The 72,089-nt window shown below is 36.6% G+C and overlaps 1 non-coding gene across 1 annotated transcript; it reads right to left on the bottom strand.

The window, feature by feature from the left end:
* Positions 1–42,301: 42,301 nt before the first annotated feature.
* LOC141722249 (small nucleolar RNA R71) lies at positions 42,302–42,408 on the bottom strand. The gene has a single exon (XR_012575269.1). It is a non-coding gene; the product is annotated as a small nucleolar RNA R71 (small nucleolar RNA).
* Positions 42,409–72,089: the final 29,681 nt, after the last annotated feature.

Here is a 72,089-nt window from a genome sequence, read left to right on the forward strand (position 1 = left end):
GAAATAAAATTTGTGTTCTTGAAGTTTTGTTTAGATTAAGCTTGGATAAGGACTTTAAGGGTGATTCCAAGCCATTCTCTTGATTCTCCACTCTTCAAGGAAGGTATATCATCTCCAAACCCTAGATTCCTATGTATTATAAGATGATTTTGATTAGTAGGGTGATATTGTAGCTTGATGTTTGTGAGTTAGAGTTTGAGATTGAAATGGTATTGAATCGGATTGGTAAATCTTGTTGTTTTTGTTAAAAGAATGTAGTATAGTTAAATTCAAGCTTAGGCATAAGTATGAATGTTAAAATTGAATTGGTTGGGGTTGTTATGATGTGATAAGGATGGATGTTGGTTGTATGTTGGATTTGAGGTTGAATTGGGTTGGTTTTGAATGGTTTTAAAATTGGGAAATCGCGTAAACATAGCCGTCGTAACGTCCGATTTTCTTTAGACTATTTTTGTGCATAACATTAGGACCCGAGAACCCCCTGCTAGATTTTGCCCATTGCCATGTTTAGATAGCTCATGTTACGATCTTTGTTTTGATATGTAGTTCGTTCGATTCCGATACACGGTTTAGGAGAAACGACTGTTTCAAGTAACGGCGTTTCGCGAACGAAACTTTTCCCCTCGCCTTACTTTGAAACATAGGTTAAAGATCAAAAAGGACTAATTGAAGTATGAAACATTTATGGTAAGTGTGTTAGGCAGTTGGTAAGACACTCGCGAAGGAATCGCCTTAAAACTCGTAAAGGTTAACTTATTAAAAATGGTGGAGCCGAGGGTACTCGAGTGACTTAAGTGAATCAGTAAGCGCAAAATAAGCGTTAGAGTCTAAGTTAGTTAAAGTATAGATTTACAAGTGACTTTGGTTTAATTCCAACTTACTTGTTGTTTATAGGTTACCAAACTCGTCCTGAGCCATTCGTAACCCCCAGTCGCTCAGGCAAGTTTTCTAACCGTTATAACTGTTGTTGTGATGTATATATTTATTTGCATTATCTTGCGATAGATGCATGTTGGTTAATTAGCAAATGTTGCAATATATTGAAGCATGCTGCTATGGTATATATATATGCATGCCTGTTTCGCATTCTTTCCATATATATCTGTTGATTCAGTAGATAATACCTATGCTAGAGGATAGCGGTAATTTGCATATACCCTTAGTACAGGGACCCAAAGGTGAAAATATTTTCTAAAACCGGGAGTCGAGGATCCCGAGTAGATTTTGTATATATGGATATAAATATATATATATATATGGTCATAGTTTTCAAAACTATTAATCGAATAAGGTTTATTCGATAACTTTAACTTTATTTTATTATTGAATATTATTTCGAATATTATTCGAAGGCGTATGACTCCTTTATATTAAATGAATATTATTTTGAATATTCATTCGAGGACTTATGACTCCTTTTATTTTATTTATTGAATATTATTTGAATATTCATTCGAGGGCTTATGACTCAGTTTATATTTTTTAATGAATATTATTTGAATATTCATTTGAAGATCTATGACTCCGACTATTTGCTGAGATATATTCTTTATTTTATTAAAGAATAAGGTGTCAATAATCAAACTTATTTTCGATTATTCAAATAAAGATAGTACTTTCATATAAGTATATCTTTGATTATTTAATACTCGTTTCAAGTATAAGTTTTAATACTTCTACTTCAATTATTTTTATAAAGATTATTCTTTATGGGAATATTATTTAAATAATAATATTCAGACATTTTCTAAATATTCTGGGGACTGATTTACTTGATTAAATCAGCTTTACTCCAAACACTCTTTAAAGTGTTTTCGAGTCTTTAAAATGATTTTTTAAAAGTTAGAGCGGATCCCAAAACTCATTTTTATATTTAAGATCTTCCTTTTTAAGGGGATTTAAATACTCGCTCAAAACCTGAGGGATCCGGCTCTGTGGTGTATTTTATATTCGCAACACGGTTGCAGTTTTGGTAAATGAATTGATTACTTACCCAACGTTCGGGAAGTAAGTCCATCTATTGAGTCGGCATAAGCAAATGCATAAGTGGCTGAGTGGCAATCCAGCATAAGGTCCTATTGAGACCAGGGTGATGACCAGTGGGGAATTCATCCATCTACTAGTAGAAAAGGTTACTTATTGGTATCTTTGCCTGATCAGCGAGATACCTGGTTTATGCCAAAATTCTTTTCCTTTCCAAATTTATTGGATATTGCAACTCTGTTCATACTTTACATGACAGAGGTTTTCAGGAAATGTATAAAGAAGATGTATATGTGGATATATATATATCAGAACTTAATGAAGTATATCCTAACTTCATTTCCTTTAATAATATTTCAAAGATTGAATCTATTCAAGTCTTATCTTGTGGTCTCATCAGTGGGATGAACTTTTGAAATTAATTATAACTTGAACGGTGGTAGTTCAAGTAGTATTTGGAAGAGATATAAGTATATTGGAGTATCTTGTAACTTCATCTTTTAAACTTATATCTAGTTAATAATTGTCTTATGAATGACAAAGATTGTCAGAAAAACGTTGAGACAAGGTTAGATATATGAGATCACCTTGCAACGATATTTTTTTATACAGTTATACACTGGGACTTGGTGTATATTATGCATGGAAGAGGACTTCCAATATTTTGAAAAGTATATATGTATATATACTGAATATTTTGCGACTTCATCGCATTAAGATATCAAATTTGGTTCATTTCTTTTGACCAAGACTTTCATGAGTATTATGAGTAGGCTCATATATTGTTAATCATTATACATATTATTTTGGTGAGCTTGCTGCTCACCCTTGCTTTCTTCTTTCATCACACAACATCAGATAGATAAGATGAACAGGACCAAGCTCCCAATTCGCAAGCGGATAGGAAACGTTCCGCAGCTTTCTGGAAGCGTTGAGGCCGCTGTAGCTGAGGTAGAAGTTACCAATAGGCTAAGTTTTCAACTAATAATGTACCAGACTTATGTATAATTTTGAATTGTAATAATGGCAAAGAAATGTAAATTTATTCAGAAAACCTTTTAAGGTGTATTGGCAGATAATTGTGGAATAAAATGATTTGTGGTTATTTTTGGATGTTCATCTCTGAGACTATAACTTGTGGTGTGTGTGTTTATTGTGGGGTCACAGTACAGAGTAGTTGAGTAATTATTAAGATTGGGTGTTATTAAGGGAAATGGAACTCGTGACAACCCGGATCCCCGACCCCGGATTTGGGGGTGTTACAGTAATCAATGCTTATCTTCAGTAACTTATACTAATATAGAAAGTGTAGAAATTTTTCTTAAGTACAACTATGGTTAAAATGTTTGATTGCTTTATTAGAAGTAACCAAATGTTGTTAAGTTTGAATATTTTTTATACTTATTTACAAATTCCTAAACACTTTGATAATAGATGTAATACTCAATTGATCAAAGTATATGAAACTTAGAATGTTTTTCTAAGATTACAAACAAATCAATGTTGTTTAATGTTGCTTTATTTATCGAACCAATATTGTTTGTGATATTACAGTTGTTAGGAGTTAACAATTGTACGATATATGAAATTGAATGTTGATGTCTTTTTGATAGATAATTGGTATTTAATTCATTGATATCTTATTTTAATATTTAAAATAGGATGCAACAAAATTATTGGTATCTAAAGTACTTGACAAGTATCAGACAATGATATATTGTTAATATTTTGTTGCAGATAATTGTGAGATTTTAAGTCCTAGTGGCTTTATATGAGTTGCTACATCTGAAAGATTCACTACAATTTGAAATCAGCAGCATAGTCCTTCTTATTAAGATTATTTATCAATAAACAATATTGTTGGTAATAATTTTATAAAGATAGATTATGGAGCTTTTGACATGAATGAGAATTGCTTAGACTTTACCCTAAGTGATCAATGCTTTTACAAAAAATCATTCATATCAAAGGACAAAATCTTTCTTTCTCTTCTTAATACTTCTAGGTCATCAGTCTGTGTCTTTTCAAATCATTTATCTTTTTAGGCATAAAACAGACTTATGCACTGTGACGCCCTCAATCTCAGGGTTAGAAAATGAGGACTCACACACCTCTAATCTAGTAATTAAATAAGCATAAACCCCGATTAACTACTAACAGGATCAACATGATAAAGTATGAGACAAGATTACAACTACCAATCATAAAATATAACTCACAAACCTAAAATATTATTAAATAAATAATATCGATTTCGGCTGGGAACCGACATATAACCCATTGTATCTTTAAACATTTCCTTCTAGGCGCGAGCTCACTCATAAATACCACTACCTGCTCTGGCAACCGGAAGCCCTCAACACGGTAGGGACCACCAGGTACGCTCTTACGAGCAGTGCACCTAAGCCCGACCATCTTCTTGCTTAACTGCCATGGTTAGATTAAAACAAAACATATGAGTATAAAACTCAACAAGTAACTATAAAGTAGTTCTACAATATCAATTCCATAATACACTTTACCATACTCAGGGCATTCTACTTTTGTTTGTTCTAGGTGGCAGATTTCTAGCTTTTTGGGTTAAGGAAAGGTTTTGAAGGAATAATATGGAGCTTTTAAGGAACAAGGCTCAATGAAGGATGTAGCCAACATTCATCACAAATCATTAAAGGATCAAAATAGATCTTTCAAAAGAGGAAAGCAACAGTATTTCATTATACGGAATCAATCATATGATTAATAGATTTAAGAATTAGGGTTCTCGAGCTTCAAGCTTCACATTAACATAATCAACTCTTTTCAAAGCAATGTAAACCATTTTCATTTTCAAGAATCAATTTACTGAACAGAAAGTTTCAGTTCCTTTTTTTTCCTCTTAAAATAATCATTTAGAACCCTTGATTGGATCACTTTATCTTTCCATTTCATTATAATACGGGTGATCTGCCCGTATAGACCTCCATTCTGGTCTTTAAGGTACCAATCGGCATAATTTCAGCCTTAAGTTGGACTAGCCCCGCTAGCCTCTTACTATGACTGGACTAGTCCCACTAGCCTCATACGTCCCAATCCAATCCATCAGGAATTCATTTAGAAAACCTTAAGGTGGAAAACAATTAGGTTTTCAAAATCCATTTTATCATTACCAAGAATATGAAATCATTCGGACTCTTTCAAGTCAAAACTTATTCTTAAGTCAGATTTTAAGATAAACAAAGTTCAGGGAGTGATTCAAAGATAAAAAAGGAACAATTCATAAGGATTATATATCAAGGATAACAAGGCACTTAAGTTAGAAGGATCAACATCTATTTAGGGATCTGTAAGGTGATCAGGAAATAAGTTATCATTAAACAGGGTTAACAAGGATAATTACATGGTTTAATACGATTCATGGCTTAATAATTAACTTGAACAGAAAGGACAGATTATCTAAGGGTTGAATTAGTAAGTAGTTTATCAAGATTAAAGACAGGGTATCTCAAACCAATATCAAGGTTTCACAAGTTAAACAGTTCCATACTCTACATGGTATGAACAACATTCTCTTTATAATCGTTTACACAAGTAATTAGAGTTACTTGCCTGAATTTACTTTCCTGAAGGTTGAACTACTGCCACCTAGTATATCCTTTCCTTTCCTAGCCTGAATGCCCTCACGCTCCGAATCTACAATAAGAATCAAAATCTCAATCAGTTTCTCAACTCTCGTTCCCGGAACGATCACTCCATACGATAACTCGATTATATCTTTGACTCGAGTATACGATTATAGCTTATACACATAAGCACATAGCACATAGCACATAGCATATCCCTTTCTCGTAACTTTTATATCCTTATATACTTAACAATCAAAGCGTACTTGCTTAACCTTAGCTTTGTCTCAAATCACACTAATATAACTCTTTTACGACCATAGCTATCACTTATAGCTCTTAATAACAAACTATTTAATTCCCTTTTTCTTTTATTCCTTAATTTGAACCATACATACAAAACACAACCATGTATATTCCATTTCAATCTCATATAATCAAACACAACTAATGCAATTCACAAGAGTCATTTACTCACTTTAACCTCATCCTTTTTAATCAAAAATCCGAATCATAATCACATTAAGAATCAAAATCAACACCTTCTTTTAATTATCAAAATTTGAACATAAACACCACCCCAATCTTTGTCATGCAATCAAGTTCTTACTAGCCACTTAAGATAATTAGCAAAGAAATCAACTTAATTCTCTTTCTTAAGCATAAAACCCATTCGGGTTTTCCAATAATCATGCATGCAAGGATAAATTTTAACATGCAAAGTTATATATCACATTTCCCACTTGTTTTAATCTTTAAATTAATCATTCAATTCATTAAACACCAAAACCAAGCATTACCTAGTGACTTCAACTTTAATCAATTCATTCAATTAACATCCATCCACTTAATCATCAAATTAACCCCTTTTAAACTCATTTTCCATTCAGCAAAAATCAAATTCACAACTCAAGGACTAAACATTGACATGCATAACTTGATCTTCTTTAAAACTAACATGCAATTACTTGATATATTAATTAAGCTATGATCAAGTCATCAAATTCAATTCCCCTTTTAATTAGCACAAAGCCGAGGTATAACCCAACATGCAAACCTTAATTTTTGATTTTCTAAGCAACAATCACTTACACACATCCATTTACTTCCTAAAACAATCAATGCAATCATTTTATCAATCACATACTTGAGTTTCAGAAAAATACAAAACCCTTTTTCAAACTTTCAAGAAACCATAACATGCAAAGCTTAAAAATCAAATTATCATATCATAGAAACTCCACCGGCTCTCCTTGGATCATAGCCGGTGGTGGTCGAACTTGAGAGAGCCCATAACGGGTTTCCTCTCGGGTTTATGACCCCAAAAATCTCTTGAATTCACTCTTATAGTTTTGTATCAAGAAATCAATTTCCTTGAACAGCACCATAGTCATTAATCATCAAAATACTTACACAACACTTACATGCAAATGGCAAGTGAGATGTATACCGAAAGTAGAGACTAAGGAGAGTAATATCTTTGAGTTTGAGTGAGGTTTGAGTGTTGCATGCAAGAGAGGGAGATGAGAGATGGAGAGAGCCGAGAGAGAGAGTGAGAGTATTCGAGAGAGAGGGATGAGAAAGAAAAGAGAAGGGGAGAGTGGGTGCACGGGGAGGAAAAAGAAAAAGGGGGGGGGAAGAAATGGATTTATATACCACCAAAACAAGGGCAAACTTGTACTTTACTAATTCTTTTTATGCTTATATGTCCCTTTTCTTTTTACTCAAATGTAACAAAAATTAGATATAAAATATATCTCTCTCGGAAAGTCAGAAATATTGCAAGTGACGATTTTAACACGTAGATCTCGAAATTAGCTTTTTAACCATTACTCATAATAGATTTTTGAGCGGACAGTTGATTTTATATGAATTTTGCAAGCTTGCCTTAATAATAACATTTTTCCACATAAAATCAATTTAAAAATGCAAAGAACACCAAATAAATCCACTCATCATTTTAAAAAAGTCTTTAGGACTACTAAGGAGATATCAAAATGAATCCCATGTTTTTATCTTACTCGGATGATTTTATAAAAATGCGCGAAGGTTAATTAAACCTTTATTTAAATCACATAATCCCTTTTAAATTCATAAAAATGTCACAGAACACATAGTCATGCACACAGACAACAATCTCAGATATATAATCACATAACGACTCAGGTCTGATCATAGAATTTATCCCTCTTTAATCTTTATCCTTTTCTACGCGTACCGGGTCACGTTCAGCCTGACGGCCCGATGCTCAGCGTTTTGATTACGCTTCTCATTATCTTTACCAATCAACACGTCACTTAGGACGAAATACTTTATTTAAACATTCATTTCATTCAATCGCACATAATTCACATTCTATATTCTTTAATTCCTTATTAGGACGGGTTCCGTTCTACCTGACGGCCCGACACTACAGCTTAACTTCTAAGCTGACTCTTTAAATTGGAACGTTTTTATTTACGCTCCTATATTCTAATATACAGAAAAGACAATTAATCAGCACTTAGTCACAAAATTATAATCACATCACATAACACATACTTTATTGACTTAATTACGTCGCAAAATTCTCAGTCATCACATGCACTCAAACAGTTTTTAAGAGAAAAATCAAACTTCTTTCTACTTTAGTGATTTCTTATTTCATTAAAATCTTTTTGAAATCAATATTGTACATCATTTCTCTCAAAAGATTAAATGCATAATTTTCATTCATTATAGATCTTAAGTGCCTTTTATCTCTATATTGCCACATGCTCTGTGATGCATGTTCAGCCTCCAATGACATTCTTTCATTTGATAGTCATGAGGTTGAAAACCCACAACTTTTATCCCAGACTGTAAAGACAAACACAGAAACAGAACCAATCAACACTCTCTTACCACTAAAATGAAGTATGAATGAGTGTGAGGGAGAAAGTGCCTTAGTGCTTCACTTAAGGAAGGTTCTGAAGTCAACCCAGCAGCTCTGTCTCCTACAAAGTTGAGTAGTATTAAAACTGAGGCAACTGCTAGCCCCCATACATCTTCTCAAAAAGATGTAATGGCTGAAAAGGCACAAAAATAGTTACTAGATTCATCCTCTCAACAGGGTGCGTCTATTGAAATTCGTCTGTCGGCCAGGGTATCCGATGTAGTGTCACCACCTCAAACATAAGCAAATCTTGATGCACAAGAAAAGGTTACACACACAAAGGATGAGTTGACGGACACAAGAGTTTCGACCATTTTACGGTCAAATTCGATTGCTCAAGATTCTTTAATTGACCAATTGCCTTTACAGGTGTTAGGAGAGGATACTGATCCAATAGATATATGTCAGTGGTCAATGTTTACCTTCCCAGGATTAAATCCCCTGGATGCATCTGCGGATAGTGGATCTGACATAGGTGCACATCGGCAACTTCTTGACAATAATTCAGATATTACCTGATGAGTCACAAGGAAATGTCTTCACAGACATTAGAAGGGAACTTTGATCTTTATGCTAAATTCTTTGGATCATTGTTTACTGTGACGCCCTCAATCTCGGGGTTAGGAAATGAGGACTCACACACCTTTAATCTAATAATAAATAAGCATAAACCCCGATTAGCTACCAACAGGATCAAACAAGATAAAGTATGAGGCAAGATTACAACTATCAAACATAAAATATAACTTACAATCCCAAAATAATTCTAAATATACATAGTCATTCCCGGTCTTGGAACCGAGAGATAACCCATTGTATCTTTACAATTTTCCTTCTAAGCGCTTGCTCACTCAGAAATACCACTACGTGCTCTGGCAACCGGAAGCCCTCAACACGGTAGGGACCACCAGGTACGCTCTTACAAGCAGTGCGCCTAAGCCTGGCCATCTTCTTGCTTAACTGCCATGGTTAGATTAAAACAAAATATATGAGTATAAAACTCAGCAAGTAACTATAAAACAGTTCTATGATAAGAAATCCACAATTTACTTTACCAATCCCAGGGTATTCTACTATATTTGTTCTAGGTGGAAAATTTCCATCTTTTGGGTTAAGGAAGGGTTATGAAGGAAAAATGTGGGGCTTTCAAGGAACAAGACTCGAAACAGGGTGAAAGCCGACATTCATCACAAATCATTAAAGGATCAGAACAGATCTTTCAGAATGGAAAACAACAATATTTCACTATATGAAACCAATTATATGATCAACAGATAAAAATCAGGGTTCACGAGCTTTAAGCTTCACAATATCACAATCAACTCTTTTCAAAGCAATATAAACCATTTTCATTTTCAAAAACCAATTACTGAACAGGATGTTTCAGTTCCATTTTAAATAATCAATATAGAACCCTTGATTGGATCACTTTATCTTTTCATTTCATTATAATACGGGTGATCAGCCCGTACCGACCTCCATCCGGTCTTTAAGGTACCAATCGACATAATTTCAGCCTTAAGTTGGACTAGCCCCGCTAGCCTCTTACCATGACTGGACTAGTCCCACTAGCCTTTTACGTTCCAATCCAATCCATCAGGAATTCGTTTGGAAGACCTTGAGTTGGAAAAAAATAGGTTTTTTTAAATTCATTTTATCATTACCAAAATATGAAATCATTCAGACTCTTTCGAGTTGAAACTCATTCTTAAGTCAAATTTCAAGAAAACAAAGTTAAGGAAGTGATTCAAGGACACGCAAGGAACAACTCCAAGGATTCTGAATTAGGGATAACAAGTACTTAAATTAGAAGGATCAATATATGTTTCAAGGATCAATAGGGTGATCAAGAAATAAGGTATCATTACAAATGGTTCGCAAAGGTAATTATAGGGTTTATAACAGTTCATGGCTTAACAAATAACTTGAACAAAAAAGACAGGTTACCAAAGGGTTGAATTAATAAGCTTATCAATAACAGTTTATTAAGATCAAAGACAGGGTATGTCAAGTCATTAACAGGGGTTCATTATTTAAACAGTTCCTTACTCTACATGGTATGAACAATAACCTCTCTATAACCATTCTCACAAGTAATGAGAGTTACTTGCCTGAATTCGCTTTCCTGAAGGTTGAACTACTGCCACCTAGTATACCCTTTCCTTTCCTACCCTGAATGCCCTCACGCTCCGATTCTACAATAAAAACCAAAACCTTAATCAGTTTCTCAACTCTCGTTCCCGGAACGATCACTCATTACGATGGCTCGATTATACTCTTGACTCAATTATACGAGTATAGCTTATACACATAAGCACATAGCACATCACACATCATATACTTGATTCTTAACCTTTACACCTTTATATAAACTCGACAATCGACTTATAAACATCCTTATCTCAACTCGAAGTCAAATCATACTTTTTATTGGTACACAAAGCTCTTTATACTTGAAATCCTTATATGAATAAACAAACGACAAAACTTATGTTAGGTCCTAATTTGTTTGTAGAAGGGGGGGTTGAATGCAAACAATACCGTTTAATCGAATAAAATGCGGAATAAAATTATGAAACAAAATTCAAGTTAAATAAAACTTTTATTAAACTTGAAAGGTGTTACAACTACGGTATCGGTTACAAGGGATTAATCTCAAATCAATTATTACAAATTTAGAATAAATTCGACATAAACTTTTTCTATTTTTGTAATTAAAAGATCAAATGCTAAATGCGATTTGAGATTAAGTTCTAGGGATTTTAATCCGCTAGATTGATACACAAGAACAAGATAAGTATTTCTAGTTGATTGGATTTAACTTTACAATCTAGAAATTGATCTTGAAGTTGCAGATGAGATGAAATATTTTATCTGCTCCTTTTGCTTTTGTTCTTTTTTTTGTTCTGTTTGATTGCCTATCTTTATGAACTGGTCTTCTGCTTCTTTTAAACAACACAGCCGAGTAGATTGAATTGGAATGACAATCCTTTAAGCTTGTGAGACTTTCGGTAGGACAATGTTTACAACTAGCAAGACAATTAAAAATGAGCTAGCAAGACTTTCGGTATGACTATAGATTGTCATACCGATTGTCATATTAGTTCAAATAAATTGTCTTGCTGAATTAATAACTGATTTTAATCTAAACAGAAATTCTAATAAGACAATTAAATGTATTGGCATGACTTTCGGTATGACTATCAATTGTCATACCGATTGTCATACTAGTTCAAATGAATTGTCTTGCTGAATTTAAGCAGATTTTAAACCAATTAAAATCTTGTAAATCCTTAATATTAATTCTAAATTAATTAATCAATTTAATTCAATTAATCAATAAATTAATCTTTGCAGATATAATTTATTTTCTTAATTAAATTATATGACTTAATTAATTAATAGAGAATTAATACTAACCCTTAGCAGCATCCATTCTTCTGACAATCTTCTGAAAGTCACTGAGACTTATGAATCAATTCCGCCACTTCAATGCTGACACTCGATGTACTGTCTGGTTCATGAGTGACTAACTTTCGTGACGTTTCTTCATGTCTTGACTTTTATATTCTGATTGAATCCTTGTAATAAATGATACCTTGACGAGATCTCTGTCACTTGATTAAATCCACGATCTTGATTTATATCACTGAGGCATGATCAAATTCTTGAACTTCTTCCAGTGAATCTTCAAGTCTGCAGATGAACAATGTTTCTTTATTCTTTGATAGATGTTACATTGTGAGATCTCTCTGATGATTAATCCACTATTTACTTATTACATTCTTATTTGAGTTGAGTTAAACACTCGAATAAACGAGTAGGCTATGACATATGCCTTTCAATCTCCCCCTATTTGCTTGTTAGACAATAACAACAAATACCTAGAGGATAACTCAACTAACAAATAAGAAAAAGATATAAACAGTAATGTAAAGTAAATAGCAGAAAAGTTCTGGATTATATTTAACATTTTCCAGATTCCAAATGAAATTTACAAGTGAATACAAGATAGATGTTCCTCTAGCCTGAACATATAACTACATTAGACTATCTTGATTCATAAAGCTCTAATCATATTACATTGAGTTTTGAGCTAATTGACTTCAGTTGTCTTCTCTTCTGACTTCACCTTCTTCTAAATCTTGAAGCAATTCCTTGTCAAAGACACGATCCTTTTCTGAAGTGAAGCTTGTTGGTCTGACTGGTTGAACTCCAACTGACTTCAGCTTATTCTTGAGTTGAGTGTACCTTTTAACATTCTTTTCACAATAAGCTTGAATCAAGTCAGCAGCTTGAGTCTTTAACATGGATGAATATCCAGCAGTTCTCAAATGATGTTCCATCCAGACCAGATGCTTAGCTGAGTAGTCTTTAAGAGATTGTACATCTAGCTGACAGATTTGAAGACAATCAGACTTAAAGAATCTCACCTGATGAGGATTGTTGACCACTTGAGGACTAGCCCTGCTGGCAAACTCTTTAAGCCTTTCTCGAAGAACTTCATTCAATTCTGAGCTTCTTTTGACTTTGTTTAAAAGAACCCAAATCTCTGACAAAGAACGATTCTCAAATAGATGAAGTGACACCTTGAAAGATCCTTCACTCTGACAATATACAAAAATGCTCATCTCATTTAGGGATCTATCAAAAGCAGCTGTGATCCTTGAGACTTCAGTCTTGATAGCATTCATGTACATGTCATTGTTAGGATTTGAGATTTCCAGCTTGTCAAGAAAATGTAAGAACTGCCTGTCATTGTTAGTGCTCAGCTGAGGCATATCAAGTACTCTCATAGCTTCATCCCATTTATCACCAATCTTTAGTCTGACATCTCTTCTCCTTTCTTGAGCCTTAATGTCATGAAGACGTTGCTTTTGAAGTGTCAGCTCTTTGTTTAAATACATTCAAACGGATTCGCTTTCTGTTCTTTGTATGTCTTTCCTCCTGTCAATGATCTGAGAGACCTTCTTGAGTTCAGCTTCTTTTCTTTTCATCTCTGACTGCTCCTTCTGAAATTCTTTCTCAAACATAGGATCCACTGTATCTTCCTCTTCCCAATCTTCAAAATCACTTTCCTCTTCAGCTTCAAATAACCCATCTTTATCTTCCTGAACTGGTTCAGTGGGAATGTCAAAAATATCAAAGTCATCATGTTCTCCACTGTAGTAGACATCATCAGCCTTTCCTTTGTTTCCAGCAGAGGTATCTTTTTCTTTCCCTTTGGCACTACTTCCTTTCTTCTCCCCCTTAGTTGAGGGATCCTCTTCTGATCTTCCTTTGGAACCTCCATCACCTCCAGAGCCTGATCCTCCACCAGACGGTCCTTCAAAATAAGTTCTTTGTTCTTCATTAGGGCAATGAGAATTCTTGATCATGTAATATAGGTGCTTCATCCCTTCATTGAGATGTTCCATGCCCGTCTCTATCTTTAGAAATCTTGAGGTGTCCAGTGAATGATTCATCTCAACGAGGTCTTCAAGAGAAGTCATTCTTGTATGTAGAGAGCAGAAGTTGGATATGTCATCAGCTGATAAAGTTGGAGTGTCCTGAATAGAATTGAGCTTTGGTATTACAGTGGTCTTTAGATCTGAGATGTCGTTCCTTATGATTGCAAGCTGATTGTTGACAGAGGTGGAAGAAGAAGACCGTTCAACCACTTGTGCTTTGAATGCTTGAGCTTCAGCTTGGCTTTTAGCAAGTTCTTCTTTTAGGGCAGCAATCTGAGCTAACAGGTTTATAGAATCAGTGTCTGTGTGTGCTCTCACCTGAATTTCACTCGTGTTTGGTTCACTCATCTCACGTGCATGTGTTTCTCTCAATATAATTGCTCGTGAGGAGTCTTCCTGTTGCTGTTCGTCTGTACCTGCATTAGAAATCACCCTAGCCTCTTCAAGAGAGGTCAGTGGTGGTGCAATGGGAATTCGCGAGTCCCGATCCTCAGTCAAACCTATCAAATCTTTTGGAATAGATGTCTGAATTGCTTCAGGGATAGATTGACCGAGTTGCCCTCTACTTTCTCCAGATAAATCTGCGAGTGGAGAATCCCATAAGGGAGCCAGAGGTGTTGGATCTGGGAGGGGAGAAAATGACTCTATTAAAGATGGCGGAGAGTCAGATTTTCCCTCTGAAGCATGTGACTGCTCTTCTGCCGTAACTATGGCAGGCACTGTAACCGACTCTACGTGCACTCCTCGCTGTGTGTCCTGAGTATGATCTGGGGAAGTGTATGGTTCCATTGTGAGTAATGGAATTGTGCTTGACTCAGTACAAGATGCCATGGCCCTATGGCGAATTTCAATAGATGCATCCTGTTGAGAGAATGCCTCTAGTAACTGTTCATTGGCCATTTCAAAGTCCATGTCCTGTTGGGAGGACAAGGATGGGCTTTCAGATGCCTCAGAATATGTTCTTCTTTTCTTAGGAGGAGGCAGAGCTGAGGGTTCACTCATATTTAACAATGAACTACTTCCTAGTAATCTCCTGGGTAACATTTTAGACAGTGGGGGAGAGGTTGAGATAGAATGTGACTCTGTGTTTGGCTCTATGACCTGGGATTGAAGCTGTGGTTCTACAACTTCATGGTCAGCCCTATCAACCACTGGGGGTCTTTCAACAGAAGTAGGAAGAGAGTGAGAGTGAGGAATTACTACCTGTAATGGAAGAGCCTGGGTGGCTTGAACCACTGGAGGTTGAGGTTGCTGTTCATGGCCGGGAAGATTGAAAATAGGTAAGGGAATATAAGTGGCCATGAAAGCAGATACAAGTACTGGAACTTGCATGAATTTGAAGGTTGTGTCTTGGCGAGTGTAAATCTTTTTACTAACTGGAGGGGGTTCGGTTACTGCAGAGTTAGCAAAAAGGGCTTTGTGTTCAGGTGCGAGAAGATGATCTGCTATAAGCATGAGAAAACGAGCATAGTAACATGATACCCTACGATTTGTAGAATGATCACGTAAAGCAGAAGTTAGACGTCTCAAGAGAATGGGAAAAAGTAGTTTGCCAAAATTGATCCTTTGATTGAAAACAACCGCAAGACCAATATACTGCAGAGTGGAAGTGATGTTATGAAAATTGGACTTTGTGCAGTTGGCAAACACTTTGGAAAGTGTATCAAAGAAAATATCCCATTCAGACACCAAATTTGATTTAGAAAGTTTGGTTAAATTGATCACCCCCTGATAGTGAATAGCATTGAAAAAATTTGTGATATCATTTTCAGAGGGTAAATTACAGAAATTGTCTAGTGGAAAATTTAACGCACGCTTGACGATTGTTTCATCAACTACATACTGTGTGTTTGTGACGGTGAATGAAAAAGATTTTGAATCATCGGCCACAGTAGAGGTTGTGCAAATCAGTCTAAGTAGATCGACGTTTAAAATCACATTTGATTTAATAGCAGAGCTAACAATCGAATGGTCATTTAAAAATCTAATCCATGGCTTAAATTTTTCAACATCACATTTTTCCGGATTAAAATAACCAACCTGATTATGCGCGACAATTTGGAAATTGAGAGCCATTTAAAATAATAATAAGACACACGCTTTTCAGAATTTTAAGAGTAATATTAAGAAAATTCGAATTAATTAAATTAATTTAATAATTCGAATTAAATTAATTATAATCGAAAAATTTAGACAGAAATGTATCTCGTTAAAATTCTTAACTCACAAACGCAGTTTTGACAAACCAAAAGACACAAATCAGAAATTGAAATAAAAATAAAAAGAACTGATTTAGGGAAAAATCGATTTGAAGAAAACGAAAAGAAAGAAAGAAAGAAAAAAAATGGGCAGCACTTCCGTAAGTATATACGTGTGTATATATCACAGGAGTGAAGTTTTAGTATGCTGAGTGAAAACTCGAGCAAGGAAGACAGACAATTCGTTGGTTTTAGTTCGAAGAGAGAGAAGAGAGAAAACTGAATACAAATACTGTTCGAATTTTTTTTGAGAAGAAATGAACTGATGAAATGTGGTTTAAAACAATACAAACACACGCTTTTATATGACAGTTGGTATGACAATCCTGGATTGTCATACCGATTGTCATACCAGGCAAAAGAAGGGAAAAAAACAACAGAAATAAATACTAAAATTATAACTGGTATGACAATCTGATAGTCATACCGATTGTCATACCAGTACAATAATAAAAGGAAAATAATTATATATAAGGTTTAAAACTGGCAAGACAATTGATAGTCATACCGATTGTCTTGCCAGTATAAAACTATACTACCGATTGTCTTGCCAGTATAAAACTATACTGAATAACATAATAAACAACATTTAAACTGAAATGACTTTCAACAAGACAATTTCAATTGTCTTGCCGATTGTCATATCAGCTTTAAACACAGAAACACACATATATAAATATGTACTGGAATAAAGACTCATATAACTTAGTAAAAATATCAGAAAATATTTACAAAATCAAAGACAATATTTCAGAATTAATTATTTTTATTCCAAAAATAGATTTCTGTTGAATTTTAGCAAATAAAATTCATAGAAAAATATTTTTAGAGAAAATAAAATATTCTGAGATATTTTAAATTAACAAGAAGGGAAAATAAAACAGATAAGATACTATAAATTACATAGAATTTAAGCAAGAAATATGATAAAATGATAACATAAATTTGCAAATGAATTTTTCATTTATGAAAAATTCATTTGTAAATTCATTCAAGAACAGATCTCAGATATTAACTAAATTAATCACTAAAACTATTCAACATGCCCAATTTACCAACTAATCTGGTAAATGTGGATTCGTCAAGTGGTTTAGTGAAAATATCTGCTATTTGTTCTTCTGTTGGAACAAAAAATAGTTCAACAGTACCATTCATGACGTGCTCTCTAATAAAATGATACCTGATGTCAATGTGCTTTATCCTCGAGTGCTGCACAGGGTTGTTGGTGATGGCTATTGCACTTGTGTTGTCACATAAAATAGGAATCTTGTTCAATACAGAGCCATAGTCTCGTAGTTGGTTCCTAATCCACAAGATCTGAGCACAGCAGCTTCCAGCAGCAATATATTCAGCCTCGGCCGTTGAGTTGGAAACTGTTTGCTGTTTCTTGCTGTACCATGAGACTAGCCTGCTTCCTAGGAATTGACAACTTCCTGAGGTGCTTTTCCTATCAACAACACTTCCTGCATAATCTGAATCTGTATATCCGACAAGGTTAAAACCAGATTCTTTAGGGTACCAAATACCTAGATTTGGTGTTCCCTTAAGATATCTTAAGATTCGTTTAACAGCAACGAGATGAATATCTCTAGGATCCGCTTGGAACCTTGCACATAAACATGTAGCATACATAATATCTGGTCTACTTGCAGTAAGATAGAGTAACGAGCCAATCATACCTCTGTAGCTTGTGACATCTACCTTAATGGAGTTTTCACATGGTCCAAGCTTGACAGCTGTAGTTGATGGAGTCCTTGCTGATGCAGAATCCTCTAGATTGTACTTTTTGAGGAGTTCCTTGAGATACTTGGATTGACAAATAAATGTTCCATCTAACCTTTGATTTACTTGTAATCCAAGAAAGAACTTCAGCTCTCCCATCATGCTCATTTCAAACTTGCTGTGCATTAACTTAGCAAATCTATTACAGAGATTATCATTAGTAGACCCAAATATTATATCATCCACATAGACTTGGACTAATATAGTATCCTTCTTATGTGTTTTAGAAAAGAGAGTTTTGTCTATGACACCTCTAATAAAGCTATTTTCAATAAGAAATTCAGAGAGAGTGTCATACCATTTTCTTGGAGACTGTTTTAGCCCATAGATAGCCTTGAAAAGAAAGAAGACAAAATCCAAATGATCTGGATCTTCAAAACCAGGAGGTTGCTCTATATATACCTCTTCATCCAGCTTTCCATTCAGAAAGGCGCTCTTGACATCCATTTGATAAACTTTAAAGTTTGAAAATGCTGCGAATGCCAGAAATATCCTGATGGCCTCAAGTCTAGCCACTGGAGCATAGGTTTCATCATAATCAATGCCTTCAGCTTGAGAATACCCTTTAGCTACCAGTCCTGCCTTGTTTCTTGTAACCACACCATCTTCATCTAGTTTATTCCTGAATACCCACCTAGTACCAACAGCTTTCTTGTGTACAGGCCTAGGTACCAGTTTCCAGACTTGTTGACTTTCAAACTGATTGAGTTCATCTTGCATAGCAATCACCCAATCTTGATCAGTCAGTGCTTCTTCAATTTTCTTAGGTTCCATCTCAGAAAGAAATCCTGAGAACATACACTCATTTTGAGTAGCACGTCTAGTTCTGACTCCAACATCTGGATCACCAATAATCAACTCAAAAGGGTGAGCTTTATTCCAGACAGTCTGTCTTGGAAGATTTGATCTTGATGATTCGCCTTGAAATTCATTGTGATGTTGTGTCCTACTAGATGATCCTTCAGCATCTCCCCCTGAGTTGTTGCCATGTTGACTTGAAGATTCTCCGTCAGTAGCAGTGGTATCTCCATTGTTGCCAAAGTTTCCATCACTATTACCTTGAGTATCATCAGGATTAACAGGTTCTTCACCAGCAACAACCTCAGGTTCTTGACCATGTTCTGATTCTGAATCTGACGTCTCATCAAACTTCAGTTTCTCAGAAGGATCTTCAGTTTGGATACTAGGGAGTTTAGTGTCATCAAATATAACATTGACACTTTCAGTTACTTTGTGTTGATCAATGATATACACTCTATATGATCTTCTTCCATATCCAACAAAAATACCCTCATATGCCTTTGCCTCGAACTTACCACGACGATCATCTCCATCCTTGAGCACGAAGCATCTGGCACCAAATACATGAAAGTATTTGATAGAAGGTTTCTGTTCATTCAAAATCTCATAAGGAGTTTTCATGAAGTCTTTGTTGATTAGAGTTCGATTCTGAGTATAATATGCAGTATTGACAGCTTCAGCCCAAAAGTACATTGGAAGACCTGATTCACTTAACATCGTTCTTGCAGCTTCAATCAATGTACGATTCTTCCTTTCTACCACTCCATTTTGCTGAGGGGTTCTAGGAGCTGAAAATTGTCTGGTAATCCTTTTATCTGTACAGAATCCATTGAGAAGTGCATTCTTGAATTCTGTCCCATTATCTGACCTTATTGCTCTAACAGGGACGTTAGAATCTAACTCAATCATCTTGATATGATCAATCACAACTTGTGGTGTTTCATCCTTAGAGTGAAGAAATAAAACCCACGTATACTTGGAATAGTCATCAACTATCACAAGACAGTAACACTTCTTTGACATAGAAAGGATATTAACTGGACCAAATAAATCCATGTGCAATAATTGCAGAACACCAGTTATGGAAGATGTGTCAGTGCCTTTGTGACTTGCTTTCTTTGACTTTCCTTTCTGGCAAGCCTCACATAGTCCTTCTGGAGAGAATTCCAGCTGAGGCAGACCTCTTACCAATTCTCTTTTGACAAGAGAATTCATTGTTTTGAAATTGAGATGAGAAAGTCTCTTGTGCCATAGCCAACTCTCATCTGACGATGCCTTTGCATAGAAACAATTGACTTCAAGATTGCTTCCAGAGTTCATGTCAGCTACGAATAGATTTCCTTTCCGGATTCCCATTAAGGAGGGTTTTTCACTTTTCTTGTGCAGAATCTGACACTTCAGCTTGTCGAATAAAACATTGTAGCCGTTGTCACAGAACTGACTAATGCTAAGCAGATTGTGTTCAAGTCCTTGCACAACATATACATTTTCAATGATAACATTTCCAGCTAGCAAACAGCCATATCCCTCCGTTAAACCTTTGCTGTTATCTCCAAAGGTAACCACTGGGCCAGCTTTCTCAACCACATTTGATAGCAGGGCTCTATCTCCGGTCATATGTCTTGACGATCCGCTGTCAAGAATCCACACTACCGGTTGTACCTGTTTAATGCCCTCTTTTCTTGACGATGAGGTGCTTGCATTACTAGCCATGAGAGCAAGATTCCCAACTTCTTCATCTTCACTGTCAGTATCATCCCAGCTTCTTCCCTTTGCCAGGTACGCCCTTTCAGATTTACTCTTTTGATTAGAATCGTAAGAGTTCTTCCTAGCTTGTTTTGGCTTCCTGCATTCTGTGGCAAAGTGTCCCAACTCATTACAGTTGAAGCATCGAATGGTGCTTCGATCAACCATCCCTGTTTTATACCCACCACTGCTGGTGTTAGAGGATGAAGATCCACCTTTCTGGAATCTGTTGTAGTTGGACTTGTACTTGAACTTGGGATTCCTTTTGAATCTGACATTTGAGAATCTCTTGACAATCAGGGCCATTGACTCATCCTCCAATTGCTCCAGTTCTTCCAAGGAATAATAATCATCTCCTGATTGATTTGTAGTAGGAGAATCAAATTCTGCTACTATCACATTATCTTCAACCTTGGAAGACTGTACCATTCTTTCTGACTGTTGAGATTGTTGTTGATATTGTGGTTGTTGTTGTTGTTCATCAGCTACTAGAGCAGTAGACGTGCTGACCACTCTTCCTTTCCCGTAAACTTCCTTCTGCTGAATCTGCTCCAACTCATAAGTCTTTAACACACCATAGAGCCTTTCCAAAGAAATCTCACTCAGATCTCTTGCTTCTCTTATGGCAGTGATTCTATGTTCGAGATGAGTTGGCAGTGTTAAAAGGAACTTTTTGTTGACCTCCCTGATGGAATAGTATTTACCATTAATGTTCAGGTTGTTGATCAATGCATTGTACCTCTCAAACACTTCAGTGATTCCTTCTCCTGGATTGGATTTAAAGTATTCATACTCAGAGGTTAGGATTTCTAGTTTGTTCTCCCTAACTTCCTCTGTGCCTTCATTAATAATCTCAATAGTTTCCCAGATATGTTTGGAATCTTTACAATTCATCACATGTCTATTCATCAGGGGATTAAGGGAATCTACTAAGATTAATTGAAGGCTAGCATCCAGGGAAGCTTCTTCTATTTCAGCAGGAGAGAAGTCCTCAGGATCCTTCACATAAGTTCTCTCTTTGGTGATCACCACATCATTTTCTATTACCTCTGGTTCCATAACCATAGGAATTTTTGGACCCTTCTTCAACACTTGCAAATATTTGGGATTAGCAACCTGTAAAAACAGTAGCATCTTCTTCTTCCACATAACATAATTTTCTTTATCGAAAAGTGGAATTTTAACGGTTCCAACTTTTTGTGTAGTCATTATGAATTTTTTTTTTTGAGTGAATAAAAAATTCAAGAAATGAAAGAAACACAAAAGTCTAGGATCTAGATTTGTACGTTAATCAGAAGGCTCTGATACCAATTGTTAGGTCCCAATTTATTTGTAGAAGGGGGGGTTGAATGCAAACAATACCGTTTAATCGAATAAAATGCGGAATAAAATTGTGAAACAAAATTCAAGTTAAATAAAACTTTTATTAAACTTGAAAGGTGTTACAACTACGGTATCGGTTACAAGGGATTAATCTCAAATCAATTATTACAAATTTAGAATAAATTCGACATGAACTTTTTCTATTTTTGTAATTAAAAGATCAAATGCTAAATGCGATTTGAGATTAAGTTCTAGGGATTTTAATCCGCTAGATTGATACACAAGAACAAGATAAGTATTTCTAGTTGATTGGATTTAACTTTACAATCTAGAAATTGATCTTGAAGTTGCAGATGAGATGAAATATTTTATCTGCTCCTTTTGCTTTTGTTCTTTTTTTGTTCTGTTTGATTGCCTATCTTTATGAACTGGTCTTCTGCTTCTTTTAAACAATACAGCCGAGTAGATTGAATTGGAATGACAATCCTTTAAGCTTGTGAGACTTTCGGTAGGACAATGTTTACAACTAGCAAGACAATTAAAAATGAGCTAGCAAGACTTTCGGTATGACTATAGATTGTCATACCGATTGTCATATTAGTTCAAATAAATTGTCTTGCTGAATTAATAACTGATTTTAATCTAAACAGAAATTCTAATAAGACAATTAAATGTATTGGCATGACTTTCGGTATGACTATCAATTGTCATACCGATTGTCATACTAGTTCAAATGAATTGTCTTGCTGAATTTAAGCAGATTTTAAACCAATTAAAATCTTGTAAATCCTTAATATTAATTCTAAATTAATTAATCAATTTAATTCAATTAATCAATAAATTAATCTTTGCAGATATAATTTATTTTCTTAATTAAATTATATGACTTAATTAATTAATAGAGAATTAATACTAACCCTTAGCAGCATCCATTCTTCTGACAATCTTCTGAAAGTCACTGAGACTTATGAATCAATTCCGCCACTTCAATGCTGACACTCGATGTACTGTCTGGTTCATGAGTGACTAACTTTCGTGACGTTTCTTCATGTCTTGACTTTTATATTCTGATTCAATCCTTGTAATAAATGATACCTTGACGAGATCTCTGTCACTTGATTAAATCCACGATCTTGATTTATATCATTGAGGCATGATCAAATTCTTGAACTTCTTCCAGTGAATCTTCAAGTCTGCAGATGAACAATGTTTCTTTATTCTTTGACAGATGTTACATTGTGAGATCTCTCTGATGATTAATCCACTATTTACTTATTACATTCTTATTTGAGTTGAGTTAAATACTCGAATAAACGAGTAGGCTATGACATATGCCTTTCAACTTATAATAACAACCCTAAAGTTATCTTTAAACCAACACGACAACCATAGATAACACAAATCAATCATTCCCTTTCTTTTATACTTTAATTCGAACTAAACATAGCAAATTAGGCAGAAATCTCACATACAATCCCTAACTAATCTCCATGATCAATTCAAGCACTTAAATTAGAATTTGACCTTTTAAATAGTATGAACCATTCAGTTTTTCTATAAACATCTCCCAAATTCAAGAAAATTTTCATACCAAATCCATATAACATATAACTAAATCAAATATTCACTTAATCCAACTTAATATTCTCATAAAAATAACTATATCATTCGAATTTTCAAGAACAATGACATGCATTTCAATTTTTGATCTCATACATAGCATGCAAGCATCTTTCCATGGTTTAATCCTAAATTCTAATGAACTCAACCAAGAACAACACACCAATTTACTTCTTCTTCCTTTATCAATAAAATTCGAACCAAGGCAACTTATAATCTCATATTTATATTCGAATTTCTTATTCCTAATTCCATTAAACACTCCATTCAACTTATCACTTTCAAACAACCATCAAACAATCATTTTTATCAACTCTAATCAATTCATTCTTGATAAACCAAAGCCCTATGCGGATTTTACATCAAATAAACACATGCATGGTCTAATTTAGCTTTAAATACATCTAGTCATTCAAATCAAATCATACTTAAACTTCAACAACTCATTCCTATCAAGTAATTATCAACTTAACTCTTAAAAATCAAACCCTTTTCGAATTTCAAACAAACCAAGCATGCAAACACCAAAAATCAAGTTTTGTGAAATTGGAGTTCAGTTTTAGCATCACAACACACCACCGGTTCACCGGAGTTCATCATCGGTGGTGATGGTTTCTCGGTGGTGCCCCATTTAGGGGTTTCCAACCTTGTAACCTCCGATTATGCACACACAAGGCACATGCAAGACCCATTTAGCTTTAAAAATCATTTTTCAATCATAAAATCACCTCCTTAAGCACATATTGGAACATATATACATACATATACACACATTAAAGCATGAACACACACATGCACATACTCAATCATATATGTATATGTAGAGGATGAAATTCTAGGAAGATTTCTTAAAAGATCAAGTGAATTAGGAGAGTATACCGAGAGAAAAGAAAGAGAGAGAGTAGAGTGCGAAACGGAGAGAGATGAGAGTGAACGGGAGAGAAAGAGAGAGATGAGAGGGAGTGGCCGGGTGGAAAAGAAGAGAAGGAGGAGGAAATAAGTTTATATATATGTTTAGAGGGCAGGGGAATTTTAGTAATTAACTAATCCCCTTTTTATGTTTGATTAATCCTTTCTTTTTACTTAAATAAGATAGAAATCGAATATGGAATATATCCCTCTCAGAAAGTAAAAAATTATTGTGAATGACAATTTTAAGACGTAGATCTCGAAATTAGCTTTCTAACCATTACTCATTATAAACTTTTGAGCGAACGGTTGATTTTATATGATTTTTGCAAGTTCACGCTAATAATAGCATTTTATCACATAAAAATCAATTTAAAATGCAACGACCAACAAATAAATCCATCCATCATTTTTAAAAAGTCTCTAGGACTATTATGAAGATAACAGAACAAATCTCATGCCTTTATCTTACTCAGATAATTTTATAAAAATGCGCGAAGGTTAAATAAACCTTATTTAAATCAAATAATTCCCTTAAATTCATATAAATGTCAACAGATCACGTAGTCATGCACACAGACAAGAAATCACACACATACGAACACATCACAACTCATGTCCGATCAGAAAATTTTTCCTTTTTTTATCTTTATTCTTTTCTACGCGTACCGGGTCACGTTCGGCCTGACGGCCCGACGTTCAGCATTTCAATTACGCTTCTCATTATCGACCGACAAGTCACTAGGACGCGATATTTTACTTAAACATTTCATTTCACATAATAACACATAGTTCATATTTTAAATATCTTAACCCCTTTTTAGGACGGGTTCCGTTCTACCTGACGGCCCGACAACACAACTTAACTCCTAAGCTGACTCTTTAAATTGGAACGTTTTTATTTACGCTCCTAGATTCTAATATACAGTAAAGAGAATTAATCAACACTTAATCACATAATTATAATCACTTCACATAAATCTCACTTTATTCACTTAATTACGTCGCAAAATTCTCTGTCGTCACAATCTACCCTCCTTAAAAGGATTCTGTCCCCAGAATCTAGTCTAAGCAAATAGATGGGGATACTTTTCTTTCATTTCGCTTTCTAATTCCCAAGTTGATTCTTCAAATAGTGGATTTCTCTACAATACTCTAATTAGGGGTACAACTTTATTTCTAAGTGTCCTCTCCTTTCGGTCCAAGATTCGAACTGGTTGTTCCACATAAGACTAATCTGGTTGAATTTCCACTAGTTCCAATTCGATCACATGACTCTCATCAGCATTATACTTCTTTAGAAGAGATACATGGAACACATTGTGCAGATGTTGCATTTGCGGGGGTAGCGCCAATTCATAGCCACCTTCCCAACTCGTCGCAGTACTTCAAATGGTCCAATATACGTAGGACTGAACTTCCCTTTCTTTCTAAATCGGGTTAAACCCTTCCAAGGAGATATCTTTAACAAGACTTTGTTTCCAGATTCGAATTGCTCATCTTTTTGTTCTTGATTTGCGTACTTTGCTTGTCGATCTTGAGCTGCAATTAATCTTTTTTGAATCATTTCTACCTTTTCCTTCGTTTGTTGAACTAGCTCTGGGCCAATTAATTTGCGCTCACCAACTTCGTCCCAATACGTAGGGGATCTACATTTTCTTCCATACAAAGCTTCATAAGGTGGCATGCCAATACTCGCGTGAAAACTGTTGTTGTAGGAAAACTCAATTAATGGCAAATGATCGTCCCAATTTCCTTTGAAATCTATTGCGCATGTTCACAACATATCTTCAATTTTCTGAATTGTCCTTTCACTTTGTCCGTCCATCTGCGGATGATATGTCGTACTCATTTTCAGCTTAGTTCCTAAATGATCATGGAATTGTCTCCAAAATCTCGAGTTAAACCTTGGATCTCTATCAGACACGATAGATATAGGGACTCCGTGATGCATCACAATCTCATCCAAATACAATTTGACCAACCTTTCCAACGAAAACCTTTCATTTATCGGAAAGAAGTGTGCTGACTTCGTTGACCGATCGATTACCACCCAAATGGCATCATGATTAGACTTGGTTTTAGGTAATCCTACCACGAAATCCATTGTTATATGTTCCCATTTCCATTCTGGTATATCCAGTGGCTGAAGCAATCCGCTTGGCCTCTGATGTTCAGCTTTGACTCTTTGACACGTATAACACTTACTTATCCATTCCGCAATTTCCTTTTTCATGCTTGGCCACCAATAACTCTCTTTTAAATCCTGATACATTTTCGTACTTCCAAGGTGAATTGAAAATCTCGAGCTATGCGCTTCTTGTAAAATCTCGTGCTTTAGTTCCACAACATTAGGTATCCAAATACGTGAGTTAACACGATATATTCCTTTCTCATCCTTTTGAGCTTTAATTTCCTCTCCTGATAACTTATCCTTTTCGCGATTCATCACTTGCCCTTGACAACATCGAATCTTTTCCAAAATTTCGGGTTGAAATGTCATCGCATATATTGCTTCACCTCCAAATTCTAGAGTCTGCACTTCTATTTCCATCTTTTCGAAATCTTTGATCAATTCCTCCGACGACGTTAACATATTCAATCGTTCCTTTTGACTTAGAGCGTCTGCTACCACATTTGCCTTTCAGGATGATAGTTTATCGCACAATCATAATCTTTGATCAATTCTAACCACCTTCTTTGTCTCATATTCAATTCCTTTTGAATAAAAATATATTTTAAGCTCTTATGATCTGTATAAATCTAGCACTTTTCCCCGTATAAATTGTGCCTCCAAATCTTAAGGGCAAACACAATTGCTGCCAATTCCAAATCATGCGTTGGATACTTTTGCTCGTGCGGCTTGAGTTGCCTTGACGCACATGCTATTACCTTCTCGTGTTGCATTAACACACATCCAAGTCCTTAATACGAAGCATCACTGAATATCACAAATTCTCCTTTTTCATCCGGTAACACTAATATTGGGGCGGTTAACAACCTCTTCTTTAACTCTTGAAAGCTTTCCTCGCACTTTTCCGTCTATACAAACTTCTCATTCTTTCTTGTCAACTTCGTTAATGGGACAACAATCTTAGAGAAATCTTGCACAAACCTTTTGTAGTATCTGGCTAATCCCAGAAAACTTCTGACTTTCATAGGAGTCTTGGGTCTTTCCCAATTCATTACAGCTTCTATCTTGGTTGGGTCCACTTTGATTCCTTCTTTATTAACTACATGACCAAGAAATTGCACTTCCTTTAGCCAAAATTCACACTTCGAAAACTTAGCATATAACTTCTCTTTTCTCAGAATTTCCAAAGAAATCCTCAATTGCTCCTTATGATCTTCTTCCGTCTTGGAGTAAATCAGTATATCGTCAATAAACACAATAACAAACTTATCCTCTATCCTCACGGATTCTTTCTCCACATCCATAACATGAGCTAAATAAATTTTTCATCCTTGACGTAATAATCTCCTTGTCTCGATAGCCATTAGGAATTTCTTCTCCTGCCTCTTTCCTTTGAATACGACTTCCTAAGCATCCTTGGTCCTCAACCTCACCTTCTTACTTTTACATTCTATTTGCGCCTCATGGTTTGACAACCAATCCATTCCTAGTATAACCTCAAACTCTCCTAACTTAAAGGGAATTAAGTCAGCAGAAAAGTGCCGACCTTCTATAATCACATCACCATCTGGACAAACTTTGCTAAAAATAACTTTCTCTTGATTTGCTACCTCTATAATTAAATTAAGTTCCAGGGGGTACGCAACACAATTTAACTTATCAATAATAATTTCAGAGATAAAAGATCTAGTTGCTCCAGAATACATCAATACTTTTACTTCTACTGAGTTAATAATAAGCATACCTGCCACCACGTCCACATCTTGCACTGCATCTTTCATTGTCATATTAAAGGTCCTAGCTCTGGGTTGAGCTGATGGTGTTGGGAGAGATGGCGGTCCAGCAATCTTAAGAACATTGGCCTTCTGAACAGGCTCCTTGAAATTCCTGGCCATATGGCCCACCTTTCCACACTTGAAACAAGCCAAGTCAGGCTTCCTCGCTCCACTTGGACACTCTGAAGAATAATGCCCTTTCTGGTTGCACATAAAACATATCACGTCGAACTTATTACACCTTCCCGGGTGTCTCTTTCCACAATTCTTACATTCTTGAATCTGAGGTCTGTTATCCTTCCCTGGTTGTCCTGCTTTCTGGAAACGGTTCTTCTGAGCTCCGTTATCGGGTTTAAACTTCTGAAACTTTTGGTTCTGACCTCCACTGTTCTTGCCAAACTTTCTTCTAAACTTTGAACTTCCTTGCTCTTACTCTGAGCTTTCAAATTTTCTTTTTATTCCTTCATTTTCTCTCCTCACAGCTTCACGCTCTCCTTCTACTATCATTGCCTTTTGTACCAAGGCAGCATAATTCTTGATCTCCAACAACGCCACTTGACTCCTAATCCATGGCTTAACTCCCTGTTGGAACCTCTTAGCCTTCTTTTCTTCCGTATTTCATACTCAGGTACGAACCTAGACAGCTCCGAAAATTTTACTTCATACTCCGCTACCGACATATCCTCTTGCCTAAGGTCCAGAAATTTCATCTCCAACTGATCTTGCATATAACTTGGCAAATATTTTTCCAGAAATATCTCAGTGAACTTTTCCCATGTTAATTCCTTTCCTTCCAACAACGCCTTCGAAGATTCCCACCAGAAACTAGCTTCATCCTTTAGGTAATAACTCCCATACTGGGCTTTCTTGTCATCCTTAACTTCCGCTAACTCAAAGACTTTTTCCATTTCTCTTAACCATGACTGAGCTTTAATCGGGTCTGGAAAACCTAAGAATTCTGGGGGATGAACAAATTGAAAGTGTTTGAAATTGCCAACTTTACGGGCCACAGGTTGTTGCAAAAGCTGAGCAAGTCTGCTCATCATGGTGATTTCTAGGTTTATTTCTGGGTCTTGGGTTGGAATTTCTTCTTCTTAGTGATCTGGTGAGTTGGCCATTTCTTACAAGCCTGATTGAGCAATTATTTAGCGATACAATAGCATGGCATATATAACAACATTTTACTATAAAATCTCTTTTGCGGGTTTTAAGCTTTACCCAATTTTGCACATGCAAACCTATTACTACATAATTCTCATATCAGTGTTGTTTTATCATGGCACAGGATAGGGTGTTACAAATTTTAAACATGGTATTTAGAACAGTTTATGCAGATCTTTAGGGTGCACAACGAAAAATAAGATAATGGATTTATTTAAGCAAAGGGTGCATAAAGAAAAGTTTGGTTACCATAGGTTCAGAAATAAGGTACAATAACATAGCAGGGTTAAACAGAGGAAAAACTGGAAAATATCCCTCTATCTACCCCTAACTTCTAACAACTACTACTACAAAATTCCGAAATACAACATAACAAATGAAAAAGGGATCTTGGCATCTAACCAAGTATCCCAAAGCCTACTGGCGCTGAAAAACAACAACTACGGGCTAAACCAACAATCCCATCTAATCATCCAGAATCTCTCTCAACACAACCAACATCCAGCGAATGATCTTATGCAGCCTCCGGGCCTCAGCATCAGCATCACTAGTGGATGGTCCCTCATCCAGTCTCCTCCGGGCTACCTGCTCCACCAGCTGAATCCTAGCTCTCCACTCCTCCATCACTACTGAAGTCCTCTGCCTAGAGTCTCGAATCAACCTATCCACCAAAGCTCCCAACTCAGTAATACGGGAGTAAACAAAGTCTCGGTCCTGGGCTGACTTGCCACCAACACTGACAGGTACAGTCTTAGGCATCTCAGACTCTGGCAAAGGGGCAGGGGTCTCTGAATATGGCCTCAAAGGTGAAATATGCATAGGGATCTCACTACTCTCAAAAGGGTTCTCCTCTGGGTCTGAACTAACATACACAGGCTCCTCTGATGAGGGTGGAATGGGGTCCACTGGGTTACCGGTCAAACTAATCTCTGAATCTGAGTCACTACCACTAATGGGATCCTGAGAGAAAACACAAAACAACAACCAAGAAACAATATTAGAGTTAAATAAAGCTTCCAGCTAACTCACACCCTAACTCTAGTTTCCACTTTAACTAATACACACTTTCCTTAGACTATACCTAATAGTCTAACTTAACTCTATATGAGTCGAACTCTCTCGCGATATAAATATATACCCAAAATACCCTTTTTAAGCCTAACTTGTCTCAAGGACTAGATCCTGTAGCTCTGATACCAACTTATGACCCCCTCAATCTCGGGGTTAGGAAATGAGGACTCACACACCTTTAATCTAATAATAAATAACCATAAACCCCGATTAGCTACCAACAAGATCAAAAAGGATCAAACAGGATAAAGTATGAGAGAAGATTACAACTACCAATCATAAAATATAACTTACAACCCCAAAATAATTCTAAATATACATAGTCGTTCCCGGCTTGGAACCGACAGATAACCCATTATATCTTTACAATTTTCCTTCTAAGCGCTTGCTCACTCAGAAATACCACTACCTGCTCTGGCAACCGGAAGCCCTCAACACGGTAGTGACCATCAGGTACGCTCTTACGAGCAGTGCGCCTAAGCCTGGCCATCTTCTTGCTTAACTGCCATGGTTAGATTAAAATAAAACATATGAGTATAAAACTCAGCAAGTAACTATAAAACAGTTCTATGATAAGAAATCCACAATTTACTTTACCAATCCCAGGGCATTCTACTATATTTGTTCTAGGTGGCAGATTTCCATCTTTTGGGTTAAGGAAGGGTTATGAAGGAAAAATGTGGGGCTTTCAAGGAACAAGGCTTGAAACAGGCTGAAAGTCGACATTCATCACAAATCATTGAAGGATCAGAATAGATCTTTCAGAAAGGAAAGCAACAATATTTCACTATATGAAACCAATTATATGATCAAGAGATAAAAATTATGGTTCACGAGCTTTAAGCTTCACAATATCACAATTAACTATTTTCAAAGCAATATAAACCATTTTCATTTTCAAGAACCAATTACTGAACAAGATGTTTCAGTTCCATTTTAAATAATCAATATAGAACCTTTGATTGGATCACTTTATCTTTTCATTTCATTATAATACGGGTGATCAGCCCGTACCGACCTCCATCCGGTCTTTAAGGTACCAATCGGCATAATTTCAGCCTTAAGTTGGACTAGCCCCGCTAGCCTCTTACCATGACTGGACTAGTCCCACTAGCCTCTTACGTCCCAATCCAATCTATCAGGAATTCGTTTGGAAAACCTTGAGTTGGAAAAAAATAGGTTTTTCTAAATTCATTTTTTATCATTACCAAGAATATGAAATCATTCAGACTCTTTCGAGTCGAAACTCATTCTTAAGTCAAATTTCAAGAAAACAAAGTTAAGGACGTGATTCAAAGACAAGCAAGGAACAACTCCAAGGATTCTGAATTAGGGATAACAAGGTACTTAAATTAGAAGGATCAATATATGTTTCAAGGATTAATAGGGTGATCAAGAAATAATGTATCAATACAAAGGGTTCGCAAAGGTAATTATTGGGTTTATAACAGTTCATGGCTTAACAAATAACTTGAACATAAAAGACAGGTTACCAAAGGATTGAATCAGTAAGCTTATCAATAACAGTTTATCAAGATCAAAGACAGGGTATCTCAAGTCATTAACAGGGGTTCATTATTTAAACAGTTCCATACTCTACATGGTATGAACAATAACCTCTCTATAACCATTCTCACAAGTAATGAGAGTTACTTTCCTGAATTCGCTTTCCTAAAGGTTGAACTACTGTCACCTAGTATACCCTTTCCTTTCCTAGCCTGAATGCCCTCACGCTCCAAATCTACAATAAAAACCAAAACCTTAATCAGTTTCTCAATGCTCGTTCCCGGAAAAATCACTCATTACGATGGCTCGATTATACTCTTGACTAAACTATACGAGTATAGCTTATACACATAAGCACATAACACATCACACATCATATACTTTATTCTTAACCTTTACACCTTTATATAAACTCGACAATCGACTTATAAACATCCTTATCTCAACTCAAAGTCAAATCATACTTTATATTGGTACACATAGCTCTTTATAATTAAAATCCTTATACGAAGAAACAAACGACAAAACTTATAATAACGACCCTAAAGTTATCTTTAAACCAACACGACAACCATAGATAACACAAATCAATCATTTCCTTTCTTTTATACTTCAATTCGAACCAAACATAGAAAATTAGGCAGAAATCTCACATACAATCCCTAACAAATCTCCATGATCAATTAAAGCACTTAAATTAGAATTTGACCTTTTAAATGGTATGAACCATTTAGCTTTTCTATAAACATCTCCCAAATTCAAGCAAATTTTCATACCAAATCCATATAACATATAACCAAATCAAATATTCACTTAATCCAACTTAATATTCTCATAAAAACAACTATATCATTCGAATTTTCAAGAACAACGACATGCATTTCAATGTTTGATCTCATACATAGCATGTAAGCATCTTTCCATGGTTTAATCCTAAATTCTAATGAACTCAACCAAGAACAACACACCAATTTATTTCTTCTTTCTTTATCAATAAAATTCGAACTAAGGCAACTTATAATCTCTTATTTATATTCGAATTTCTTATTCCTAATTCCATTAAACACTCCATTCAACTTATCACTTTCAAACAACCATCAAACAATCATTTTTATCAACTCTAATCAATTCATTCTTGATAAACCAAAGCCCTATGCGGATTTTACATCAAATAAACACATGCATGGTCTAATTTAGCTTTAAATACATCTAGTCATTCAAATCAAATCATACTTAAACTTCAACAACTCATTCCTATCAAGTAATTATCAACTTGATAGGGAGTGGTCAGGTGGAAAAGAAGAGAAGGAGGAGGAAATAAGTTTATATATATGTTTAGAGGGCAGGGGTATTTTAGTAATTAACTAATCCCCTTTTTATGTTTGATCAATCCTTTCTTTTTACTTAAATAAGATAGAAATCGAATATGGAATATATCCCTCTCGAAAAGTCAAAAATTATTGTGAATGACAATTTTAAACGTAGATCTCGAAATTAGCTTTCCAACCATTACTCATAATAAACTTTTGAGCGAACGGTTGATTTTATATGATTTTCGCAAGTTCGCGCTAATAATAGCATTTTATCACATAAAAATCAATTTAAAATGCAACGACCAGCAAATAAATCCATCCATCATTTTTAAAAAATCTCTAGGACTATTATGAAGATAACAGAATAAATCCCATGCCTTTATCTTACTCAGATAATTTTATAAAAATGCGCGAAGGTTAAATAAACCTTATTTAAATCAAATAATTCCCTTAAATTCTTATAAATGTCAACAGATCACGTAGTCATGCACACAGACAAGCAATCACACACATACGAACACATCACAACTCATGTCCGATCAGAAAATTTGTCATTCTTTAATCTTTATTCTTTTCTACGCATACCGGGTCACGTTCAGCCTGACGGCCCGACGCTCAGCGTTTTAATTACGCTTCTCATTATCGACCGACATGGCACTAGGACGTCATATTTTACTTAAACATTTAATTTCACATATTAACACATAGTTCACATTTTAAATATCTTAACCCCTTTCTAGGACGGGTTCCGATCTACCTGACGGCCCAACATCACATCTTAACTCCTAAGCTGACTCTTTAAATTGGAATGATTTTATTTACACTCCTAGATTCTAATATACAGTAAAGACAATTAATCAACACTTAATCACATAATTATAATCACTTCACATCAATCTCACTTTATTCACTTAATTACTTCACAAAATTCTTAGTCGTCACATTTACCTTCCCTGAGTTCAAATCTGGAACCCTAAAAGGGAAACTAGCAACTTGTAGATTATGACTCAGATTCATCTTATGTGTCTAACAAGGATGGGGATTTGCGAACTCCCATTGCACCACCTGTGACCTCCTTAAGGATGGCTAAGGTGATTTTCCTTGCAGGTACAGCTGGATTTTGGAGCTATGAGAGGAGTGATACACTTGTGAGAATGAGTGTAAGCACGAGTGGAGAAAAGAGTGAAACACTTGTGAGGTACACGAAATAGAATCACACACTCACAGTGAGGAAGAAAGAGAACCACCATATCTCATTCCCTATCCCTAAACATGGTTCTTGATACTTCGAGACTCGATTCTGTTTATGATTGGAACCTAACTCTTAGGAACCTAACATCTACAGAATGGATTAGAATACTTCGAGACCTAACCAGTTGGGAGATAACAATTGGTAACAATTGGTGATCTCACAGTTGGGAGGTATAAGGAGTTGGGAATATTGGTTAACAGGATGATCAACAGTGAAGCCATTTTGCAGAATTTCAAGGGACATGGTTGATCAGATTATGACTTGTTATTTCTTCTCCAACCAAGTGACATATGAGAACTCCTTCAGATGTTAGCATTTCCTTCTCTTAGGGGGAGATAAAAGCTTATATAATAGTTTGGAGGATTCCTCAACTAAGGGGGAGAAATAGCAGGCATGAGGAAAAAGGTAAAGTGTACACTACACCACACCATTGTTGTTTGTAACTACGGATCCTATTATACGGGAGAGGTGGTAAAACACAAGGTGATTTCCTAGTAATCAGAAGAAGTGGTTTGATTCATCATTATTCTTCATAAAGGGAGAAGCTGTTTTCCAAAAGGGGAGTACCATTGTTTTTATCTGTGGATCCTATTATACGGGAGAGGTGGTAAACGAAGGTGATCTCCTTTAAGCAGTTGATTCTCATAGGGGGAGAAGCAAGAAAGATATGCGCTTCTCAACAGGAAATATGGTTGTACAAACGAAGCTGTTGATGATTACTTCAAGACTGAGAAGTATTATCTGGCAGAGATACGAAGAACCAAGGAAATGAAGATGAAACTACTTGAAGATCAGTTCAGTGCTAGAGGAATAAGCATCTTTCATTTCAGTTACTCAAGAAATCTGGAAATGCAGTATTTGATCCAGAAAACTAGTAGCAATATTTTACAAGTCCTGGTACATTACTTTTTCTAGTTGTTAGTTGAGTTATCATCTCTATTTAATTTATTTGTTAGGTTTAACAATCAAATAGGGGGAGATTGTTGGTGAGACTGCGTAGTTGTATGAACAGTTATGTGATAACTCAACACGATAACAACACTAGAATAGGAAAGGTTAATAATACTACGTCTACACAAGAAATTAGGAAGAATGAAGACAAGGCAAATACAAAGAATCATAAGATTACAATAAGGCCTGAAGTCTGTCTACAGGTCACTAAAAGAAGTTCATTAATATGATCATGCCTCAGTGAAGAACAAAGGTTAAAGACTTTCAGTGTTTCAGAAATGTTGAAGATTCAATATACAAGTGCTACCGGAAGATTTCAGTGTATTGGCATTGACTGAAGATAAACAGTGTATGAAGCATAGGAATCCGAAGAATTAAAGACAGGGTATAGACAAAGGTTAATGAAGACGTTGTCTAAAGTACCATAAAGGATATAGACAGTTGTTTATTGACAGTCAGTGTCTGAAGCAATAAAGTTAAGGCAAGCTTAACAATTTAAATAAGGCTATAATACGAAGACCTGAATCGGGGTTAGTCGTCTGTGAACCAGACCAGTTGCACTAGGCGTCAACAGCTCGTGAAAGGAATCTGGGTATTATTTATAGAAGAACTGTTGAGTAATGTACTTGGATTTAATATTTATCTGTTAAAGTACGAGAAGAGGTGTACGGGGTTTACAGCTAAACAGCTCAGGGGACTGGCGAAGCTCAAAGTTTAATTGTTAAATAAAATAAATTATTTAATGGAATTTAATATAATTTATTTAATAACTTAAAATGATTTATCTTATAAACTTTAAATAAGTTTATTTTTTAAATCTAAATTAGTTTATTTATATAAGTTATATTTAAGTTTATTTTATAAATTTATTTAGGTACAATTTAAACTTAAAAAGAAAACAAAAAAAGAAAAGGAAAAAGAAAAAGAAAATAGAAAAGAAAACAAAAAAAGGAACAAAAGAAAAGGAAAAAGAAAAAGGAAAAACAAATAAAAGCAAATGAAACAAAAACAAGTACAATTTTTTTTTTGTTAATACATGTACATGTACTTGTTACATTTAGTAAAACCTTGTCGCCACAGAGAAGTAGTTTAGGATATTATGGTTTAGTTTGTTTGTTGTTTTGTTTACAAAGTGTGTTGTGTCACCACGCAAATCAACTAGCTCCCTCATGTACTCATGTCGCCACAGAAAAGATAAAGTTGATCGCCACAGAAGCTCCTCTCTCCTCGGCCACAAATATATATTGGATAAAAGTCTACACTTTACAGCAGAAGAAAAGAGCCATTCATTTTTTGGATCAAGTTCTGTTCATCTTCTCTCCCAAAAGAGAATTGAAAATGGCAACATTGATTTACAGAGAAGCTCAAGTTTTTTGTATATCGATTTACTTCTCACCGGAGTAACGTTATAATGCCCGATTTAATTCTTGTATATTCATAGGGGCATTATAATCGTTACCCGGTAATTAAATCCTTAGACAAACAAAATCTAGATTATTGTATAGGATTTGATTTGTAAATCTTTGTAGAAGCTAGGAACTTTGTTGTTATTAGATTGTAGCCGGTTAATTTATTTACCGATGTGTAGCAACACCCCTCGAGGATTTATATACGAATATATTTTCCCTGAATATCTTGTGTTCCTTGTATTTATCGTTCCAAATACTATTCCTCTCAAGAACACGAAACCACTAACCGAGCACTAAATCTATATTCGCTAAAGATTCGAAAGAATTTTTAATTTAGTGATTATCATATTCAACCCCCCCTTCTACGATAATTCGGGACCTAACATGGCACGATAGGGGTCTAGTGCTTAAATCATTTGTGTTGGGAAACAAGTTCTTTTGTTCAACTCTTGTCTCCGTCTTTTTCCTGGAAAGTTGAAGTCAAGGTGGTCAGGGCCCTTCATAATCAAAATTGTGTTTCCGCATGGAGCGGTGGAAATTTTTGAAATTGATCCGGGCCAAACATTCAAGGTCAATGGTCAGAGGTTGAAGCATTACTATGGTGACACGGCAAACCGCGAGGTGGTTAATGCCGTTCTATTGTCCATTTGAACTCAAGGTTCTACATCGAGCTAGCGACGTAAAAGAAGCGCTTCTTGGGAGGCAACCCAAGTTTGTTGTATATTAGTAGGTAGAGGAAGCAAGAAGAAAGGAGAAAAACACATAATATTCAGAAAAAGAAAAAAAATTCAGGGCCAACTTTAGTAGACAAGCACGGCCGCGCTGATCCAGTGCGCGGCCGCGCTGTTTTTCCAAAAGGTAAGCGCGCCCGCGCTGATCTAGCGCGCGGCTGCGCCAGTTGTCCAGATGGTGAGCGCGCCCGTGCTATCAAAGCGCGCGCCCGCGTCAGGTCCTTGTTCGAAAAAAAATAGAAACAACAGTTTTTAAGGGAATTTCGGGATTTTAACTATAAAATCAATTTCAAACCGAATTTTACTCTTCCACATTCTAAATTTCCCTCTCCAAATCAAACCTATTATTTTGACGATTCCCATAATCAATTCCCACTTCTATTCCATATCTAATTCTCATCTCACCACCTATAAATACACACACTTATACACAAACTTCTCCACCACTTCACAAACTCTCATACACAAATCTCTCTCAAACACTTAGTTTTTATTCTCTCTTATTCAATCTCAATGGCACCCAAGAGGCAAAGAACGCAAGTTGGCAGCAGCACCACGATTCTTCATCTGTGGGTGGTATGAGGCCAAGGTTTTCTACTCCTGAGGCTGAAGAGGAGTACACGAGGCTTCTCTCGAAGCCTATTGCTAAGGAGCGAGGTTTTCAGCCATCAGAGAAGGATGGTAAGATGTTGGAGATGATTCTTGAGATGGGTTGGGTTCCTTTTTGTGAGGCTCCCGCTGATGTGCCCATGAGTGTTGTGCGTAAGTTTTATGCTAATGCTAAGGCGGAGAAGAATGGCTTCACGATGGTTAGGGGGATAACTGTAGAGTATAGTGTTGATGCCATTAGGAGGGTGATTGAGCAGCCCGCGAGAAAGCCCGGTCAGGACACGTGGAACGATAAGACTACTAAGGACTTCGACTTGGATCTGATCATTGCAACTCTGTGTGTGCCTAAGACTCACTGGAAGTTCAAGAGGAGCACTGAATACTCCACGTTCCCTGCGTCGTGCATGAACAGGTTTGCATGGGCTTGGAACTCGTTTATTTGTGCTAACATCATACCATCTTTGCATGTGCATGAGATTACTGTGGAGCATGCTCGTCTGCTGTGGGGTATTCTTCAGGGCGATTACATTGATTTGGGGATGGTTATTTATCAGGGGATTTTGAGATTTTTGAGAGGATGTACCACATGTACTATACCTTATGCGTCCATTGTGATGAAGCTGTGCGTGGAAGTTGGTGTTCATTGGCCCGCACATGAGCAACTGCAACTTCCCAGTGCTCCTATCGACAGTTCTACGCTATTGAGCATGCAGGAGTGGGGAGGAGGAAAGCCCGATCCTAAGGGGCTTGGTTATTCATATGCTCATCTGCCAGGTGGTGTACCCATGGATCAGATGTATGCGGGTGGTACGCAACAGGCAAGTAAGGCAGCTTGGAGAGCTCAGTTAGGAGAGGAGCCTGGTTCGTCGCAGCAGCAGCAGGAGGTAGAAGGAGCAGAAGTTGGAGCTGGTTTGAGTTCGATGCAGTATAGGCGTCTAGCGTGGAGGATGGATGTGATGCACGACATCCATAGTCAGTTTACACAATATCTCACCCAGGCACTTGGGACAGCTTTTAGAGCCACCTGTGTTGACATCCAGTGGCCAGTATTTGGTGAGGATTCCGTGTATCCGCCTCCTGACACACCTGACACTCCACCCATTGAGGGTGATAATTCTGATTCGCAGTAGGTATGTCTGAATCCTTACTATTACCTTCACCGAGGACAGAGAATATTTTATGTTTGGGGGTAGTAGTTGAAGGAATATGTTTGTGTGAATCAAATTTAGTTTGCATATTCATCATAGTTTAGTGCATTTAGTTTGCATATTTTTCCATGTAGTAGTTTTTTTTTATTTTTGGTAGTTTTTTTATGATAATTTATTCATGTAGTTGCATGCATTTGCATAATAACATGATCCCTTAGATGATTTTTCCGATTAATCTGTGATATTGATGTTAGTGTAGTGATGTCGTATTTAGTGATGATAAGTCTTATCGAATTAATTTGCATGCAAGAGACAATTGTATTTTACTAAGTCTTATAGGTTGCTAGAGTGCTAGATCATGGTCATGGTTTATTTTTTTGTCGAGGTTTAATCGCTTGTTTATATTTAGAATTTAGGATATTCTCTTAATAATAAAATAACATGGATTTTTAAAATTGGAGAAAATTGGATTTCATTGCTAGTTGTGTGGCTAGGTGTCAAATGGCTAGTAGCCAGCTCATTTTATATGAGTAGTCTGGGGTTGAACGAGATGGAGCGAAATGCACTTGTTCAGAAATTTGAAAAAAAAAGAAAAAAAGAGTGTTATGTATAATTGATCACGAGTGGGCTCTTTAGTACTCGAGTTATTAAGTTCTTAGGGGACTTTGTGCCTAGTGACCTAAGGCTTTTATAGTCTGGGATCTACTAACCTAACGCTCGCTACATGGGTACTATTGTATAAGTCTTTTGTGGACCTGATAAGTGGCATTTTATACCACTTAGAGCGTCTTAAAATGGCTTAAATTGGTGTCTTGAAATCAAGTATTTTGTGTATTTGATGCATTTTTCTAGTGTTTATGCATTTCAGGGTTTTAGTTGCATTTCGGGGGAGGAATCATCAAGAATAAGCCTTGGCATGTGTTCACCATTGCGAGAGGAAAGAAACGGGCAGATTACGGCGAAGAAACGGAGCGAAATCAGAATTTTTCCAGTAGAGGTCTGAGCGCCCGCTCAGCATTGCTGAGCGCCCGCTCAGCATTGCTGAGCGGCCGCGCAGGGTCGGGAAAAAAAACAAATTATTTTAGGACTTCTACTTCTGTTTGGTTTCCACTTCTATGTAATCTGAGTTTTATGGGACTATTATATAAGTAGATTTGAGACGTTTTCACAAGTGTGGATTGAAGAAGATTGTGTTTTTATGCAAGGAGTGAAGGAGATAAGGAAGAAGACCGATTTAACACACCGCAACGAAGAGGAAGCATATCTTCTTGTGATTCTTGTTTCGTTGTAACGTTGGATGCTAGTTTTCTTGCTTTGAACTTATTTACTCTTGTGACGTACTCTGTTTTAATATAATTAGTTTAGTTATTATTTTCTTGTGTTTGTTTATCATGATTTCATATGAACCCAAGATGATGATAAGTGCTATTATGGGCTAATCGTGATCATGGGGTTGCAACAGATTTATTATGGAATTCTTTAGTTAATTGTTTAATACTTTAGTGTGTGATGATTGCATGATATCTAGTATTGGTTGTGCGTATTCGTCTTATGTGCGTCACGAACATATAAGATAAGGTGTTAATCTCTTGTGAAGCGACGGTGGATCTTGAGATTTAGAACTTGCCATGCTAGCATAGGTTCATGTACGTTGTGCATGATTAGTGGGTAACTCTAACAGTTTTATTTGTCCTATGTAATCAAAAGGAATAACTTGTGCTTAAATCGTTGTGTTGTCAATTTCTGTAGACATATGGGAACTCAACATAATTGATGACTATTCAACTTCTATCTTAATTGTGGATGCTTGGTAGAATGGTATTAGTACAATGAAAGTTGGCTTTTATCAGTTTCGTGTTATTCGATTAATATCATCACTGTCACATGCTAAAGGTAATAACAATGGCTATAGAAGGAAGAAATAATGAAGTTGTGATCTCATGAGTGTTTTATTATTGATAAATTGAAGTGTTAGTTAAGTGATTAATTAAGTAGTTAATTAGAGTTAATATTTAATCAACAATTTTAAGTGTTAGTATCTTAACATTGAGAAGTAATCATACATTGGTGAGTGAGTTTAATTAGACAATAATTTAGTCTGAGTCTCTGAGGGAACGAACTAGAAAGTATTCTATATTACTTGAGAACGCGTATACTTGCGTGAATATTAGTGCGTGTTTTCGCCCTAACAAGTTTTTGGCGCCGCTGCCGGGGACTCGGCATATTTGTTTAGTTTATGTACTTACCATCATTGGTCATTAGGACTCAGTGATTAGGACGTAGTAGTACTTATTTTTTCCGGTTGTGTTTCAGGTACTTTAGCAAGCGTTTATGCAAACTCGTTCTCGTGCTCGCAAGAGGACTTTAGATACAGCTGAGGAGACAGACGAAGTTCTTGATATTCCGGAGAAGTTAGATTTTGAGGATTCGGATTCAGGAACTGAGCAGAAAGAACCAGTAAATATGGGAGATCGTATTGTTCAAGCTGATCCAGCTCTTATGGATTTTTCTCGGCCTAAAATTGATGACATTCAGTCAAGCATCCTTCATCCGGCTATTCAAGCTAACACCTTTGAAATCAAGCCGGGCACTATTCAGATGGTGCAGAATTCTGTTTCTTTTGGAGGAGCGGCAACTGAAGACCCCAACATGCACATAAGGAATTTTGTCGAGATCTGCAGCACTTTTAAGTATAATGGCGTGACTGATGAGGCTATCAAGTTGAGGCTTTTCCCATTCTCACTGAGGGACAAGGCTAAAGACTGGTTACATTCTGAACCAGCTGGGTCCATCACTACGTGGCAAGATCTTGCGCAAAAGTTTCTGGTGAAGTTTTATCCGATGGCAAAGACTGCTGCTATGAGGAGTGCTCTTACTCAGTTTGTGCAGCAACCTACAGAATCTATGTGCGAGGCTTGGGAACGCTACAAGGAAATGTTGAGAAAATGTCCACATCATGGAATGCCGGATTGGATGGTGATCACTGGTTTCTATAATGGTTTGGGGGCCCAATCTCGGCCCATGCTTGATGCAGCAGCTGGAGGCGCCTTATGGGCTAAAAGCTATACTGGGGCGTATAATCTTATAGAGACGATGGCTGCAAATGAGCATCAAAACCCAACTCAGAGGATGACGTCAGGCAAGGTAGCAGGTATTCTGGAAGTTGATGCAGCCACCGCTATTGCAGCCCAGCTCCAAGCGCTATCAATGAAGGTTGATTCTCTGGCTACGTATGGAGTTAATCAAATAGCTATGGTTTGTGAGCTTTGTGCAGGTTCTCATGCTACGGATCAGTGTTCTCTTATCAACGAATCTGTTCAGTATGTGAATAATTATCAGCGACAACAGCAGCCTGTGCCAGCGACCTATCATCCTAACAACAGAAATCATCCAAATTTCAGCTGGGGGAATAATCAGAATGCTATTCAGCCACCATATCAGCAAGGAGTGAGTAAACAGTTTAACCTACCTGGATTCCAGCAACCGCAACAGTATGCTATAAGGTAATCATATCCTCAACAGGGAAGTGCAGCTGCACCTACTAGTGCTGATTTTGAGGAACTTAAGCTGTTGTGCAAGAGTCAGGCGGTTTCTATCAAGACCTTGGAAAATCAAATCGGTCAATTAGCCAATGCAGTGCTCAATCGTCAACCTGGCACTCTTCCCAGTGACACGGAAGTACCAGGAAGGAAGGAAGCTAAAGAGCAAGTCAAGGCTATTACCTTAAGGTCTGGAAAAGTAGCTGATGCTGAAAAGGCAAAAGAAGTAGAAGCTGAAATTAGAGGTGAAGAATCTAAGCAAAAGGAGAAAGCGGCGGAACCAAGGAAGACTACTGTTGAACACACTCTGCCTGAGGCTAATACAGGGGAGAAACAGCTCTATCCTCCACCACCTTTTCCTAAGAGATTGCAGCAACAAAAGCTGGATAGACAGTTCGGGAAGTTTCTGGAGGTGTTCAAGAAACTTCACATCAATATACCTTTCGCTGAGGCTCTGGAACAAATGCCCAGTTATGCGAAGTTTATGAAGACTATTCTTTCAAGGAAGGTGAAACTGGATGACCTTGAAACCGTTGCTCTCACGGAAGAATGCAGCGCTGTTCTGCAGCAAAAGTTACCACCAAAACTGAAAGATCCAGGAAGCTTCACCATTCCTTGCACCATTGGAAATCTGACTTTTGACAAGTGCCTTTGTGATTTGGGAGCAAGCATTAATCTGATGCCGTTGTCGATCTTTAAAAAGCTAGATCTGCCTGATCCAAAACCCACATACATGTCGCTACAATTGGCTGACCGTTCCATTACTTACCCAAGGGGCATAGTTGAGGATGTGCTCGTCAAGGTGGATAAGCTCTTCTTTCCAGCAGATTTTGTTATTCTGGATTTTGAGGAAGATAAGAAGATTCCCATAATCTTGGGAAGGCCTTTCTTGGCTACTGGCCGTACCTTGATAGATGTGCAAAAAGGGGAACTTACTATGCGGGTTCAAGATCAGGATGTGACCTTCAACGTATTCAAGGCAATGAAATTCCCTACAGAAGATGAGGAGTGCTTAAAATTGGATGTGATTGATTCTGCGGTTAATTCGGAACTCGATCACATGCTAATGTCTGATGCATTGGAAAAGGCCTTAGTGGGGGATTTTGACAGCGATGATGAAGATAGCAACGAGCAATTACAATATCTGAACGCTTCTCCCTGGAAGCGAAAGCTGGACATACCATTTGAATCTCTTGGTACTTCTGACCTTAAGAACGCTGAAGGGAAGCTCAAACCATCAATAGAGGAAGCACCTACTTTGGAGCTCAAGCCATTACCTGAGCACTTGAGGTATGCTTTTTTAGGTGATTCATCTACGTTACCTGTTATTATTTCATCTGACCTTTCAGGTAGTGAGGAAGACAAGCTCTTAAGGATTTTGAGAGAATTCAAATCGGCTATAGGATGGACCATAGAAGACATCAAGGGGATAAGTCCTTCATATTGTATGCATAAAATTCTGCTAGAGGAAGGTAGTAAGCCAACTGTGGAACAGCAACGAAGACTGAATCCCATCATGAAGGAGGTGGTGAAGAAAGAAATTCTGAAATGGCTAGATGCAGGCATCATTTATCCTATTTCTGACAGCTCGTGGGTGAGCCCCGTATAATGTGTACCTAAGAAGGGAGGTATCACTGTGGTCGCAAATGAAAAGAATGAGCTCATCCCTACTCGAACAGTTACAGGATGGAGAGTATGCATGGATTATAGAAAATTGAACAAAGCCACAAGGAAGGATCACTTTCCTCTTCCATTTATTGATTAGATGCTTGACAGATTGGCGGGTCATGAGTATTTTTGTCTTCTGGATGGTTATTCCGGGTATAATCAGATTTGTATTGCACCAGAGGATCAGGAAAAGACTACCTTCACTTGTCCATTTGGCACGTTTGCTTTTCGCAGAGTTTCGTTTGGGTTATGTGGCGCCCCGGCCACCTTTCAGAGATGTATGATGGCTATATTCTCTGACATGATTGGAAATAACGTCGAAGTGTTCATGGATGACTTCTCTGTCTTTGGACACTCATATGATGAATGTTTGAATAATCTGCGCGTCGTACTCAAAAGATGCGTGGAAACTAATTTGGAGCTCAATTGGGAGAAATGTCATTTTATGGTGCGTGAAGGCATTATCCTTGGGCATAAGGTCTCTAGCAAGGGTCTGGAGGTGGACAAGGCCAAGGTGGGAGTCATTGAAAATCTTCCCCCACCTAATTCTGTGAAAGGAATCCGTAGTTTTCTTGGTCATGCGGGTTTTTATCGGCGATTCATCAAGGACTTTTCAAAGATATCTAAGCCGTTGTGCAATTTGCTTGAAAAAGATGTGCCTTTCAAATTTGATGATGAATGTTTGGCAGCATTCGAGACTCTCAAGAAGAGTTTGATCACTGCACCAGTTATTACAGCACCAGATTGGACAGAACCGTTTGAGATGATGTGTGATGCAAGTGATTATGCGGTAGGTGCAGTTCTGGGACAACGCAAGAAAAATCTCTTCCATGTGGTCTACTATGCGAGTAAGACTTTAAATGGTGCCCAATTGAACTACACCACTACTGAGAATGAGCTTTTGGCTATAGTCTTTGGTTTTGAGAAATTTCGATCTTATCTGCTTGGTACGAAAGTAACAGTATTCACTAATCATGTAGCTATTCGCTATCTGGTTTCCAAGAAGGATTCGAAGCCGAGACTCATTCGTTGGGTGCTTTTACTTCAGGAATTTGAGTTAGAGATCAAAGATAGAAAAGGTACTAAGAATCAAGTAGCTGACCATCTCTCTAGGTTGGAGAATCCCGATTCTACTTCACAAGATAGGACGTTAATCAATGAATCTTTTCCGGATGAGCAGTTGTTTGCAATTCAGGAGGAAGAACCATGGTTTACAGATATTGTAAACTATCTCGTCAGCAATATAATGCCTCCTAATTTGACATCCGCTCAAAAGAAGAAGTTTCTGCATGAGGTGAAGTGGTATATGTGGGATGAACCATATTTATTTAGACAGGGAGCTAACCAGATCATCAGGAGATGTATCCCGTTCTGTGAGATGGGGGGGATATTACGAGACTGCCATTCCACGGTTTATGGTGGACACTATGGCGGTGAGAAGACGGCAGCTCGTATTCTGCAAGCAGGGTTTTTCCGGCCTACCTTGTTCAAGGATGCTCATCAGTTTGTTTTAAGGTGTGATCGTTGCCAAAGAGTGGGAAATTTGTCAAGGAAGGATGAGATGCCATTAAATGTGATGCTTGAAGTCGAGATCTTTGATGTGTGGGGAATCGATTTCATGGGGCCTTTTATCTCGTCTTGCAATAATCAGTACATCTTGCTGGCAGTCGATTATGTCTCAAAATGGGTCGAAGTTAAAGCTTTACCGACAAATGATGTAAAGGTAGTGCTAAATTTTCTTCATAAGCAAATTTTCACAAGGTTTGGCACACCTCGGGTAATCATAAGTGATGAAGGATCGCATTTTTGCAACCGTAAGTTCACTTCTATGATGCAGCGTTATAATGTGAATTATCGAGTAGCTACTGCCTATCACCCGCAAACAAATGGTCAAGCGGAAGTGTCTAACAGAGAGATAAAGTGCATTCTAGAGAAGGTTGTTTGTCCGTCAAGGAAGGATTGGTCTTTAAAGCTCGATGAAGCTGTTTGGGCTTACAGAACAGCATACAAAACTCCACTTGGGATGTCACCGTTTCAGTTGGTGTACGGTAAGGGATGTCATCTAACTACGGAGCTTGAGCATAAGGCCTACTGGGCATTGAAGAAGTTGAACCTGGATTTAGATGCAGCTGGTAAGAAAAGAATGCTTCAGCTTAATGAACTTGATGAATTTCGACTTCAAGCGTACGAAAATAACAAAATGTATAAGGAAAAGGTGAAGAGGTGGCACGATAGGAAGCTACATCCAAAGTTATTTGTGCCAGGGCAACAAGTTCTCTTATTCAACTCTCGGCTCCGACTTTTTCCTGGGAAGTTGAAATCAAGGTGGTCTGGACCTTTTATTGTCAAAACTGTGTTTCCACATGGAGCGGTGGAAATTTTTGAGAATGATCCGGACCAAGCATTCAAGGTTAACGGTCAGCGGTTGAAGCACTACTATGGGGACATGGCAAACCGAGAAGTGGTTAGTGCCATTTTGTTGACTACTTGAGAAGGGTACGAAATGTCAAGCTAATGACGAAAAAGAAGCGCTGCGTGGGAGGCAACCCATGAATTGTTGTTACAGGAACCCTTAGAAGTTAATAACCTATCCAAAAACACAAAAAAATCAGAAAACAGGGGCTGAAAAAAAAAATTCCAGTGACCCCCTGAGCGCCCGCTCAGCTTTGCTGGGCGCCCGCGCAGCAAGCTGAGCGCCCGCTCAGCTTTACTGAGCGCCCGCGCAGCAAGCTGAGCGCCCGCTCAGTTTTGCTGAGCGACCGCTCAGGGGTCGAGTACCAGAATTTTTTTTTTACAGTTCAGAAAAAAAAAACACACAAAAACAGTTTTAGCCCATAAACCCACGATTTGTTCCCACTCCCCCATCATGTTACCCCTTAATTTCCAAACCCTAACCTAATCCACACCCTATATATACATACACCTATCCTACATATCTCCCACAAAACTTCCTACACTTAAACCCTCTCACAAACATCAAAAATCAGTTCTTACACAATTTTCTTCACGAATCAATGGCACCCAAGAGAGCACGCACTATTGACAGCAGCAGCACAGTTCCTACTGCTGATTCATCAAGGGGTACCACTGCAAGGCCTCGGTTAACTGACAGAGCCGCGGAGGAGGAGTACACTAGGCTGTTAGGGAAGCCGATTCTGAAGGAGAGGGGGTTTTTACCATCGGGGAGGGATGGTGAGTTGCTGCCCATTATTGCAGAGAAGGGGTGGATAGCTTTTTGTGAGTCATCCGAAGCGGTACCGATGAGCGTTGTTCGCGAGTTCTACGCGAACGTGAAGGCCGAAAAGAATGGGTTTTCTGTGGTCCGAGGGCTGACGATTGATTATCATCCTGCGGCGATTCGCCGTGTGATTGGACAGCGAGAGAGGAAGCCCGAGGAGGAGGACTGGAATGAAAAGACTGCTTAGGATTTTGACTTGGATTTGATTTGTGCGACTCTCTGTCGACCGGGCACAGTTTGGACCTGCAGGACCGGCACTAATGAGTATCGTCACTTTCCGGCAATCGCCATGAACAGGTATGCCCGTGTATGGAATGCATTTATTTGTGCTAATATTTTGCCTTCTTCGCATGCACACGAGGTCACAGTTGAGAGAGCACAGTTGTTGTGGGGAATTCTGAATGAGGAATACTATGTGGACCTTGGTGAGTTTATCTATCAAGGAATTCTGAAGTTTTTGAGGGGAGCGAAGCATATGAACATCCCTTATGCATCTACGGTTACGAAGCTATGCCGAGCAGTGGGAGTGAACTGGTCGGCTCATGAGCAGTTGCAGTTGCCAACAGCTCTGATTGATTCTGGCACTCTGAATGGGATGCAGGAGTGGACCGGTGGTGAGCCTGTGGAGCATGGGCTGGGTTATCGTCTTCCAGGAGGGCGTCCAGCACGAGGTGCTACTATGGCTAGGCCAGGGCGTGATGAGGCTGGTTCTTCGAGAGCTCAGGAGGGTGCTGGGATGGTTGATGCCCAGTATAGGAGGCTTTCACGGCGGTTGGATGCCATGTATGAGACGCAGAGCAGGTTTGCTCAGGAGCTCACCCTTGCGTTAGGGACTGCTTTTCGAGGCCTTGGAGCTGATATCCAGTGGCCAGTTTATGGTGAGGACTCTGCATACCCGCCGCCTGATACTCCACCCACTGAGGGTGATGATGATGATGACTCCGAGTAGGTATACCCTGTGTTCCTTTCTACTACTTTCACTGAGGACAGTGAAGATTTTTAGTTTGGGGGTGGTAGTTAAGGAATATTGTGTGTATGTCATATAGTTGCATATTCATGATAGTTTAGTTCATATAGTTGTATAATTTATGCCATATAGTTTTTTATTTTTTTGTTTGTTATGAATGTCATGTAGCTCATGCATGTACCATGATCCCTTTTGCAATGATTTATCGACTGAATTGTGATATTGATGCGAGTGTAGTGATAGCATTAAAGTGATATAAAGTTGTGTAGGTTGATATGCATGCTAGAAACAATTATAAGTCCACTAAGTCTTAGAGAATGCGTAAGGGCTAGATTGTTGTTATGATTTGGTTATTTTCAAGGTCAATCTGCTTATTATGCTTAGAATTCGATTATAGGTTCTTAGTGATAAAGGCACGAAAAAGAAAAAAATTTGGAGAAAAAATATGGAAATTGTTGCTAGTTGTGGCTAGGCGTCAAATGGCTAGTAGCCGGCTCACATATGGTGCGAGTAGTCTAGGGTTGAGCAAGATGGAGCAAAACGCACTTGCTCAGAAGTAAAAAAAAATAAAAAAAAATTGCATAATTGATCAAGAGTGGGCTCTTTGGTATTCGAGTTATTAAGTTCTTAGGGGACTTTGTGCCTAGTGACCTAAGGCTTTTAGAGTCTGGGATCCGCTAACCTAACGCTCGTTACATGGATACCATTGTATAAGTCTTTTGTGGACCTCACTCATTGCACGATCAAATAAGCATTTGAGTTGTAAATAAAAAGCACGATTCCGTAGTAAGCTCCAGAGTTCTTGTAGTGTTGTATATCACTTTGTGCCTAGAATTTTTTATTCTTTGTATAATCGTAGGATTGCCTTGAGGATAGTCTAGTCATAGTAATTGGTCTAGTTCCGAAGCATATCTGTTAAGCATTTCCACACACCATATTTCTGGCTGTATGTCCGTTTGCATGAGTTTATTGATCTTTAGTTGTCTAACTGCATTCGTTGGGATGTGGCAATTTGGTTGATTAGTTGTAGTAAGGGGGATCGCTGTATTTTCATATAGATTTCATTCATGCATGTTTTTATTTGTTTTTGAGTCTGTGACGCTTGAGGACAAGCATCGATTTAAGTTTGGGGGTGTGATAAGTGGCATTTTATACCACTTAGAGCGTCTTAAAATGGCTTAAATTGGTGTCTTGAAATCAAGTATTTTGTGTATTTGATGCGTTTTTCTAGTGTTTATGCATTTCAGGGTTTTAGTTGCATTTCGGGGGAGGAATCATCAAGAATAAGCCTTGGCATGTGTTCACCATTGTGAGAGGAAAGAAACGGGCAGATTACGGCGAAGAAACGGAGCGAAATCAGAATTTTTCCAGTAGAGGTCTGAGCGCCCGCTCAGCATTGCTGAGCGGCCGCGCAGCAAGCTGAACGCCCGCTCAGCTATGCTGAGCGGCCGCGCAGGGTCGGGAAAAAAACAAATTATTTTAGGACTTCTACTTCTGTTTGGTTTCCACTTCTATGTAATCTGAGTTTTATGGGACTATTATATAAGTAGATTTGAGACGTTTTCACAAGTGTGGATTGAAGAAGATTGGGTTTTTACGCAAGGAGCGAAGGAGATAAGGAAGAAGACCGATTTAGCACACCGTAACGAAGAGGAAGCATATCTTCTTGTGATTCTTGTTTCGTTGTAACGTTGGATGCTAGTTTTCTTGCTTTGAACTTATTTACTCTTGTGACGTACTCTATTTTAATATAATTAGTTTAGTTATTATTTTCTTGTGTTTGTTTATCATGATTTCATATGAACCCATGATGACGATAAGTGCTATTATGGGCTAATCGTGATCATGGGGTTGCAACGAATTTATTATGGAATTTTTTAGTTAATTGTTTAATACTTTAGTGTGTGATGATTGCATGATATCTAGTATTGGTTGTGCGTATTCGTCTTATGTGCATCGCGAACATATAAGATAGGGTGTTAATCTCTTGTGAAGCGACGGTGGATCTTGAGATTTAGAACTTGCCATGCTAGCATAGGTTCATGTACGTTGTGCATGATTAGTGGGTAACTCTAACAGTTTTATTTTCCCTATGTAATCAAAAGGAATAACTTGTGCTTAAATCGTTGTGTTGTCAATTTCTGTAGACATATGGGAACTCAACATAATTGATGACTATTCAACTTCTATCTTAATTGTGGATGCTTGGTAGAATGGTATTAGTATAATGAAAGTTGGCTTTTATCAGTTTCGTGTTATTCGATTAATATCATCACGGTCACATGCTAAAGGTAATAACAATGGCTATAGAAGGAAGTAATAATGAAGTTGTGATCTCATGAGTGTTTTATTATTGATAAATTGAAGTGTTAGTTAAGTGATTAATTAAGTAGTTAATTAGAGTTAATATTTAATCAACAATATTAAGTGTTAGTATCTTAACATTGAGAAGTAATCATATATTGGTGAGTGAGTTTAATTAGACAATAATTTAGTCTGAGTCTCTGAGGGAACGAACTAGAAAGTATTCTATATTACTTGAGAACGCGTATACTTGCGTGAATATTAGTGCGTGTTTTCGCCCTAACAAGACCTCACTCCTTGCACGATCAAATAAGCATACTTGTGTTATTTTGTTATGAATAAAAGCGTGAATCCATGTTAAACTCCGATATAAGAATTGAAGTGTTATAAGCTATTTTGAGTCTAGCTTTTATTCTGTTTATAAACTTGCGATTGTTTTCTAGTGTTCTTGCATTTCAGGCATTAGTCTGAGAATCAGGTGAATTAGTATTGATTTGATGCTAATATGGTGTTAGGATGGTGTTCAAGGAATAAAGCTCGCGAAGACCAGCTCAAATCTGCAAGAAAAAAAAGAAGTCAAAATTTTGGCAGAAGCCCAGCGCGCCCGCGCTGATTAAGCACGCGCCTGCGCCGTGTTGGGATAGCAGAATCCTATTTCTACTTGGCTTTTGAGAGAAAGACTTCTACATTACATGGGGCTTCTATATAAACAACTTTAGGTCATTTTTCATGAGATATCTAGTCAGAAGCATATCAGAGCTAAGGAGAAGACGGCAAGAGACCTATAGCACAATTCAACAAAGGCTACGATCTAGTTTATTCTTGTGAATATTTGTTTTGAGTTATAATCTTGGATGCTCATTTCTTGTTTTGTTGAACCTATACTCTTGTGTTAACTTTGTTTGATTATTCGTTATAAAGACTACGTTTATGATACCATGCTTTCATCGGAACCCACGTTGATGATGAGTCCGATTATGGGCTAATCGTTATCGTGGGGTTCTAGCGGATTTAATATGGATTTCTTTATTTAATTTGTTTGATGCATTAGTGGGTGGTGATTGTATGATAACCTAGTATTGGTTGTGCATATTCGTCTTATGAGCGTCGCGAACTTATAATATAGTGTTTTAATTCTTAATAAAGTGAAATTGAATTTAAGGATTTAGAACTTGCCATGCTAGCATAGGTTCATGTAATTGTTATGCATGATTCGTGGGTAATTTTAACCATCTTACTTTCCCTATGTAATCAAGATAGATAAATTGTGCTTAAACCGCTATATTGTCAAATTCTATAGACATATAGGGTCTCAATATAATTGGTGTCTATTCAGCTTCTATCTCTTTTGTGGATGTCTGGTAGTATGGTATTCGTGCAACGAAAGTTGGCGTTTATCAGTTTCGTGTTATCTGATTAGTGTCATCACCATTACATGCTAAGGTTAAGAACGAAAAGGCTATTGAATGAAGTATTTAATGAATTTAGAATCCCATGTTTATCATATATATTAATTCAATCAATCTTATTCCCTTAGTTATAATTGTTAGTTTAATTCTTAGTTATAATCAACCTCAATTTGTTATCATCTTAGCATTGAATAATAACCATACATTGTTGCTCAAGTGCTTAAATTAATTAGTTAACCAAGTCAGTCTCTGTGGAAAAGAATCTGATTTATATCTTATACTACTTGCGAACGCGTATACTTGCGTGTGTTAAGCGACTAACAACATTATTAAACTCCAAGCTTCTAGAATTCTCTCTGAGGCATGATCAGGATTGATCTTCTTCTTAAGTTTATTTCTTAGTTTGATGGTTGTTCATAGAAAATTCCTCCAGTCTAATCTACTTATCATTTTTACAGACTCAAGAAATAAAATTACAGAACACAGTTAGATTATCATACAACTTATCATTATGGTTATCAAGATGATTTAGTCTTGTTATGTACATGCATGTTGTGACACCCTCAAACTCGGGGTTAGGAATGAGGAACCACAACACTAATAAACTAAATAATATAGCAGCAGAAATAAAATAAACCCCGAAAACTACTAGGATCTAAACATGATAAAGTATGAGACAAGCTTACAACTACCAACCAGAATATTATAATTATAACCCTTATCATAAATAAATTCAAATTATTCGATTTCGGCTTGGACAGATAACCCAAAAGTATCTGAACCATCTATTACAATTCCCACCAACTATCATCGCTTCCTCAAACAGCATCTACCTGATCTGGCATTAGAAATCCAACAGTACGGAAAGGACTGTTAGGAACGCTCTTATGAGCGGTGCGCCTAAGTCTGGCCATCTTCTTGCTTAACTGCCATGGCTAGATCAACACATATAAATGAGCAAAAAGGCTCAGCAAGGAACTATATAAACAAATTCTAAATATCAAGACAGTAGAGGCATTCTTATTTTTAACAAATTAGGTGGCGGTATACTAACAATATCTTGGAAAGGGTTTCAAAAGAGGGTTTCAAGGCTTTCAAGATTCAATCTTTGTATATCAATATTTCTCAATACCAAATAATAGGGTTCTCAGGGATATTCTCACAACTTTTAAAAAGATCAATCCAAGCTTTGAATATTAAATGTCAAAGTAGAATGACAGGGTTTTTGTTTAAGTTTTCTCACAACTTTAAAAAGTTCAATTCAAACTATTCAAATCAAATGCAATGAATAACGCTCGTTGCACAAATCAAAAATCTTTCATATTATTTTAACAATATAGAACCCTTAATTGGAATATCCATATATTAATTATAGTACGGGTGCTCAGCCCGTACTGACCTCCATCCGGTCATTAAGGTACCTATGACATTATTTCAGCCTATAATACTGGACTAGCCCCGCTAGCCTCCTACGTGACTGGACTAGTCCCACTAGCCTCTTACGCCTCTATCCAATCTTTAGGAATTCACTAAAAAACCTTTATATTGGAAAACATAGAAGTTTCAACTAAATTATTTTTAACATTACCAGTAATTGAATTCATTTAGACTCTTTCAAGTCGAAAATCATTTTTAGGTTCAATTCAAGAATTCAAGGGAAATAAGCAATTGCAAATAAAGGGAACGTAAGTTGGGGAAATGAACAATCATCAAGCAAGGTACTAACAAGGCTGTTATCAGGATAGTTTCAAGGAATGGTACGTTAATATGGAACAAGTTTACTATCATAAGAATCTAAGTTAACAGGGTATTGGGTAGGAAAGATTCATTACGTCACTTAGGGTCAAAGGATCACAAGGGTAACAAGAAATAAAGATAGGGTATATGTACTTGAAACAAATGAACTAATAACTGGGTTTATCACAAGGTTCAATAACAATATTAAGAAGATCTTTTACTTTTCCAATGCATAACATCAACATCCCTCTATAATCAAATCATAATAGAAGGCAAAGTTACTTTCCTCACAAAGATTTCCTTTTTAACGGGATTTGAGTTACTGTCACCTAGGACCTCTTTTCCTTTTCTATCCTGAATGCTTCGCTTTCCAAATCTATGATACAAAATGAACCTTAATTAGAAACCTTATCAATTCCCGACATTTCTCAAAACGTCTAAATTTCTACCCCAGTCGTATTATCTTCTTTTCCTACTATACTTACATTACACATAACACATAATAGGTAATCACCTATATACCTTTTATACCCTCAACTATGCATTCACTCTACACATAACAAGTAACCACATAGTCACATAACCCGACATGATTTATCTATATCTGATTTTTATCAAAAGTTATCATTTGTATTCCTTATACATATCTATAATTTCTCTCAAAAATCGAGCATGATGCATTCATAAATACGCTATCCCTTTTCTCAACAACAATCAGCAACAATCAATCACAATCAGTTATAATCTCAATCAATTCCTAGTACTTAACTTTTAACACATTCATTTATACCATTTTTAATCGATCAACCAATTAATCATTATTACTTAAGATTTTCAATTCGACGTATTATAAAGCGTAGCAAGCAACTCGACTTATAATATATCCCATAACAACTTACTAAATCGAAGTACAACACGAATTCAAATCCAGGAACTCCATTCCTTATTCATCTTTAAAGTGGATATACTTTAAATTCTATAACCGATAATTACACTTATCACATACAAATCCACGTTAGCACATAGTTCGATTAATATATCACAAAATACATAACTCGGCCCGAGTTGTTCCAAAATCTGAATTCAAACCCGAATAAAAGCAATAATTTTAATTTTTGAAATTTGAAAATCACATCTTAAACATATTCGATTAATTACACAACAATTCCCTAATTACTCGAACCGAAATTCGTAAACCCGAATTTATAAAATCTAAATTTCACCAATACTTAGACATGCAATTAAATAATTGAACTTTTATAGTTTATTAGGGCTCAGTAACGACACCATAGCCCATCACCGACTCACTGAAGATCACTTCCAGTAGCGGCAAGGTTTCGGGGTTCCCAAATTCGGCCTCCCACCCAAAACCCTACCGATTATCGTAGAATGCGTATAGAGGCCTACCACTATTCAGTATGTAAAGATCATTATAGTATTCTTCGTGGGAACTGTTAGAAGACTTGCTACATCCACGTCCACCATATATGAAAACTCGTTTACCAGTAAGCACAACAGTGTGGCCTTCCCTTGCGACTGGTCCCTCATCTCTTATACATGGGGGACTTCCATTCCTTCGATGTTGCGAAATTTACCCCAAAATTAAAAAAACAAAAAAATAGTATAATATAATAATGATGACTGTGTAACATGTCAACAATTGTTCATTGCTAACTGAAAGAACATAAAATAGCAGACTATTAAGAAGAATCAACAAATACAAATTTGTAACCACAGGGATACTCACAGGTGTAAAATATATGCAAATCCTTAAGAGGGTATGTTCCATCTGCCCCCCCCAAAGATATAATTGTAATCAGCGTACCCTATTCTTAAAATCAAATTACTTTCATTTAAAAACATGTGATAGCAAAAGGTACAAAGCTAAACTATCAATAACTTCAAACGAGCATTATCATAACATAAATATTATATTTTTCTCTCCATATAAACTTCAAATTATGTACAAAACCTCTACTTATAACAAACATCAATAGCAGTAAGTACAAAGAATTAACTTACATTCTTTCAGCATTAGGTCCATACTTAGCAAACTAAACCATTATTTCCCTTCCATCAACAATTTTCCCTGCACAATTAACAAACTCACATCAATCACAAATAACCTCAACACGGACAATAAATACATATAACCACCAAATTAATAAAACATCACAAAAAACTTGCCATCAAGCCTTTCCACAACTTTCTGAGACTCGTCAACATACTTATACCGAACAAACTCAAATCCTAGCGAATCACCAGTCATAAAGTTCAATTTTTTTAAAGGTAATTATGTACAAAAAATCATATTGTACTTTCTGGAAATAGAATACTAGGCAGTAAAGTCCAAAAATGAGCCTATAAGAGGACCTTAAAGCAAATTCTAAAGAAATAGTAAATTCTGAAGATGATTGAGTTAGGGTTCATTACCTTCATTACATCTAGGAAAGCCTCTGCTTGATGTAGTGGCACTCATTCCCTTAAGATAAACAAGGCTGGGTTTATACCAAAAGCATAAATTAGTAACACCAAATGATGCTCCAATTAGGGTTTTGATTTCAAAAAATCCCCAAATTAAAAAATTAGGGTTATGATTTAAACACCCCAATTTCAGACTACTTACATGCTTAAAACTACATGAACTTATCAATTAAAAAATCGCAATAACCAACCAAGAAAAGGCGAGACCAATCGAACTTATCATCATACTAATAAGTGTTGAGAGAGGATATAGAAGTTGAGAGATAGAGGTGAGAGTTGAGAGAGAGAAGAGTAGAGGCGAGAAATTGAGAGAGAGGTGAGTGTCGAGAGAGAAATTTTGGGTTCTTGATGGTGAGAGGCGAGATAGAAATTTAGGGGGAGGCGAGAGAGAGAATCGGGAGAGAGGGGATAGTTTAGAGAGTGATAGTCGAGTGAGAGAGAGAGAGAGAGACATAGAATTTAGGTTTTAGCTTAGTTTTTTTTGTTTTCTATGAGATGTTGGTAGAAAAGGGGGGAAAGAAAGTAAATTTTGGTGATAAGCGGGCAAACAATTAACTAAGGGGGGGAAAATAATAGGGCTGACGCGCATTCAATTTTTTTTAGGTAATCTTAGACGTCGGTTATAAAATAATCGATGTCTTGAAACAACATAGACATCAGATTAACACGGGATGATGTTATTTCCTTTTTTAACATCAGTGTACTCAACAATCGATGTCTAATATGTGATGTCTATTCAACTTTTTCTTGTAGTGATTCCTTATACATATCTATAATTTCTCTCAAAAATCGGGAATGACGCATTCATAAATACGATATCCCTTTTCTCAACAACAACCAACAACAATCAATCATAATCAATTATAATCTCAATAAATTCCTAGTACTTAACTTTTAACACAATTAGTTATACCATTATCAATCGATCAACCAATTACTCACTATCACTTAAGATTTTAATTCGACATATTATAAAACGTAGCATGCAACTCGACTTATAATATATCACATAACAACTTACTAAATCGAATTATAACACGTATTCAAATCCAGGAACTCCATTCTTTATTCATCTTTAAACTGAATATACTTTAAATTCTATAACCGAGAATTACACATATCACATGTAAATTCACGTTAGCACATAGTTATATTCATATATCACAAAATACATAACTCGACCCGAGTTGTTCCAAAATCCTAATTTAAAACCGAATAAAAGCAATAATTTTAATTCTTAAAATTTAAAAATCACATCTTAAACATATTCGATTAATTACATTATAATTCCCTAATTACTCGAACCGAAATTCATAAACCGGAACTCATAAAATCAAAATTTCACCAATACTTAGACATGCAATTAAATAATTGAACTTTCATAGTTTGTTAAGGCTCAGTAACGACATCATAGCCCACCACCGGCTCACCGAAGATCACTACCAGTGGCGGAAAGGTTTCGGGGCTTCCAAATTCGGCGTCCCAACCTAAACCCTAACGATTATCTCAAGAATTCAATTAGCAAACCAACATGCAAGCTTTAACTGAATTCATCACTCAAAAACCGAAAAAAAAATTTACTCCCACCCAGTTGATACACACACCTATATATACATTCATCTACATATTCATGGATAGGAAGCAAAAAGAAGCATGAATCCGGTTTCAGATTAAAATTTAGCCAAGAATCAGAGAAGCCGAGAGAGAGAGAGAGAGAGAGAGAGAGAGAGAGAGAGAGAGAGAGAGAGAGAGAGAGAGAGAGAGAGAGAGAGAGAGAGAGAGAGAGAGAGAGAGAGAGAGAGAGAGAGAGAGAGAGAGAGATAAAAAGCACGGGGAAAAAGAAATGGGGAGGGGGAGGAGATATAAGGTGGAGTTTGGCATTGTTAAAATGGTAATTAGAAAATAAAATCTGATTTTACTTTCCCTTTTATACCAAAATCAATAAACTCTATTTAATATTATTAAAATAACTTTATAAAATATTAAAATACCACGAATTATATTTTTAATGTGAAGAATATGAATTAGATCTCTCCCCATATTTTTAAAATAATTTTTGAGCAAACAGACTAATTTCTATGAATTTTACAAATAAATTGCCAATAATAGAAATTAACTCCGGAAAATCATTTTAAAATATCAGAACATCAATATAAATCCATCTATCATTTTTAGAAAGTCTCTAGGACCATTACAGAGATAATAAAACAAATTTCACACTTTGATCATATTCAGATAATTTTATAAAAATATATAAGGACCAAATAATCCTTATTTTAAGAAAATAAAATCTTTTAAAAATCTTTAAAACTCCTGAATCAAAATCGTAAATATCAAAAAACATATATACACATAATATTATTCGCCAAAATTCGTATTTATACCCCCTAACATGTAATTCCCTTTTAATTATTGATTACGTGTACAACAATTACCCGGTAATTCAAATAATAATATAACTTTCACAGTTACGAATCCACATAACATAAACACAGAGGATTCGATATATTTCGTATCTTAACATAACCCACATATTATCTCATTCTTAATCCTTTTTATTAAATCCATCTTTTGTATAACGGGTTCCTTTCTACCTGACGGCCCGACAAAACATAGCTTATGCCTTTTACTAACTCATCAAACTGGAACAAGACATTTTACGTTCTCTTTGACTATTTCACAAAAATTATAGATAATCCACATATTTATATAACTTTATATTCTATACTCATAAATCCACATAATCCACAAATAGATCACAAAACTATATTTTATTCATATAATTACATTGCGAAAATCCCAGTCATTACAATCTACCCCCTTAAAAGATTTTGTCCTCATAATCTAGCCTAAGCAAATAAATGGGGATATTTCTTATGCATTTCACTTTCTAATTCCCCAGTTGATTCCTAGATCTTAGGATTTCTCCACAAAACTGAAACTAATAGTACAATCTTATTTCCAAGCATTTTCTCTTTACGATCTAGATTTTGAACTGGTCGTTCCACATAAGATAAATCTTGCTGAATTTCCACGGGTTCCAACTTGATTACGTGATTGGAATCTGCATTATACTTATTTAAAAGAGATATGTGGAACACGTTATGGAGATGGATTATACGTGTAACGCTAACTCGTACGTCACTTTTCCTACTTGCATTAATACATCGAATGGTCCAATATATTTGGGACTCAGCTTTCCTTTCTTTCCAAATCTGGATAAGCCTTTTCATGGAGATATCTTTATCAACATTTTATCTCCGGGTTCAAACTCCATATCTTTTCGATTCTGATCTGCATACTTCCTTTGTCGATATTGAGCATCCGTCAACCTTTTACGAATTAATTCCATTTTTATACTAATTCTGGACCCAACAGTTCGCGTTCACCAACCACATCCCAATACGTAGGAGATCTACATTTTCTTCCATACAACGCTTCAAAAGGCGGGATGCCACTACTTGCATGGTAATTGTTATTATATGAAAATTCTATCAATGGAAAGTGGTCATTCCATTTTCCTTTGAAATCCAATGCCCAGGTTCTCAACATATCCTCGATCGTTTGAATAGTCATTTTTCTCTGTCCGTCTATTTTTGGATGATACGCTGTACTCATTTTCAACTTTGTACCCAAATGATCATGAAATTGTCGCCAAAATCTTGAGTTAAATCTTGGATCTCTATCAGACATGATAGATACTGGTACACCATGACGCATTACAATTTCGTCCAGATACAACTTGACTAACTTTTCCAATGAGAATCTTTCGTTGATTGATAAGAAATGTGCGGACTTTGTCAGTCGATCAATGATCACTCAAATTGCATCATGATTAGCCTTTGTCACCGGTAACCCTACCATAAAATCCATCAGAATATGTTCACACTTTCATTCAGGTATGTCCAGTGGATGAAGCAATCAACATGGTCATTGGTGTTCTTCCTTTACTCTCTGAGAAGTATAGCACTTACTTATCCATTATGCAATTTTCTTTTTCATGTTTGGCCACCAATAGTTCTCTTTCAAGTCTTTGTACATTTTCGTACTTCCAAGATGGATCTAAAACCTCGAATTGCGCTTCGTGTAGGATCTCGTGATTTAACTCCGCAACGTTAGGAATCCAAATATACGAACAAACTCTGTATATTCTTTTATCTTCCTTTCGAGCCTTAATCTCTTCTCCAGAAAGTTTATCCTTCTCATGATCCATCATTTATTCTTGACAACGTTGAATCTTTTCCAGAATCTCTGGCTAAAATGCGATTGTGTAAATAACTTCATTTGCTAACTCCGGAATTTCTATCTCTATTTCCTACTTCTCAAATTCTTTGATCAACTCTATGGATAAAGTTACCATATTTAACTTTTTTTTGTGACTTAACGCATCTTCCACAACATTCGCCTTTCCAGGATGATAACTTATCGTGTAGTCGTAGTCCTTGACCAATTCCAACCATCTCCTTTATCTCATATTCAATTCTTTATATGTGAAGATGTAATTCAAGCTCTTGTGGTTCGTATGAATTTCACACTTTTCTCCGTACAGATACTGTCTCTAAATCTTAAGGGCAAACATAATCGCTGCCAATTCTAAATTATGCGTAGGGTATTTCTGCTCATGAGGCTTTAAGTGATGGGAAGCATATGTTATCACCTTACCATGCTGCATCAATTCGCAACCTAATCCTTTATACAAAGCATCGCTGTAAATTATAAACTCGCCCTTCTTATCGGGTAGAACCATTACCGGTGCACAGAATAACCTTTTCTTTAACTTCTGGAAACTTTTTTCACACTTATCCGTCCATATAAACTTCTCATTTTTCCTTGTCAATTTAGTTAATGGAATTGTTATTTTAGAAAAATCTTGTACAAACCATCGATAATATCCAGTCAATCCCAAAAACCTTCTTACTTTCGTTAGAGTCTTTGGTTTTTCCTGGTTCATGACAGCTTCGATCTTTGCAGGATCTACTTTCATGCCTTCACTGTTAATTACATGTCCGAGAAACTGAACTTCCTTTAACCAAAACTCACATTTTAAAAATTTCACGTATAATTTTTCTTTTCTCAAGATTTCCGAAGCAATCTTCAAATGTTCCATATGTACCGCTTCCGACTTGGAGTAAATAAGAATATCGTCGATGTATACTATCATGAACTTGTCCAAGTATTTCTTAAACACTCGATTCATAAGATCCATAAAAGCAGATGGCACATTCGTCAATCCAAACGCCATTAGCAAGAATTCATAATGCCCATATCTCATTCGAAACTCCGTTTTGGGCATATCTTCTACCTTAATCTTCAATTGATGATATTCCGATCTTAAATTGATCTTCGAGTAACAAGTCTCCTTTCAGCTAATAAAAAAGATCGTCGATTCGTGGTAGAGGGTATTTATTCTTGATAGTCAGCTTATTGAGTTCGTGATAATCGATACACAATCTCATACTTCCATCTTTCTTCTTCATAAACACAACTAGTTCACCCCACGGGGATACATCGGGTTGAATAATTTCTTTATTTAACAACTCTTGCAGTTACGTCGCTAGTTCCTTCATCTCAACGGGCGCCATCCGATAGGGAGCCTTTGAAACTGGTTCCGCCCCGGGAGCCAAATCAATCTTGAATTCGATTTCTCGATCCGTAGGTAGTCCAAATAATTCATCAGGAAATACATCCGGAAATTCTTGAACCATAAGAATGTCTTCAATCTTAAGGGGTTCTTTCTCAACATCCTTTACATGAGTCAAATAAGCTTCGCATCCATGTCACAATATACTCATTGTCTGTATTGTCGTTAAAAATTTCCTGTCTTGCTTCTTCCCTTTAAATATCACCTCAGTACAATCACTGGACCTGAATTTTAATTTATTTTTTTTGCTTCTATATTTGATCTGTGCATCGTGGTTCGCTAACCAATCCATTTCAAGTATGACGTCGAATTCACCTAACTTAAACTATATTAAGTCAGCTAGAAAAGTGCCGACCTTCTATAACTCTTTCCTGATTTGCTACTTCGATAATCAAACTATATTCTAAAGGGTACCCAACACACTTTAATCTATCAACAACATTTTTAGATATAAAAGATCTAGTAGCTCCAGAATCCATTAACAATTTAACTTCTACTGAATTTATAGCAAGCACACTTGCTACCAAAATTGCATCTTACACTGTGTCTTTCATTGACATATTGAATGTTTGTGCCCTTGGCTGAACTAATTGTGCTGGTGGAGGCGATGGTCCAGCAATCCTAAGAACATTGGCTTTCTGAATAGATTCCTTACAATTCCTTGCCATATGGACAACTTTTCCGCACTTAAAATAAGTTATCTCTGGTTTCCCCGCAACACTCGTGCATTCTGATGAGTAATGACCTTTATGGTTGCACTTAAAACAAGTCACATTGAGCTTCTTACACTTTCCAGGATGTCTCTTTCCACAGACCTTGCATTCCGAGATTGAAGGCCTATTATCCCTCGTCGATTGCCCAGCTTTTTGAAAGCTCTTCTTTTGATTCCCATTCACAGGCTTAAACTTCTGGAATTTCAGACTAGCATTGCTCATATTCTTCCTAAACTTTCCCCTAAACTTAGAGCTTCCTTGATCCTGATCTATATCCTCAAAATTCCTTTTCTTACCTCATTTTCTCCTTTAGTTGCTTCTTTTTCTCCTTTCACAATAATTTTTTTCTGTACCAAAGTCGCATACATTCTTATCTCAAAAAGAGCCATTTGACTCTAAATCCACGACTTAAGTCCATGTTGAAATATTTTAGCTTTCCTAGCTTCTGTATTCACGTATTTTTGGCACAAATATCTCTAACTCTAAAAACTTCACCTCATATTCCGCCACATTCATATTCTCCTGGTTCAAATCCATAAATCTCATCTCCAATTGATCTTGCATATAACTCGGTAAATACTTCTCCAGAAATAATTCTGAAACTTCTGCCAAGAGATAGCTTCCTCTTTCTGTAGCACTTTGGTAGATTCCCACCATTAGCTAGCCTCATCCTTCAGGTAGTAACTCGCATATTTCGTCTTCTTCTCATTCTTAACCTCAACTAGTTCAAAAGCTTTCTTCATTTCTCTTAACCAGGACTATGCTTTAATCAGATCGGGCCATCCTACAAACTCTGGGGGGTGAATAGATTGGAAGTGTTTGAAGTTTCTGATTCTCGAGGTCGGAAGTTGTTGTAAGAGTTGAAGAAGTCGATTCATCACAGGGGTGTCTTGGTTTTGTTTTTGGTCTTGAGTTTGCGTTTCTTTTTCATGGTGATTTGGTGAAGTGGCCACATTTATAAACCCGATGAGCAATTATTTAGCAATACGATAACTTGGCATGTATATCAACAATCATTCTTTAAGAATAGTGGGTTATAACTTTTTCTTAAGTTTTACCTATTTGCACATGCAATCCTATTACTACATAATTCACTCACCGGTTAGGGTTCTCACATGACAGGAGATCGGTTATCACAAAAGTGTTAAACAGAATGCTAGGTAAACATGTTATACAAATATTTTATGAATTTCAAGGGACTACAATAAGGAAACAAAGGTACATAGATAAAGAGTTCAGTACAACAAGTTCTAGAATCACAGTACAATAACAGAGCAGGGTTAATCAGAGGAAAAACTGGAAAATATCTCATATCTCCCCTAACTTCAACCTAAATACTACTAATACATCTAACACTAAAATAGATCACAATACAACATAAGGGAAACCCGGCATCTGACCAAGCATCCCAAGCCTACCAGCGCTGAGAAAATAACAACAATATCATAATACGGGCTCTACCGGATGTCCCGTCCGAACTCACAACCAAAACTAAATATATGGCGATCAAGAACCTCCTTCAACACTATCAGCATCCATCACAATAGCTTATGAAATCTGCGGACCTCGGCATCAGCATCACTGCAAGAAGGACCATCAACAGTTTTTATTAATTGATAAAAACTTATTACAAATGTACTCTCTCGAAAGGATGAACAAATATCCTTGAGAGCTGCTAGGTTATGCGAAAGATATAACAATGTCACAATGCTTATAGCATGAACTTAATCTGTGCTTTATATGGAGCACAACTATATAATGTATAAGGAATCTTATTCTATCAACAATAAGGAAACCTATACAATGCTTCTGAGATAAAGTCCTTCACCGCCTTCAGTTCCTGTTTCATTTTCCTTATACAAGATCAACTGATGTGACAAATACTGATTACATCATCCGTTGACATCATCATCCATTGATATTATTATTCTTCGATATCATCATCCGTTGACATCATCATCATCCATTGATACATAAGTTCCGATGTGATCTTCTGATAGCACTACTAGAAAAAGTAGAATAGACATCACCTCTTAGACATCCGTTGCTTTTTTGACCGATGTAAAAGGTGTTTTTTACATCGGTTTTTGACAACTGATGTCTTTTGTTGTTATAAACATCAGTTTTTTAGCCCAACCGATGTTATATGTCTGTTTTAAAAAAAATTAATCAACGCGCCTTCCCCATTTCCCCCTTAACCAAATTATTCATTCCCTCCAAGTGTTTCCCCCCTTGTTTTTTGACTTAGTAAAATTTTCCCCCTTTTTTCACCCACATCTTCCCCCTCTTTTTATTAAAAAAATAAAAATTAAAATCAAAAACAAACAAAAACAAAAACAGAGAACGTATTCATCATTTCATCATTTCATCACTCTCTCATCTCTCATTTTATCCCCCTCTAAGCTCTCATTTCACCTTCCTGTGTAGATTTCACCTTGCTTCTCTCATCAAGGTTGCTCTCATTTCCCTCATTGCTCTCGTAGATTTGGGGGTTTCATTGCATTAAGTCGAAATCGGAGTTGAAGTTCAACTCGGAGTTTAAGGTTGGAGTTCAAGTCGGAGATTGAAGCTAAGATGGAGGTTAAAGCTTGAATTTTTTTAATTTTTAATTAGTTTAAGCTTGAACTATCTGCATCTACTTGTTTGAGTTGCTTGTTACATATTCTATAGTATGGAAATTAGTTGTTTGTCATATATCAAACCCTAATTTGCTTATGCTTGTGTCTTTATTTATTTTATTTTGTTTAAATGATAGGATTTTTGTTGCTCTTTTCTCTATTTTCTCTAGGAAATGCCTGCTATTTTCAGTTAAATAATGTAAACATTATTTTATAGTAAGGGGATGATAGACAAAATTCGCATTTTGTTCTGTATATGTTGTTACAGTATATATTTTACATATAAAAAGACAGGAAGATGGTTCTGTGTAGAATTTATATTATAATGGAAACATCTTTCATCTATTGATAGTATAATGTAAACATTAAAATGCATGCCCTGTCTTGTACTACCAAATTGATACAAGCAGATTACTGAAAAGGATAATGGCATTACCTTTTCAGTAATAAAAATCAACTTTGATTTTTGATTTCATACTTGGAATAAAATTTTTTATAAAAGAACACTTCACTAACACACACATATGGTGCTTATAAAGAAAATAATTACCTGGTAGAGAAGAAGGGTCACCTAGGAGGAGTTAGAAAAGCAGAAGTGGTTGGTTTAGGAATGTAATCTTTGAGCAAGTACTTAATAAACCCACTAAAAATTCTGATTCTTGTTTCAGAAATGATAGTTAGCATGTGAATAGAGTTTTCTTGGCCTATGGAAGCTAATTCTTTATGAGCATCGGCGTCGGGTGGTGGTTGATTCTGCTCATTACAAATTATATTAATTTGCTATGTTTATTGTCTAGTGTCGTGGTCAGCTTTGTTCTGTGTTTTGTTTCATCATTTTAATCAATCAGTGTCATGTTCTGCTTTGCTGGTAATTATACATAGTAATACATATATATTACTAATTGTACGTTGCTTTTTTTTGAAATATTTGATATGAAAATTAGGTGGAAAATAGGTTATCCTACGAATATGGAGAAAGATTGGATTTCAAAAAAGAGGGATTCGTTGGAATATGAAGTCGGGGTTGAAAAGTTTTTGATTTATGACGAAGAAAATTGTAAAAATAATAAAAAAATACCTTGCCCCTGCTGTAAATGTGTTAATTCCAAGAAATTTCTGGTCAAAGTAATAAGGGGTCATCTCTACGAGAATGGTTTTAGTCTTGGGTATATTGATTGGATTTGGCACAGATCCAAGACTGGTAGGTCGTCTGTTGGTAGCACAGTGCCTCCTCATGAAGAGGAGCGGAATGTAGATGCATTTAAATCAGCCTTTGAAGCTACATCAGAAGCGGCTGCTACATCGGAAGTGGCGGCTGCTGGTGCTTCACAAGTTGCTATGGTTTGTGAAGCAGCATATCGTAATCCGGGGGGTAAATCAGGGGGCGATGACTACGATAAAGACTCGCATGATTTTAAGAGGTTTGTGGCTGATGCTCAACAACCTTTATTTGAGGGCAGCGACTACACAAAATTAGATTCGGTGTTAAAATTACATAACTGGAAAGCGAGATTCGGTGTGAGTGATAGCGCATTTAGCGATCTTCTCTCTACAGTTGGCTCATTCCTACCTCAGGATAATTCATTACCTGTTAATGCATATGAATCAAAGAAGACTCTTTCGAATTTAGGCCTCGAGTATACAAAATTCCACGTATGTCCAAATAAATGTGTTATATACAGGGGTGTAAATGAGACTACTTTGGAGTGTCCAAAGTGCAAGCTATCTCGCTGGAAGGTGGGTAAGGATGGTAGAGAAAGGTATAAATCCCGGCAAAAGTTATGTGGTACTTTCCGATCATCCTGAGATTTAAACGGATGTTTAAATCTTCTTCGACAGCTGAGTTGTTGACATGGCATATCAACCAAAGAATTCATGATGGCCAGATGCGCCACCCTGCCGACTCTCCTTCTTGGCGGAATATCGATTACAGGTGGCCTGCCTTCGGAAGTGAGCCAAGAAATCTTCGACTAGCTTTGTCGGCTGATGGTATTAACCCACATAACAATGGACTGACCAATCGGTATTCTTGTTGGCTGGTAGTATTGGTAACATATAATCTTCCTCCGTGGTTATGTATGAAGAGGAAATTTATGATGTTAACTATATTGGTCTCCGGTCCACATGAACCAGGTAACAACCTTGATGTGTTCTTACAACCGTTAGTTGATGATTTGAAAAAGCTTTGGGAAGAAGGTGAACCGAATGTATACGATGCCTTCACAAAAACATTTTTCACTTTAAGGGCGACTCTGTTATGGACGATTAACGATTTCCCGGCATATGGTAATTTGTCTGGCTGTATCAACAAGGGTTATTTGGGTTGTCCAGTGTGTGGTGATGATACCGTTGCTAAATATTTACCTTATAGTAGAAAAATATGTTACCAAGGTCGTCGTCGGTATTTGCCTAGGCATCATCCATACAGGAAGAAGAAGGCAGCCTTTAATGGTCAACAAGAGTTTGGACAACCAAGGAAATCCCTTTCCCGACAAGAGGTGTTGGCACAACAAGAAAACATTAAATTTTCTTATGGAAAGGAAGTAAAGAAGTCGAAGAAGGTGGATTGTGCTTGGAAGAAGAAGTCGGTATTTTTTGAGTTGGAATACTGGAAATTCCATCACCTTCGTCACTGCCTCGATATTATGCATATTGAGAAAAATGTGTGCGATAGTCTAGTTGGGACGTTACTGAATTTAAAACACAATTCCAAAGATAGTGAGGCATCTCGGCTAGATATGATAGAAATGGGGGTTAGAACTGATTTAGCTCCAGAAGTAGGAGAAAAAAGAACTTATCTGCCTCCTTCCAGTTTTACTCTAACAAAAGCTGAAAAAAAGTGCTGAAATCAATCTCATCAATGAAGTTGCCATATGGGCATTCCTCAAACATCAGAAATTGTGTATCCATGGCGGATTTAAAGATATTTGGGATGAAGTCTCACGACTGCCATGTACTACTTCAATAATTACTCTCGGTCATAATTCGTTCTGTACTTCTGAAGAATGTTAGAGTTAGCATAATAAGACTCTGCTTCTTTTTCAACACTTTGTGCAACAAAATTGTTGACGTATCAAAACTTGATAAATTGCAAGCCGATGTGGTATTAACCTTATGTGAGCTCGAAAAAATATTTCCGCCTTCTTTTTTTTTATATAATGATACATCTAATAGTACACGTGGTTAGGGAATTGTGTCTATGTGGACCAGTTTTCTATAGATGGATGTATCCATTTGAGCGTTTTAATAAAGTGTTGAAAAGTTACGTGCGAAACCGTGATTTTCCAGAAGGTTGTATAGCCGAAGCATACTTGAAAGAAGAATCTGTAGAATTTTGTGCTGAGTTTTCTAGAAATAGTTTCACAACTGCCGGTCTTCCGAAGGACCAAGGCAAACTTTCTGGTCCATTATCGGCTGCAAGAGTTAAATCTGTTGAAGAGAAAGAACGAGATGAGGTGCATTTACACATCCTCTTAAACAACAGTGAAGTGTTTCCATATATTAAGTAAGTCACTTTTATTTTTCTTTTCTTGATTAATTTTGTATAAGCATTATTTTAGTTTGTAACCAAAAAATTTGTTTATTTTCAAAGGATGCATAAGGAGTTTCTTGAAAAAATTTATGAAGGAAAAAAAGACTATTCAGTGGATGATTGGGGAGCATAATAGGCTATTTCCTGATTGGTTTGAGAACAAAGTTATGACTGAATTGAATGAGAAAGTCGAAGGTATTTCTGAAACGATAAGGTGGCTAGCAGGAAAACCATCGTTTACTGTTTTGACTTTTGATGGCTACCTATTTGACGGGATCCGATACTTCACAAAGGAGCGAGACGATGCTAGGGTTGTTCAAAATAGTGGAGTCTCGTTAGTTGCTAAGACTGTCCAAGTTTCTAGTGCTAAGGATTTAAATCCCGTAGAGAGTGATCTGACATTTTGCGGGAGGATTGAAGAAATATGGGAATTGGATTACCACTTATTTAAAGCCCCGTTGTTCTTGTACAAATGGGAAGACTGTGACAGAGGCGTCAAGGCTGATGAACTTGGCTTCACACTTGTGGACCTTAGTCGACAAGGCCACAAAAATGACAAATATGTGTCTGTTGATCAAGTGAAACAAGTTTTCTATGTCGAAGATCCCATTGATTCCAACTGGTCAGTCGTATTGACCTCAACGACCAGAGAGTACCATGAGATATACAATGATGATGATCTTGGAGACACAATTCTAGAAAACCCTCCATTCTGCTCTAACATCCCCATAGTTGATTCTGGTGTTGATGACGACGAAGAGTCTAATGTTGGCAATAAAAGAAATGATGGCGAAGGAATCTGGCTGAAGAAGCGATCCAATGATTAAAAATCATATTCACTTGATTTACAGTTTTATTTAAAAATAGGCTTCTCAGATTTATGTAAAATTAAGTGTTGTATTGTAGAATTATGGATGGTATCGAAAAAACTTGGAGTTTATTTATCAACTTTTTATTATAGAAATATATGATATAATTACTTGGAGTTTTATTATGAGTGTAAGTATTAGAATTTGTAGAAGCAACTGATAAAAATATGTAAAAGCTTTATATGTCCTGCTGTATGTTGTTATACGTTAAAAAGGCGATTGTGTAGTTAATTATATATGTTACATTTGATATGTGTTGTGCTAGAATGATTATGATAATCCTAGTATGATGATAATCTTATCTCTTATTCCTACTCCTTTTGGTTAATGCAGGAAAGATGGTAAAGAAAGGAAAAAAATCTAAAAAATAGTCTAAAGAATCATTGGATGAGAATCACATTATTCCAGCGGACACCATTGTTCCAGCGGTACCAGATCCTGACCCGGTTGCTCCAGCGGACACCATTGTTCCCTAGAAGACAGCTCCACAACCCACTGAAAGTACTACATAATCTACCAAAAGCAGGACATCTGGAGCAACACGAGGTGTTTGTGTTATGCACAAAGTGGTGATGAATAAAGCGCGGGGAGAGAAATTGAATTTGCGGTTCAATCGAGTTGCAGTTCCAGTTGGAGACGAACGGCACAAACTGCAGTCCTACATAGGTATGTTGGCAAGGACAATGGTGCCAATTGACATTCCGACTTGGCCAAAGGTTGACCCTGAACTAAAACAAAAAATATGGAATGATCTTGAGGTATGTCATTTACTATCGCAATTGACATTAATCTCATGGTTTTTATTTAAAAAAAATTGCATTGTCTGAACTTGTTAAATTTTGCTTCAGGATACGTTCGAACTGATTCCTGAAAGTCGGAAGAGGATTCTACAGTCGGCAGGCACAAAATGGAGAAATTTTAAGGCTAAATTAATAGCGGAACATGTGATGCCTTTTGTTGGGCAGAAGGAGAAGCTACAGAAGCCACCAAAGCAATATGCTTTTGTCGGGAAGAAAGCGTGGAGACGATTTGTTGCAGCTAGAGTCATAAAAGAGTGGGAGGTGTGCATTACTTTTATATATATATATTTTTAAATTTAGGACCATATTTTTTTTGGTTTTTGGGAGTAGATTTAATTGTAAAAATACAGTAATCAACAAGATTTATTTTGTATACAGGAAGAGAATAAAAAATAGAGTGAAAGAGTGGGACAACGGAAATATCCACACCGAGTGTCAAGAAAAGGATACATCGGATTGGAAGAAGAAGAAGTAAGAGTCTTATTATTTTTCTTGTAGTATTCACATTTTCAATTTTATGAATGTATCTTAATTTTTTTTAGAAACGCTCGGGGAGGTTGGAGCCTGAAGAAAGGCCAGATAGGGAAATTATGTGGAAAAAAGCTCGTATGATAGAAGATGGGACTCTTGACCCAGAACTGGCAGAAAAAATTCAACAAATTATAAGACTTATTATAATTTTTTGCTTCTTTAATTTTCCAATCATACCTAATTACTCTCATGGTTTTAACAGGATTCTTTACTCGAAAAGCAAAGAAATGGTGAATTTGTCACACCCCCAACTTAACAAACAAAATAAATATAACTATTACAATATTTAAAAGAAAGTAAACATAACTGAATCCAAGATCTTACAGTTTAGGGTTTGGAATAGCCCAACACTACCATCTATTACAACTGATTTTAATATCGATTCCTCACACAAAACTATCTCTTATTCTACCTGAGCTCGGACATACGCATCGGTGTCACAGGTCTTACGTGCTGTCTGCTTGAATCTAACCATAGCTGCTAGCTGTAATATCAGGGTAAAGCAAGGAGTGAGCCAAATGCTCAACAAGTGTTAAACTATATGGTACAAAACATAAATCGAGATATATATAGAAGAATGACAATGCGAAGGAA

Source organism: Apium graveolens, chromosome 4 (assembly GCF_009905375.1).
Source record: "Apium graveolens cultivar Ventura chromosome 4, ASM990537v1, whole genome shotgun sequence".
NCBI lineage: Eukaryota > Viridiplantae > Streptophyta > Magnoliopsida > Apiales > Apiaceae > Apium > Apium graveolens.